At 38.7% G+C, this 72,089-nt stretch overlaps 1 protein-coding gene across 1 annotated transcript; it reads left to right on the forward strand.

Annotated features, from left to right (window-relative positions):
- The first annotated feature begins 13,509 nt into the window (after positions 1–13,509).
- LOC100809949 (membrane-bound transcription factor site-2 protease homolog) lies at positions 13,510–39,833 on the forward strand. The gene is made up of 10 exons (XM_041010438.1): positions 13,510–13,815; positions 13,910–13,975; positions 14,062–14,128; positions 14,588–14,686; positions 14,859–14,962; positions 19,863–20,010; positions 36,851–36,931; positions 37,027–37,491; positions 37,616–37,936; positions 39,518–39,833. The coding sequence occupies exons 1-10, from the start codon at positions 13,697–13,699 to the stop codon at positions 39,665–39,667; spliced, it is 1,620 nt and encodes a 539-aa protein (XP_040866372.1). The 5' UTR covers positions 13,510–13,696; the 3' UTR covers positions 39,668–39,833.
- Positions 39,834–72,089: the final 32,256 nt, after the last annotated feature.

Below are 72,089 nucleotides of genomic sequence, written 5' to 3' on the forward strand. Positions count from 1 at the left end.
TGAAGTCCATTAGAAAATGTTCGATGCCAAGAGCTTTCATGTTCAATTTCGAGCGTCTCGATATAATATAGGCTTGAATCGGACATCCGAGTGAAAAGCTATCACCTTTGAATTTTCCTTGCGCTTCCATGTTTAATTTCGAGCATCTAGAAATATTATGCGCCTGAATCGGACATCCGAGTTAAAAGTTATGTCAATTTGAATTTCACAAGAGCTTCCCTTGTTCAATTTCGAGGGTCTCGATATATCATTCGCCTCAATTATACACCTGAGTCAAAAGTTGTGGCCATTCAAATTTACTGAGAGTTTTCTTGTTCAATTTCGAGCGTCTTGATATATTATTGGCCTGAATCGGAGTTGTGGCCATTTGAATTTGCCTTGCACTTCCACGTTTAATTTCGAGCGTCTCGATATATTATGCTCCTGAATCAGACATCAGAGTGACAAGTTATAATCGTTTCAATTTTCAAAGAGCTTCTGTTGTTCAATTTCGAGCGTCTCGATATGTCATGGGCCTCAATCACACACCCGAGTCAAAAGTTATGACCGTTCGAATTTGCTCAGAGCTTTCGTGTTCAATTTCGAGCGTCTTGATATATTGTTGGATTGAATCGGACATCTGAGTCAAAGGTTATGGCCGTTTGAATTTGGCTTGTGCTTCCATGTTTAATTTCGAGCATTTCAATATATTATGCGTCTGAATTGGACATTCAAGTGAAAAGTTATAACCATTCGAATTTCCCGAGAGCTTCCGTTGTTCAATTCGAGCGTCTTGATATATCATGGGCCTCAATAATACACACGAGTCAATATTTATGGCCGTTCGAATTTGCTCTGAGCTTTCATATTCAATTTCGAGCGTCTCGATATATTATTGGCATGAATCGTATATCTGAGTCAAAAGTTATGGCCGTTTGAATATTCCTTGCGCTTCCATGATTAATTTCAAGCGTCTCGATATATTATGTGCCTAAATTGGACATCCATGTGAAAAGTTATGACCATTTGAATTTCCTGAGAGCTTATTTTCTTCAATTTCGAGTGTCTCGATATATCATGAGCCTCAATCATATACCCTAGTCAAAAGTTATGGCTGTTCGAATTTGCTTAGAGCTTTCGTGTTCAATTTCGAGCATCTTGATATATTATTGGCCTGAATTGGATATCCGAGTCAAAAGTTATGGGCGTTTGAATTTTCCATACGCTGCCATGTTTAATTTCGAGTTTCTCGATATATTATGTGCCTAAATCGGACATCCGAATAAAAAGTTATGACCATTTGAATTCTCCGAGAGCTTCCGTTGTTCAAATTCGAGTGTCTCAATATATCATGGGCCTCAATCATACACTCGGGTCAAAAGTTAAGGCCGTTCGAATTTGCTTAGAGCTTTCGTCTTGAATTTCGAGCATCTCGATATATTATTGGCATGAATCGGACACCCGAGTCAAAAGTTAAGGCTGTTTGAATTTTCCTTGCGCTTCCATGTTTAATTTTAAACGTTTTGATATATTATACGCCTTAATCGGACATCCAAGTGAAAAGTTATTACCGTTTGAGTTTCTCGAGAACTTTCGATGTTCAATTTCGAGCATCTCGATATATCATGGGCCTCAATGATACACCCGAGTCAAAAGTTATGGGCATTTGATTTTGCCTAGAGCTTTCGTGTTCAATTTCAAGCGTCTCGATATATTATGGACAAGAATCGGACATTCGAGTCAAAAGTTATGGCCGTTTGAATTTTCCTTGTGCTTCCATGATTATTTTTGAGCGTTTCGATATATTATGCGCCTGAATCGGACAATCGAGTGAAAATTTATTACCATTTGAGTTTCCCGGGAACTTTCGGTGTTCAATTTCTAGCGTCTCGATATATCATGGGCCTTAATGATACACCCGAGTCAAAAGTTATGGCCGTTTGATTTTGCTTAGAGCTTTCGTGTTCAATTTCGAGCGTCTCGATATATTATTGACAAGAATTGGACATCTGAGTCAAAGGTTATGGCCGTTTGAATTTTCCTTGCGCTTCCAAGTTTAATTTTGAGTGTTTCAATATATTATGCGCCTGAATCGGACATCCAGGTGAAAAGTTATGACCATTTGAATTTCTCGAGAGCTTCTGTTGTTCAATTTCGAGCGTCTCGATATATCATGGGTCTCAATAACTATACACCACCCATGATATATCATGGGCCTCAATAACTATACACCACCCATGAATTTTTCGAGTGTCTCGATATATCATGCGCCTCGATATATCGTGGGCCTCAATAGATATACTTTTCCTTCATATGGTCTGCCTCCTAACTATACACCACCCATAGTTGTACAGGTGCTCGCCGAGAATGTTACTAATCTTATCCTTGTTTGTACTGAGAATCATCAAACTCAACCCGATTAGACTCAAGCCTATAACTCTAATGCTAGGGAGAAGGCACCAGAAGCTCCCATAAACCACGTTATAACTGGTTTCGGGCCCCATCTAGGATATACCATTGAAGGGCATGCATTTTTTGGCGTCCCTATGCTGAACACTCCTAGAGCCTCTCAATATCGCCCATTATCACAACCCTTGCATTTCGTGAGAGGAGAAGGATCTCTCGTAGTATTTGAGAAGGAAAAGATTAAGCATATAGAGGAGAGGTTACACACCATCGAAGGAAGGGGAAGTTATGGTTTTGCCGACATGTCAGAGTTGTTTGGTACCCGATGTGACTATTCCCCTAAAGAGTTCAAGGTGACAGATTTTGATAAATACAAAGAAACCACTTGCCCTAAGAACCACCTAAGGATGTATTGCAAAAGGATGGGGGCTTATGCGAAGGACGAGAAGTTGTTGATGCATTTATTTCAAGAAAGTCTGGTTGGGGCAGCTATTATCTAGTATACTAACCTGGAACCCTCTCGGATTCACTCTTGGAGGGATCTGATGGATACTTTCATTAGGCAATACCAATACAACTTTGACATGGCACCAGAAAGAATGCAGCTGCAAAACCTGTCCAAGAAAGACAATGAGTCAATCAAAGAGATATGATAATGCTCTGTTGGATCAAGTGGCCTCGAAAATAATTAAGAAGGGGGGGTTGAATTAATTATTACTAGACCTTTACTAATTAAAAATTACCCTTCTTAGGATTTTACTATGTTGTTAAGAAAATAAAGAATAGAAAAGAAACTTAACCAAAAGTAAAAGCAAGAATTAAAGTGCACAACGGAAATTAAAAGAGTAGGGAAGAAGGAGACAAACACACAAGAGTTTTATACTGGTTCAGCAACAACCCGTGCCTACATCCAGTCCCCAAGCGACCTGCGGTCCTTGAGATTTCTTTTCAACCTTGTAAAAATCCTTTTACAAGCAAAGATCCACAAGGGATGTACCCTCCCTTGTTCTCTTTGAACAACCTAGTGGATGTACCCTCCACTAGAATTGATCCACAAGAGATGTACCCTCTCTTGTTCTTAGTCAACAGCCCAAGTAGATGTACCCTCTACTTGTACCACAAAGGATGTACCCTCCAATGTGTTAAGACAAAGTTCTCAGGTGGTTAGTCCTTTGAAACTTTGTGAAGGGGGAAACAAAAGAATTCTCAGGCGGTTAGTTCTTTGAAATCTTTTGTTTTAGGGAAAGGGAAGAATCAAAAGAATTCTCAGACTGTGTCGTTTTGAATTCTTTGACAAGGGAGAAGGGAGACACAAAAGAATTCGGGCGGTTAGTCCTTCGTTCTTTTGGAAAAGGGAGAAGAGAGACACAAAAAGAATTCAGGCGGTTAGTCCTTGGCGAATTCTTTTTGGCAAAGGGAGAAGGGAATGAAAAAGATGAATAACACAAGTTTTTGAACAAAGAACTTTTCTTGGAAGAAAAAGTTTTGAACAAAAACTTTTAGAAAGATGAAGAGAAAGTTCTAAAAGAAATGAAAGAAGATGTTGAAAGTTAGATTGAAAGATAAAATGATTGAAAGAGATGATGAATATGAATTAATTGATTGTGTTTCATGCCAAGGCCACATTCTACTGGGGTGGTCCCATCAACCCTATACCAAAAATTAAAGTTTTTGGTAGGAGGCCAGCTCATCATAGTCTTGGGAGAAGAGGATATATTAGTTAGTTGCCCATCTACTATTCCCTATGTTAAGGCGGCGGAGGAATCTCTTGAAACAGCTTTCCAAGCATTGGAGTTCGTGGACAATGTGATGTAAACCCATTTGCACAAGGATTGAGGATGGATCTTCAAAGGTTTTTCTTTCTATTTTTTTTTACTTGTATGAAATTTAGAAATTAGAATGGATAAGGAGAATGAAGAAGGTGGTTGGAAGAATCACTCCTCTGGAATTGGTGTCACACACAAGGTGGTGTTCCTTGATAAACCAATTTCTTGAATTACTCAAGTAACTAAGGAGATTCACTCTCACACTTTAGAAGGTGATTAAAACTCAATTCAAGGTCTGTTTTTTATTAGAAAATGTGCAGCCTATAAATAGGAATGACATCAAGTTGGTTACACAAGTGAGAAGATGAAATGATCACCAATAAGAACAATTGATGGTGTCATTAAACCTAACTAAAACTAGAATTAATAACAACAATTGGTGGTGTCATTATACCTAATTAAAACTAGAATTTAGACACAAAAACATATGGAAAATTGTGCAACTCCTTGGTCAGCCAAGAGGCAGCCACAATCCTAGAGTTTTCACCTTATTAAACCTTAATTTCTTTGAATTAAAACAAGCCCATAGGTGGTGCAAATCCAAAGACAATTGATAGTCACTTTAACACAAGTTTGGGCCTTTATTTCAACTAACAAAATGATAATAAAACCACTCAACAAAAGTGGCACCCTCTACTCTTCTTGGAATATGGTGCAATTGACAATTCGAAGTTTCTCCACTTGTAACGTGGGCCTAAATTCAAATAGCATGGTTAACACTTGTTGAAGAGCTTCCTTGGCCTTCTTTGTTCTAGCCCTTGCCATAGGTCCTCTAAGTCCTTCTAAAGGTTCCTTGCCCTTATTCCTTGCCTTGTCCTCATCACTCTCTCCCTCTTCAAAAGGATTTGTCCTTAAATCGGCTTCTCCATCTACATCAAAAAGAGTTAAGTCAGACACATTAAATGTAGTACTCACATTATACTCACCGGGCAATTCAATTTTGTACGAATTGTCATTTATCCTTTCAAGTACTTGCAATGGACCATCCCCTCTTGGTTGAAGCTTGGATTTCCTTTGCTCCGGAAACCTGTCCTTTCTCATGTGAACCCAAACCCAATCTCTGGGTTGGAAAACAACCTTTTTGCGCCCCTTGTTTGCTTGTTTAGCATAGCTCTCATTCCTCTTTTCAATTTGGGCCTTGACTCTTTCATGGAGCTTTTTCATATAGTCCGCTTTGGCTTGTCCTTCCTTATGCTTAAAAACTGAAATATTAGGCATTGGCAACAAATCAAGAGGAGTTAGTGGATTGAAACCATAAACAACCTCAAAAGGAGAACAACTAGTGGTGCTACACACAACCCTATTATAAGCAAATTCAATGTGAGGTAAGCAAACTTCCCAATTTTTAAGATTCTTTTTCAAAATGGTCCTTAGCAAGGTACCCGAAGTCCTATTCACGACCTCCATTTGTCCCTCCATTTGAGGGTAACAAGTAGTAGAAAATAGTAGCTTAGTACCCAACTTCCCCCATAAGGTCCTCCAAAAATGGCTTAGGAACTTGGAGTCCCTATCACTAACAATGCTTCTTGGTAATCCATGGAGTTTCACCACTTCTTTGAAGAATAAATCCGCCACATGATTAGCATCATCAAATTTCCTACAAGGAATAAAATGAGCAATTTTAGAAAACCTATCAACAACAACAAATATGGAATCCTTACCATTACTTGTTCTAGGCAGCCCTAAAACAAAGTCAATTGATAAATCAATCCATGGAGAATCCAAAATTGGTAAAGGGGTATACAAACCATGAGGCATTACCTTTGACTTGGCCTTTTTGCAAACAATACAACGCTCACAAAATTTCTGCACATATTTCTTCATGTTAGGCCAATAAAAATGCTCTTTCAATGTATCTAAGGTCTTTTGGACCCCAAAATGCCCCACCAACCCACCTTCATGGGCTTCACACACAAGCAAGTTTCTAGTATAACACTTGGGCCCACATAATTTATTTTCTTTGAAAAGGTAGCCATCATATCTATAAAGACCATCTTTAGAAAACTTTTCACAACTTTTGAAGATTTCACCAAAGGTGTCATCTCCTTCATACATTTCTTTCAAGCAATCAAATCCAATCATTTTTGTTTCAAGCATAGAAAGCAAAAAGTGCCTCCTTGACAAGGCATCCGCAACAATATTTCCTTTTCCCTTTTTATGTTTAATAACATAAGGAAATTGCTCAAAAAATTCCACCCATTTGGCATGCCTTTTGTTTAGCTTACCTTGTCCCTTTAAGTATTTTAGGGACTCATGGTCACTATGGATCACAAACTCCTTGGGATAAAGATAGTGTTGTCATGTTTTCAACGCTCTCACTAAGGCATATAACTCCTTATCATAAGTAGAATAGTTAAGGGTAGGACCACTTAATTTTTCACTAAAATAAGCAATTGGATGGCCTTCTTGTAACAATACAGCCCCAATCCCAACATTTGAAGCATCACATTCAATTTCAACAAATTTTGAAAAATTTGGCAAAGCAAGTATGGGGACATTAATTAACTTTTGCTTAAGAGCATTGAAAGCTTCTTCTTGTTTCTACCCCCATTTGAAAACAACATTTTTCTTAATTACCTCATTCAAAGGTGTTGCCAAGGTACTAAAATCCTTCACAAATTGCCTATAAAAACTTACTAGGCCATGAAAACTTCTCACCTCGGTCACACTTTTAGGTGTAGGCCACTCTTGGATAGCCTTGACCTTTTCTTCATCAACTTGAACCCCTTTGGAACTCACTACAAAACCAAGAAACACAACATGGTCTTTGCAAAAAAATGAATTTTTCAAGGTTAGCATACAATTGTTCCTTCCTAAGCACACACAACACCGATTTTAAGTGTGCAACATGCAAATCAAGGGTTGTGCTATAAACAAGGATATCATCAAAGTACACCACTACAAATTTACCAATGAATTCTTTCAAAACATGGTTCATTAATCTCATAAAAGTGCTTGGTGCATTAGTCAAACCGAAAGGCATAACCAACCATTCGTATAATCCATATTTAGTTTTGAAAGCGGTTTTACATTCATCTCCTTCTTTAATCCTTATTTGATTGTAACCACTTTTCAAATCAATTTTGGAAAAGAAACAAGCACCATGCAATTCATCAAGCAAATCATTAAGTCTAGGTATTGGATACCTATATTTAATGGTAATATTGTTGAAAGGTCTACAATCGGAGCACATCCTCCAAGAACCATCTTTTTTTGCAACCAAAATTACCAGGACAGAACATGGACTCATGCTATCTCTTACCCATCCCTTACCAATGAATTCCTCCACTTGTCTTTGGATCTCCTTGGTCTCTTGAGGGTTGCTCCTATAAGTTGGCCTATTAGGCAAAGAAGCTCTCGGCACGAGATCAATTTGACGCTCAATTCCCCTCAATGGTGGCAACCTACTTGGAACACTTGATGGAAACACCTTCTCAAATTCCTGCAAAAGAGTTTTCACACTAGAAGGCAATTCAAAGTTGTCAAAAGTGTTAGTGGTCAAAACATAATTTTTGCAAATCAACAAGTATAAGGGTTGTTTTGAATGAAACAACCCTTTGACCTCTCCTCTTGTAGCTAGAAAATTCTCCCTCACTTCAAGTGTTTCACTCATCTTTTTCCTCTCTTGTGTTTTCCTCTTTTTGTCCTCACTTTTTGAACTCTCAAGTGTTTGACTCTCTTTTTCTTTTTCTCTTTTTTCTTGAAGAAATTTCTCTCTCATTTTTCTTTGATCCTCACACACTTCTTGTGGACTCAATGGTTTGAGCACTATCTTTTTGCCTTGATACGTGAAAGAGATCTTGTTGGTGAACATCATGATTAGCCCTCTTATCAAATTGCCATGGTCTCCCCAAGATTAAGTGGCTGGCCTCCATAGGAACAACATACCTTATCATTGTACTTTCCAATGGAAATATCCAACTCCACTTGCTTCATTACTTGCACCTCTCCATCCTCACTAAGCCATTGAAGCTTATACGCCCTAGGATGTGGTTTTGTGACTAAATTCAATTTAGACACAAGTCTTGCACTTGTCACATTGGTACAACTCCATCCATCAATGATCATCATGCAAACTTTTCCATTGATCAAACATCTAGTGTGGAAAATGTTTTCTCTTTGACTCCATAGACTTCAATTGATGGCCAAGTAACCGCCTAATCATCAACAATTCTCCCTCTGGTGTTTTCTCCACTTCATCCTCATCATCCTCACTCTCTTTTCCCTTTTCAACTTCGGACTCACTAATGTACTCTCCATCTCTAAGAATCATGGCTTTCTTGTTAGGGCACTCATGCATAATGTCCCAAGCCTTGGCACCAAAAGCACTTCACATCCTGACTCTTTTTTGAGGATTGTTCTTGGAATTTTGGAGGAGTTTTTGATGGTATAGATGTTGCAATAGAGGTGGCAACCCCTTTACCCTTGTCCTTCCAACTAGAAGAACCGTAATTAGTGGAACTCCTTTTGGCCACACCTTTCCTCTTCAATTGTTGTTCTACTCGAATTGCTTTGTGAAGCAAATCCTCCATTTCAACAAATTCCTGCAGCTCAACAACATCACGGATATCACTATTTAAACCATTAAGAAATCTAGTCATAGTTACCTCTTCATCCTCTTCTATTTGAATCATGAGCACCTCCATTTCTTTATAGTATTCCTCAACGCCTTTGCTACCTTGGGACAACTTTTGAAGTTTGATTTTTAAGTCCCTAGTATAGCTTGTCGGCACATACCGCTTCCTCATGATCCTTTTCATCTTAACCCAAGTTTCCACCAAAGGCTCCTCATTTCTAGCTCTCTCCCTTTGCAATTTGTTCCACCACACAAGAGCATAATCCGAGAATTCTGCGGTTGCTAGCTTCAATTTTTGGGCCTCTTCATAGGTGTTGCATGAGAAGATATGCTCTATCTTGAGCTCTCACTCCAAATATGCCTCCGGATCACTTTTGCCTTTAAAGGGAGGAATGTTGAGCTTGACTCCTTCAATTAGGTTTGGCCTTGGACCACCACTATTTCCTCCTCTCCTTTCTTCCTCATGACATTCACGATTCTCTAATCGCTCAATTCTTTCATACAACTCTCTCTCAATAGTCTTTGCATTTGAGCATTGAGAGCATCCAACAAGAATCTTTGTGCCTCATCCAATTGATATCCACCACCACCCGACATGTTCAAAATAAAAATAATAACAGTTATAAAGAAAATAGAACCTCACCACACTCGAGTATATATCTCAAATATGGCTTTTTTTTAAAAAAAAAACATTTGTATACTCTTGCCTTTTTCCACTCTAGAATTCTCCTTGAGTTCTAAAGCAATGCAAGATAATGGTTACAAAAAGTTCAACAACCAATTTGTGACAAGGAAAAGGCTTAGGGTTAGGCTAACAAAGGCTTAGAACAAGGACAAAAAATTCTAGCAACTACACAATGGGATTTTTTTTTTGAAGGAATTAAACTTCATAATTTGGTAATTCAAACCTTCTAACAACCAATTATATTACCTTCAAGAATTTTTCAAAGCTATTATAGCATGAACCATTCAGCCCAAATATTTTTTTTAAATAAGTTTATTTTTTTTCAATAAGAAATTAAAGGCCTAATTTTTGCAATGGTTCAGCCTCAATAAAAAAAGTAGCATGAACAAGGTAATATAAAATGACAAGTAAGAAATTAAAAGGATGCTACCAAGAAATTTCAACCCAAGCAGTCTTGAAAAATCCTTAAACCGGAGCTCTGATACCAAAATGATGTAAACCCATTTGCACAAGGGTTGAGGATGGATCTTCAAAGGTTTTTCTTTCTATTTTTTTTACTTATATGAAATTTAGAAAATATAATGGATAAGGAGAATGAAAAGGTGGTTGGAAGAATCTCTCCTCCGGAATTGGTGTCACACACAAGGTGGTGTTCCTTGATAAACCAATTTCTTGAATCACTCAAGTAACTAAGGAGATCCACTCTCACACTTTAGAAGGTGATTAAAACTCAATTCAAGGTCTGTTTTTTTTATTATAAAATGTGCAGCCTATAAATAGGAATGACATCAAGTTGGTTACACAAGTGAGAAGATGAAATGATCACCAATAAGAACAATTGATGGTGTCATTAAACCTAATTAAAACTAGAATTAATAACAACAATTGATGGTGTCATTATACCTAATTAAAACTAGAATTAAGACACAAAAACATATGGAAAATTGTGCAACTCCTTGGTCAGCCAAGAGACAGCCACAATCCTAGAGTTTTCACCTTATTAAACCTTAATTTCTTTAAATTAAAACAAGCCCATAGGTGGTGCAAATCCAAAGAGAATTGGCAGCCACTTTAACACAAGTTTGGGCCTTTATTTCAACTAACAAAATGCTAATAAAACAACTCAACAAAAGTGGCACCCTCTACTCTTCTTGGAACATGGTGCAATTGACAATTCGAAGCTTCTCCACTTGTAACGTGGGCCTAAATTCAAATAGCATGGTTAACACTTGTTGAAGAGCTTCCTTGGCCTTCTTTGTTCTAGCCCTTGCCATAGGTCCTCTAAGTCCTTCTAAAGGTTCCTTGCCCTTATTCCTTGTCTTGTCCTCATCACTCTCTCCCTCTTCAAAAGGATTTGTCCTCAAATCGGCTTCTCCATCTACATTAAAAAGAGTTAAGTCAGCTAACGTCCGAGAAGAGGTGGTGGCCTCATTGTGAGACTACCAAGAAATTTTCGCTTGGTCTTATCAGGATGTGCCTAGTTTGAACTCAGAAATTGTGCAACACAGGTTATCGTTGAATCCTGGATGCTCCCCGATGAAATAGAAATTGAGGAGAATGAAGCCTGAGATGTCCCTAAAGATAAAAGAAGAGGTGAAGAAACAATTTGATTTAGGTTTTTTAGTCATTGCCCTGTATCCGGAGTGGGTTGCTAACATTGTGCCAGTCCCAAAAAAGGATGGAAAAGTGCAAATGTGCATGAACTATCGAGATCTAAATCGAGCCAGTCCAAAGGATGATTTTCCTCGCACATTGACGTTTTGGTGGATAATACAACTCGTTTTGTCTTATTCTCTTTCATGGATGCGTTTTCAAGATATAATCAGATAAAGATGGCACTAGAGAACATGGAGAAGACGACTTTCATTACGCTGTGGGGAACCTTTTGTTATAAGGTGATGTCGTTTAGGCTAAAAAATGCTAGGGCGACATATCAACGGGCCATGGTGGCATTGCTCCATGACATGATGCATAAGGAGATCGAGGTCTACGTAGATGACATGATTGCAAGATCAAGAATGAAGGAAGAGCACTTAATCAATTTGCGGAAGTCATTTGAGCGGCTACGTAAATATAAGTTGAGATTGAATCCCACGAAGTGCACGTTTGGGGTAAAATCTGGGAAGTTGCTCAGTTTTGTTGTTAGCCAGAGAGGAATAGAGGTGGATCCAGATAAGGTGAAAGCAATCCTTGAGATGCCCAAGCCACATACGGAGAAAAAAATCTGTGGGTTCTTGGGAAGGTTGAATTACATCGCTAGATTCATATCACAGTTAATTGCCACTTGTGAGCCTCTTTTCAAGTTGTTGCGTAATAATCAGTCTGTTAAGTGGGACGATGATTATCAGGTAGCATTTGAGAGAATTAAACAGTGTTTGATGAATCCTCCTATGCTCGTGCCACTAGTGCCTGGAAGACCTTTTATTATGTACATGACAATGTTAGATGAGTCGATGGGGTGTGTACTCGGGCAACACGATGATTCGAGGAGAAAAGAATGAGCCATTTATTACTTAAGCAAGAGAAATTCACGGCGTGCGAGATGAACTACTCATTACTAGAAATGACATGTTGTGCCTTGGCATGGGAAACACACCGTTTAAGGCAGTATATGTTGAATTACACTACTTGGTTGGTGTCCAAAATGGACCCAATCAAGTACATCTTCAAAAAGCCTGCCCTAATTGGGAGAATAGCTCGGTGACAGGTTTTGTTGTCGAAGTTCGATATTGTTTATGTCACTCAGAAGGTAGTAACAAGGAGTGCTTTGACAGATTATCTGATGCAATCCTACCCCCCAAGAGCATTGGATAGAAGACTCCAAGAAGATTGAGTCAGAGATGCAAGAGAAGGCCCTAGGATTCTTATGAGTCTTAGGGTAGATTTTGGGCCCATGAGCTAAGTATGAGCCCACTTATCTTTGTACATATTAGATTAAGGTTTTATTATTTTTGGGCCTTGTATTTAGGGCTCCATAATGTAGTTAGGTTACCCTATAAATGTAGGATTTTTCAGCCCTTGTATTTTAGGGCACCTAGACTAGTTTTTGTATTAGGGGTAGTTTTGTAATTTCACATGCATTAAGTGAATATTTGATGTGTGTGTTGAAAAATAAATTTAATTAAATTGGGAGAAGTCCAATCCAATTAAATTTTAGAGGGGAGATGAGTATTTGCTTGCTACACCCCATTGTCACATCATTAGTCACACTTTGTGCATGTCCTTCATGTTTTACATGCCTCTTGACACCTAAGCACACCTAGTGGAGAATCTTGGACTTGATCTTGGATTAGTGGGCTAAACCATAACTAAAATTCACTAATCATAATTACTGAAATTTTGGCTCCAATATTTGGTTTCACAAATTCAATTTCAAATTCAAGTGAATTTTGAATAGAAATTCAAATTTTCCTTTAGTTATGTGTGACAATTAGGCTTTAAATAGAAGTCATGTGTGTGCATTTTTTCAACTTTGATTATTTGAAAATTACACTTCAAAGTTCAGACCTTATTTGAGACACAAAATTTGGTGCTCCTTTTGTTCCTCTTCCTCCACTCATCTTCTCCTACCTTCAAGTTTTTATCCATGACTTCCTATGTTGGTGAGCTTCTTCTTGACTCATTTTCTTCTTAAAGTGACGTCTCTAATCATCTCTCTTCTTACTCCATTCTGTTGTCGTTCTTCAAGAATCAAAAGTCTCCATTGATGATCCAAGGTCTACAAGCTTCACATGGAGTTACATTAATATAGTGGAGCTACATCAATATAATAAAAAATAGTGTTTAGTCAATACATCTAAAAAAAGTAATGTTGTAGTGTTCAACTAATAAAAAACACCAATATATTTTTTTTATTTGTATTTTTTGTAAAAAAACATTACAACAAAATCATGATTTTGATGTTATTTTTTTTTTACTTGAATGAAATCATGATTTCATTGTGTTGTGAAAAAAAAAAAAATATTATTCTATCGTTATGTTTTTCTCCCATCCAATGAGATCAAGATTTCCTTATGTTAAGGGAGTGTAAAAAAAAAAAATCATAAAATCATGGTTCCATTATAACTTCAAGAAAATTGTGATTCCATTATATTGTGGGGGAATAGCAACCCCTTACCTTGTGCGTGTTTGCTCCGGGGACTCACAGGTCACAACCTCCACATTCCGTGTTCGTTCTTCCATTTCGGTACAACTGAAAAGTAACACCATGATTCAGTTTCAGTGATGGAAGTCGAAGCTAGGCGAATCAGGAGGTTTGTGCCTCAGAGGCCCTCACACCGCACTATTCTCCCGCTTCACGCTTCTTCCTCCTCCCACAATGTTTCCAACACCATTTCCTGCTGGTAATGCTCTTCTTCGACGGTTACTTTCTTTTCGTGCGTGTCTTTGCAAAACTTATCCAAAGCCGAAACATTGGGTAATGCCTACTAAGTGCAGGTATTGCGACTACAAAATCTGCTCGTTTAATAGACCTCTTTTCCACTTTGGTCGCCGATACGCCAGGTCACTCTCTCTGCCTCTGCACGCGCCATTCCGCTTTTTGTTTTGGTTATTTCGTGTTTCTTACAGTTGCGTGGCTTGTGTTGCAGGTTTTTGAAAGTGTGGTTTTCGATTGGGGTTGGGTTTGCCCTCTCTGCTGTACTCGGAGTCACTTTGGTGAGAGTTTTGGTGTTTCTGAATTGAGTCTCTAGCTCTCCTAATTTTTTTGTTTAGAATAAATTTTAACCTGTAATACAGTGTGTTGGAGGGTGTGCTACTAACTTTCTTCTGAATTTCTTTCTCATATTAAAATATTTGAGTCTATAGTCAAATTAGTTCGTGAAAGATACAGTACAACGCCTCGTATTAGTTCTTAAATGATAGAAATCAAGGTTAAGGTCCTTGAATATATATATGAATAGTCAAATTAATCCTTGAATTTATATTCCATTAGTCAAATTCGTTATCGAGATTTGTATCATGAGGACTAATTTGACTGAGGAAATGCATATTCAGGAGGGACTATACGTGCAACCTTCATCTTTGCATTATTAATGTGACCAATTCTATGCAATTTACTCTAACTATTTCGCTCCTTGGATTTTAATTAACTTATATAATGCCACACATGCCCAGGTTCTCCTTTGGGAACTAGCCAGAACATTGCATCTCTGTGCCGGCAGCAATAAGCTTGGAAGCTTTGCTAGATCCTTGCTATTTGGCATCCCTCCTTCAGTTGGCAACTTCATTCCTTCTTTACAAATTTAAATTAATTTGTTATTTGTTCTTGTGAAAGGAATAGTAAATACAAGGAAAATATATTTCAATAAAAAATGACCACATGGAAAAGTTGAATAATATTTCTTCTGTCATGCTCTTAAGAACTTAATAACTGTCTCTTATGCAGGTCCCTGGTTTAAGTTTATCGCTTGCTGATACTGGGTATGCATGTGTTTCTACCATCATATCTGTCTTCATGCATGAATTGGGTCATGCAGTTGCTGCCACAAGGTCAGTTGTCTTTGCATTTATTGCCTCTTGTTGAAACTGTGACATTATCAATATCAACTAGTGTTACTGTGTTAGACAACCTTTGGGATGCTCTCATCTATTGCTTCCTCCTAAAGCATAAGAAAGAAACATCTTGATGTGTAGTTATCTTAGGTGAGTGGATGTGTGAATACTAAATGGACATGCCTTCTACTGAACTCCTGGTCAAAAGCATTCCTTTTCCACAACTTTATCTAAAGCTGAAGCAAATCCTTGATTGAGATGAACAAGTGAGAACTTAAACTATTTTGTGCTTTTTAATTACAGCATTTATTAAATTAATAATAAATCATTGAACTTAATATAGTTTTGGGAGAAAATTTAGGAGTTTGAGAATGGAATTAATTAAGTCTCTCAAATGTTGTCTTACGCTCAAATGTTGACATATTGCCAATACTCTACAACTACCAAATCCCTCTTATGATGCCTACCTATTACTTTGGGTGCACCACAAACAATATACTACTTACATAACCTACAAGGCTGTCATAATTACTGAATTCCTTCTTAACAATGGAATTTGATAATGGTTATGATCATTGTCAGATTACCTTTATAATAAATTTCAAAATTACTTGATGCGTTCATGAATCAAGTGATGAACTAATTTTCATTTCACAAAGTTTTGGATTTCATGATAAGAAAAGAGGTTTTATGCCAAAGATTGCCAAGTGATGAGACCAGAAATAAAGAAGGTAAAAAACCAAAGCATAATAAGTTGCCAAAGATTGCCAATCTCATTGTTTATGCTGCAAAGAATTCCCTCTAAAATAGCTGTTAACTGACACAAATGAAGTTAAATGAAAAGTATGCCGTGAAAAGTGTAACAAAAAAATTATCCTCTCAAGCAAGTTCGTATTTGGTTCATCAAGAGATCATATTTCCTTGGTCCACCAAATTAACAGAAGAGCCAGATGTGGACCTCCTATTGTCTGTATTAGAGAGGCCCAATCTGCATCACTATAGACGGCCAAGGAGAGAGGAGATTGAGCAGAAGTAGGCTGCAGTAGCTTCCAAGTTCAACTGAACCTTTTAGATATCTTAGAATGTGCTTAATAACTGTCCAGTGTGGATTGAGGGGGCTGAGCATGTGAGTAGAAATATCTTTGGATTCTGCCAGACCAGCTTTATGAAGCAAATCTCTAATATATTTTGCTTCAGAAAGCAGCACGGTTCCATTATATAGATATTTAAGCTCAATACCAAGATAGTAATAACCTTCCCCTTATTAATTAGGGACTGAATAAAAAATGGATAATTTCCTGTGATGATTATATCATCAACATATACGAGAAGATAGATGCAATGAGGAGCATTTCTTAAGAGAAGCAATGAAGGATTACATTTGCTGTGAATAAAACCAAAGCCAAGCAGAGTGTTGGTAAATCTGTCTTATACCAGGCCCTAGGGGCCTGATCAAACCCATAAATGGCTTTTTGCAGGGTGCACACTAACTGATTGTTAGAGAATTCACATCCTGGTGGGGGTCATGTAGATCTCTTCCTCTAGATAACCATTTAAAAAGGCACTGCTTGCATATATTTGCTGGATTAACCAGCATTTAGTTAGTGCAAGAATGACCAGATTGTTAATGGTTTGACAAGTGCTAATAGACCTGAAAAAAACCAACATTTATTTAAACATTCAAAAAACTGATACAAAGAAAGGTGCTATCTTAGATTTATAATGCTCTAAAATCTGACAGGAATATAGATAAAGCTGTATTGTTGACAGCTGTGTAACTAACTTAACAGCTTGCTGCTAACCACCTTAATAACTTCCTCAGAGTCAGTTAGATAACTGCTCTTTGTACAATACTAAACTGCCCCCATTCACCCACCCACCTGAAGTGGGTGAGACTCATAATGGACTGCAAGCACCTTGGGTTTGTCCCACAACAATATCCTGGTAGGGGAGAGGGGCTTCGTAAGAATATCAGCCAACAGATCATGGGCAGGAATATACTGAACAGTAAGTTGCTTGTCAAGAACTTACTCTCTAACAAAGAACAGATCAATCTCCATAGCTTGGTGTGAGCACGGAGAATATGATTGTGGGCAGGAGAGACTGCACTCTGATTATAACAGTATATGATTAGTGTAGAGAATGAGACCCCTAGTTTGATGAGTAGGGTGGTTTCAATCCACAAAATCTCTGCGGTAGCTTGAGCCAAGAATAAATGGAATTTCCAAGAATAAATGGAATTTCCAGAAATGAACAAGTTGTTGATAAAAATTTGCTAATGATATTAGTGATGGAGTGACAATAGTTAAAGGTGGGAAAAGGAAATAGAAATGGATGACCTACAATGCATAAACTAGACATATTCTCTTTCCTGAATCTGATACAAACCAAATGGATTAACTACTACCTTGTATCTCGTAATATTTATTTTTGTTCCTATTAAGAATGGATTCTTAGGGCATGTTTAGTGCTTAGGATGGGATAAAATAAATTGTCGTGCTTGATTTTAAACAATTATTTGGTGCACTAATAGAATATGATTAACTTCTCCTATTTTGTATCCTGTTGGGTCAGTAATTTTTTATCTTATGGGGAGAGCTGATTTAGAAAACAATTGTATATGATAGACTTGACTTGGCACACCATAAAATTCACCAAATTTGGTTTTAATCCCCAACTTTTTTTCCCCAGTGGTAATTGTTTTTGATTTCTTGAAAATAAGTGGAATTGGATGCCACCTTGACTCCACTAACATTTTTGCTGATATGGCTAATGGCTACCATGCGATAGCCACGTGGCATCAAGGACTAGTTCTACCTAATTTCAATAGTTCAAGGATCAAAATCACCATCTATAAAAAATGTAGGGACTAAAACCAAGTTTGACCAAATCTTCAGAAACTAGAAACATATTTACTCTATTATTATTCTTATTTAAATGATTTAACTATAATAATAATAATAATAATTAACATACATTTTTACTAATAAAAAACTAGCGTACCCCAGTATTCCTCGCTATGCAAAGGTTTGGAGGAGGGTCATTATACGCAGCCTTACCCTTGCATATGTAAAGAGACTGATTCTGGATTCGAACCTATAACCAACCGATCACCAAGACACAACCTTACCGCTACATTTTTACTAAATATAAAAAGAATAAAAAGTGTGAAAGTAAGTGAGACACAATCAGAGGGGAAAATGAGAGTTAGCAAAAAGGAAGAGCACTTAAACTGTAGACAAAATAAACACAACATCAGGGAACACAAAAAAAACGTAGTAGAGACTAGATAATAGAAAGGATGAGACCCGAGAAAAGAAATTGGTTTAGATTGATTTAAGACATTATTTTATTAAAAATAATTATCATTTATGTGTTTTTGGTTCTTGAAGAATTGCTCAATAATTTATAAGTGTGTCAAGAAATCATTATTACGTTGTTAGATTTCAGCTTAAAACTAATTGGCATTAAGTGAAGTTGCCCAACAGATAGTTGAGGCATGCGATGTGAGACTTGCTAACATTGCCTCAACCTTTCCTTTTTTTCTTTCCACCTCTGGGCTGTGCTGTTTTTTGTCGGTGCAGAGTACTCGCCACCAATATCGCGATTCCGGCCTTCGCTGCTTTCTTACTTTTCTGCCTTAGAGAGCGCTTTATTCATGGGTGAACAGTATCCTTCGCCACTATTGACCTTCGTTGACTGCCGTCGAGCCATGTTTATCTGGTGAAACCACATGACTGGAACCGCCTTTCGTTTTTTTATTGGGCTTACCACATTTGTAACTAGGTTGGTTCATATCACATATATACTCTAGCTTGAGGGGGAGTGTTAGACTAAATACTCTTTATCTCTTTTTTATTATCAGGTAGTAATTAGTGATTTAGTCCTTATTATTCATTATTAGATTGATCCTATGCAATCAATACTGATTTGCTCATTATAAATAAAGGCTTAGTGTGGTCATTCTAGACACACAACATTACAATAAAACACTGTTATATACATTAAAGTGTTTTTGGCCTGAAAGACTTGGTCAAAATTGCTTTTAGTCCCTAAATTTTTAAAATGCCACATGGAAACCATTAACCATGTTAGCAAAAATGTTAATAGAGGTAGGGGTGAGGGATTAATTCCACCTATTTAAAAAAACCGAGGGCTTAAACCATTGAGAAAAGGACCAAAACTCCATATATATAGTAATTTATTTTTATATATATTATTTAGGATATATATATATTCTATAAGATATATGTTCAACGTATTATTATGTTATATATATTTAAAAAAACTTTGGCATATTATATTAAAATATATTATGAATTAAAAGTTAAATTAAATAAATACTATGCAAATATTTTTTTCTTTCAAATTAGTAAGAATAATTTGGGCCCGTTTGTTTAAACTTATTTATTTTAATAAAATAACCAGTTTTCTGCTTGTTTTAAGAAGCAAATTGTGGGCCCATTTGTTTAAAATTATTTTGTTGAAAAAATGTTTTTTTAATAAAATAAGCAGCTTTTTTGCTTTCTGCATTTTGTGGAGGTTCTTAACCCCCAGAAATCACCCACTCCCGTAGTCATCAATGGAACCAATGAAAGAGGGACACCTACAAAAACATATTTTAGCCATTTGTTTATTATGTTTTAGATGTAGGCTTTATGAATAGATTTAAGGTGCTCCATAGTGCTGTCAACCATATTTCAGCATCAGTTGCAATTGCGACACCTGTTGTTTAAAGAAATGTAAGGGTGTATTTCCAGTGATCATTTCAGCTGTAAAGTTTTGTTATTTTTTTATTTACTATGTGACCGTGCAGATATGAAGAACCTTAAATATAGTTTTGCTTGAAATGATGAAAGCTAGATTCTCATGATTTAACTTTTTCAATGAAAAGCAGTGAGGGAATACAAGTAGAGTACATTGCCGTCTTCATTGCGATTCTATTTCCTGGTGCTCTGGTTGCCTTCAATTATGAATTTTTGCAGACTTTGCCTCATTTGACTGCCCTGCGTGTGTATTCTGCTGGCATTTGGCACAATGCAGTTGTAAGTTGAATAGAATAGGATCCATTGACACTAGTATCAAGGATAGACATTTAAGCTACTCAAGAACTTCGTTTATGTATTATGGTTTTTTCATTTTCATCAAGCATATCTTTACAAGATTTTGCATGCTAGAATATATGAAAAAAATACATTAATATATACATGTTAAAGAAGGGAAAGCAATATAATTTGTCCTATTTGACCAAACTTTAGCTCATTGTAGTTGTTTTAGCCATATAATTTGATGGTTTTCAAGGCCATGGCTCAATGCTTAGGTTCTGCACTAGGCCTAGATGTTTAAGTTTTTAAGAGAGTTGATCCTTGCTTGCTGCCTCTATGGACAATTGTTTAGGGGCTCAATTCTTTACAATTTTCAGTCTTCATAATTAAATTGAAATTCAATTTCTTTTTCACCATACTGGTAGGCTGTGCTTTGTTCACAGTTCAAGCTTTAAAGTGCTTGTTCCTTAGTAGGTTGAAGTTGTAGAGTTAGTCCAATGCTGTCCAATTGGTGGTGTAAATGAAACACTTTCTTGTGTTTTGCAAGTTCACAAGTATCACAATGAAACATCCTGACATCAACTCCTTGAAATAAAATAGGGCATGAGATTTTAAGGGTACTAAAAGGTGGATGACCAAAATGTAAGTGATATAAGCCGATTTATTTTTATTGTTGGAGAGATGACTTGGCCAGTGAAGACAAGGATAATTGACTCTTAATGGTACAATCTATTTGTTTGATTAATATGTGTTTTTATATGTTTTATTATCTTTCTTATTTTTCTCTCTTCCTCTGCTGTGCAAGGGCTGCAGTCTGCACCCTATCTTTTCATATCTTGTCATGTACTTATTTCCTCTTTAAATATGCAAGTCTCAGCTGAGTGAGACAAGTTAAGCCCTCCAAAATATTAAGTTCATAGTTTTAACTCTATTAGCTTTTGTCATGTTGGTAGAGCCCATTTTCCTCCGTAGTAAGTCTGTTCATCTTCTCAGTTCCTTGAACCTGAAATTTGTAGTTTTTAGTAGAGCAGGTTACAAAACAATTGGAGTCCTCCATAAGTTTTTGAATAGAAATCAAATTAAGTGAGTTTTGGCACAATAAAATTATGGTTTGTAACAATATCCCCATTTCTAGTTGATAGAACTGGATAATAATATAGGAAAGAAATGGAAAATTTAGTTAGAGAAACCTGTTTCTTGATCTGTTTGTATTAAAGAGATACAAGAACAAGAGGAGGCAATGTGAATACAGACTGATGTGAATCTTACGGGGCGGATCATTTGATACAGGCTACGAAGGTTTGGATGACGCCACTTCCAGTGAAGGAAGATAAGTCAGGGTAGACGCCACTTCCAGTGAAGGAAGATAAGTCAGGGTAGACGCCACTTCCAGTGAAGGAAGATAAGTCTGGGTAGACGCCACTTCCGGTTAAGGAAGATAAGTCTGGGTAGACGCCACTTCCAATGAAGGAAGATAAGTCTGGGTAGACGCCACAAGGATTACCTTGATAAGTCTGATAATTGGTTCAACAAGGAACCCAGAGAGAAACTCTCACCCAATTTTATGAAAATGCCAAAAGTTTTTTTTTATTCAAAACAAAAACCAGTACTTATAGTGTATCTGAACTAAAAGATAAAAATAGACATGGGCCTTCTAAATAGTTTGGGCCAAAATTACAATAAATAAAAATTATAACTAAAAAACATATTTAACTTCGGCCTTCAAATTAGTTTGGGCCTTCAGCAACAATTAATTGTCTTGATAGTGTCTCTGCCTCTAGGCCTTCATCCTTCTCCACTTGAGCCTTCATCCTTCTCCACTTGGGGGCTTTGTCCTTCTCCACTTGGGCCTTCGTCCTTCTCCACTTGGGCCTTTAGCCTGTATTTGGCCAGTTTCATGATTCTCATCATTCCCTCCTTCTTGGAAAACATTTGTCCTCAAATGTTCAGGATCATCACCGTGTTCAAGTACCACTTCCTTCCTTTTCTTGTGGGCTTGCTTGACATAGCTTTCATTCTTCTTTGCAATTTGCACCTTCACTTGGTCATACAATCTTTTCACATACTCAACTTTGGCATGTGCATCCTTACGTTGAGTCTCTTGGGGATTGCTTTTGTAAGTTGGCCTGTTAGGCAATGAAGCTCCGGGGAGGAGATCAACTTGATGTTCTATGCCTCTTGAAGGTGGTAGTCCATGAAGAATCTCCTTAGGAAAGACATTTTTAAATTCCTGCAATAATGGTTGAACACTAGGAGAAATAGAAATAGTAAACTCATTAGAATTATCAGTAGAAATTTTACTGTCTTTGCAATACTGTAGATTGAGTGGTTCATGAGCAGGTAACACTTTCCTCACTTCACTCGCCTCTGCAAAATAATTAAATTTTCTCTCATGTGTATCACTCTTTTCCTCGGGTGTATCACTCTTCTTTTTCATATTCCTTTGTGGTGCCTCACTATTTTCTTTCTCTTGTTCTCTCTTTTCTCCCATTCTGATTTGGTCATCACACACTTCTCTAGGGGATAGAGGTTTAAGAGTAAATGAGGAAGATTTGACTATTCGTCTGTAGGGCTTTTCTTTGTTACGGTTCAACAAACGTTGCATTTGTGTAGTCCACGCGTCCAGAAATAAGCGTTGAGATTCGTCCAGTTGATGATATACACCACCATTGTCACCAGCTCTTGCCATGATTAAGGAACAAAGAATTTTGCAGTAAATTAAAAAAATTCAGGACCTCACCACACTCTACTCACGTGTTTCTCTCTTTAATGGTAGTTCACTCGTGTTTGATGCTCTCAATATAGGCTTTTGTGTGATGTTTTCCCTCTTGCCTTTTACCACTCACTCCCTCTTAAGTTCCTGGATGAATCAAATTAGACACACAAGGTATATAACAAGAAAGACAGTTTAATTATCAGAGTAACAGATTTGATTTGGGATAACAACTTGGACTTGATTTGGATAGCAGATTGGATTTGATTTGGATAACAGATTAGATTTGGATAACAAATCTGATTTGGATAAATTTTTTTGATTTGATTTGATTTGGATAATAGATCAGATTTGGGATAACAAATTAGATTTAATTTGGATAACAGATATGATAACAAATAAGATAACAGATAAGATAACAGATATGACAACTAAACTTCAAATGCTCATAACTTTTGCTACGGTTGTCTGTTTGAGGCCCACTATATATCAAAACGCTCAGAATTCAGAGGAGAATCTAGATAAGGGGATTTGTTCCACGATTTTCTTTCAAAAAAAACACCTCTAAATGCCTCAATTTCGTGTTCAAAGATCAAACACCCACTTTTTTTTTCAAATTTTTTTTGCAATTTTTTTTTGACACAATGTGAAAGACACAAGAAACAAGAACAACGACGTGACAAGAACAAGAACGCAAATAACAGAACACAAGACGCAAACAAAAACGAAACAAGATGTAAACAAGAACGCAAATAACAGAACAAGGACAAAAATACGAACCTAGACAAATTACAAAGAAAAAAAAATAGGATAGGATAGGATAGAACCTGTATCAAGAGCCGAAGCTCTGATACCAGATGATGTGAATCTTACGGGGCGGATCATTTGATACAGGCTACGAAGGTTTGGATGACGCCACTTCCAGTGAAGGAAGATAAGTCAGGGTAGACGCCACTTCCAGTGAAGGAAGATAAGTCAGGGTAGACGCCACTTCCAGTGAAGGAAGATAAGTCTGGGTAGACGCCACTTCCGGTTAAGGAAGATAAGTCTGGGTAGACGCCACTTCCAATGAAGGAAGATAAGTCTGGGTAGACGCCACAAGGATTACCTTGATAAGTCTGATAATTGGTTCAACAAGGAACCCAGAGAGAAACTCTCACCCAATTTTATGAAAATGCCAAAAGTTTTTTTTTATTCAAAACAAAAACCAGTACTTATAGTGTATCTGAACTAAAAGATAAAAATAGACATGGGCCTTCTAAATAGTTTGGGCCAAAATTACAATAAATAAAAATTATAACTAAAAAACATATTTAACTTCGGCCTTCAAATTAGTTTGGGCCTTCAGCAACAATTAATTGTCTTGATAGTGTCTCTGCCTCTAGGCCTTCATCCTTCTCCACTTGAGCCTTCATCCTTCTCCACTTGGGGGCTTTGTCCTTCTCCACTTGGGCCTTCGTCCTTCTCCACTTGGGCCTTTAGCCTGTATTTGGCCAGTTTCATGATTCTCATCACAGACTCTGTTATGGCACTACCTAATAAGAGTGGGACTTAGGGAGTATATACATTCAGGAATAAGAAGTGAAGTAGTTGAGTTAGTTAGATGTTTGCAATGTGAATACAGACTCTGTTATGGCACAACCTAACAAGAGTGGGACTTGGGGAGTATATACATTCAGGAATAAGAAGTGAAGTAGCTGAGTCAGTTAGATGTTTATTACAAGTTGCCAGTTAAGCATTTAAATAGGGGATTGACTCTAATTTAGATTCATTCTGAAATCAGAATAGTCAATAGCAGAACTGAATTTCGGTTTTAAGGGAAACCCTTTTGGGAGCCAATAGTCAATAGCAGAACACCAGGCTGAACAGCCAGGGGACTATTGTTATGAATCTTAGCGTAGGATCGAGTCACGGGCCAAGACACGGAAGACTTCTTTAGACCTATAATGAAAGCAAGAATATAGTGAAGGAGGAGGGTATGAGCTGTTTCAACCTAGTGATGAATTTTCTATTTGGCTACACCATTCTGTTGTGTGTGGGTGCATGGGGTTTCATGAAGAATTCACTGTGAGGTTAGAAAAGATTGAAACTGGGAAGACATATTCGTGAGCATTATCAGTGCATAAAATTATAATGGAAGCACCAAATTGATTTTGAATTTCATTTGAGAAACCTTTGAAATGGAGAAAACATCATAATGACTCTTCATTAAAAATATCCAGATTCGTTTGGAAAAATCATCAATAGAGTAACAAAATAGAAATATCCTAAGGTTGGACAGACTTGACTGGGACCTTGAATATTGGAGTTAACTAAAGCAAAAGGTGACACAACATGTTTATTGATGTGGGGATTGTAAGTATGATGAATATGTTTGCCTAACTTACATGACTCACATTGAAGAGATGTAACTGTAGAAAGACTAGGAACCAAAAGGCATAGATTGCCTAGACTAGGGTTGTTGAGGCGTTGATGAGCAAGTTCTAGGGAGGCAGTTGAGTGGTATGATCCTCCAGACTCATGTCCTACTCCAATCGTTGCCCGATACACTGATCTTGACCAAGAAAAAAATTATTAACAAACAAAACAGAGTAGTTAAGAGTAGGGGTGAGTTTGTTAGTCTAAATTAAATTAAAGGGCAACCAGGGACAAATAAGAGAGAATTTAGGGACAAGTTAGGCATGAACTGGGATTCGAGAATCATTTGTAAGTTTAACAGAGGATAGCTAGTCTGAAAAAGACAAACAAGAGAAAAGAAGTTCATTGTACTCAACGGGAAGAATAGTAACATTTGCAGTTGGGGAAGGGGAGGCAACTTGTTTGACTATTCTCTTGGTTTGGTGTGACATTCGACTTCAACATGGACATAATGGTTGCAATAGTTACAACGAGGACAATGTGGACCACCACGTCCTCCATTTCATCGACCATGATTAGAAGAGTGGGAGACAAGAGCAAAGTGTGAAATATACGTTTTGATATGATTGATTGTATAGCTTAATTAGGGATTTTCTCTTTTATTAGTCGTTATTAGGTGTCCCTAATTATGTATTAATTCTGATTATAAATAAAGGCATTGTGTGTGGTGAATGACACACAACATAGTAAATTCCTTCTTTTACATGGTATAAGTAGTTTAGTTTTTTTTTTCGATCCCTCTTTGTTTTCAGCCGCAGCCCTTTTTCTTTTGTCGCGTGAACAGTACTGTGGCTGCTGCGAGCTCCGTTTCACTGCCACCGCATTTCCTTTTTGCTAATGTGACCCTCCTTGCCATCCTTCCCCTACTCTGGGCACCTGTTTGACCTCTGTTTAGGCCCATTTGGCTTGGGTTTGCCCTTAATTTTTTGTGCTGTTTGGCTCCTCTTGGTGCTGTTTGGCCAGGAGTTGGTGTTGTTTGGCCCTGTTTGGCCTTGTTTGGCTTCTACATTTCTCATGGCTTCTTCTGGCCCTGCTTCTGCTCCCTATGCTGTGACTTTCACCTACATACCGCTGATCCCATGTGAATTATTAACTGGGACAACCAACTACAGCACATGGGCTATTGCTGTTCAGCTTTGGTTCCAAGGACAAGGCCGTGGCAATCACTTGGCGACTCAAGTGAAGGATATTCCCACATCAGACCAAGCCCGTTGGAAGCAAGTTGATGCTACATTGTGCAGTGTCCTTTGGTTCTCTCATGCTCCCAACCTTCAACCACAATTTCAAGCTTTTCCAACGATGTCCATCATCTCTACAATGTCATCACCGCCTTGATGAACATGAAATTAGAGAACATGGAAATGCAGACCTACCTTGGTAAGCTTGAACGTTTAATTGCTGATTATAACACTCTCATGCCCTTTACGAGTGACACAAAGACATTTAATAAGAAGCACATCCAGTTCTTTATGGTCCTTGTCCTTGCTGGTCGGAGATTCCTTTGCTCTTGTCTCGCATTCTTCTAATTGTGGTGGGCGAGGCAAAGGTCGTGGTGGTCAATGATGTTCCATTCATTGCAACTATTGCAACATTTATGGTCATATTAAAGTCGATTGTTGCAACAAGACTTGCGATCAAGCGAAGTCAATGAATGTGGCTCAAGTTGCCTTCCCTGCCCAGGCTGCAGTTGCCTCTCCTGCCTTGGTTGCAGATGTTACTATTTCTTCTGCTGGGTACATTCAGCTTCGAGCAGCCCAACATCCTGCATTACCTGTTACTGCTATGGCTTAGTCTAGTAATCATGTAGCCTTTATCTCTTAGATCCCTTCTCTCGGACCTAGGATCCTTTACTTTGGTAACTGAAACCATTTCTCTCATTTGTCTGTTTTAAATTTTATGCTTTCTGTTACACTTGCAGATGGCTCTCAGATCCCAGTTTGTGGTATTGGACAAACCCACCCTCTTCCTAACTTATCCCTAAATTTTGTCTTATTTGTTCTTGGTTGTTCCTTTAATTTAATCTCAATTAGCAAACTCACTTGGACTCTTGACTATTCTGTTTTGTTTGTTAACAATTCTATTCTTGTACAGGATTGGCACACTAGACGGACAATTGGAGTAGGACATGAGGTCTGGAGGATTGTACCAGCTTTCACCACCGGTGGCCCGTGCTCCATTATCTCTCCTAAATTTGCTCATCAACGTCTTAGCCATCCTAGTCTTGACAAACTACGCCTTTTAGTTTCCAGTCTTTCGATCGTTAAGTCCCTTCAGTGTGAGTCGTGTCAATTAGGCAAACATGTCTCTCGTACTTGTAGTCTTTGTGCCAATAAACGTGTTGTGTCACCATTTGCTTTAGTTCACTCTGGTATTTGGGGTCCTAGTCGTGTCTGTTCAACCTTGGGGTATTTTTATTTTGTTACTTTTATTGATGATTTTTTCAGATGTACTTGAGTTTTCTTAATGAAAAGATGTTTTGATGTGCTTTCCATTTTTCAAGATTTTGAAAATGAAATTTAAAATCAATTTGGTGTTTCCATTAAGATTTTACACATTGATAATGCCCATGAATATTTGTCTTCCCAATTTCGTTCTTTTCTAACCTCACTGGAAATTCTTCATGAGACCTCATGTGCCCACACACCACTACAAAATGGTGTTGCCAAAAGGAAAAATCATCATTTAGTTGAAACATCTCATACTCTTATCCTTCACTATAATGTCCCACATCGTTTATGGGGTGATGCACTTCTTACAGCCTATTACCTGATCAATTGCATGCCTTCATTTGTTCTTGAATATTAGATCCCTTACTCCATCTGTACCCTGGACAACCTCTATACAGTGTCCCTCTAGGTCCCTAAAGTGTCTTTTCCTTGGTTACTCTTGTCTTCAAAAAGGTTATTGTTGTTTTGTCCTCAACTTCAACGGTATATTGTCTCTACTGATGTTACCTTCTTTGAGAATACCCAATTTCCCCTTAATTACACCACTGCAGATATTCCACTTGAGGATCACCCTGGTGTTCCACCTATTGTGCCATCCCCAATTATTGCACCTGCTAGACCTTTGTTAGTTGTCTACCATAGACACCCACAACCTCTGCTAGTGGTGCCATCTCCTGATCCCCCAGTATCATCTCCTGCTTCAACTGCCCCTCCACCAGTGTTGCCTATACTTGACCTTCCAATTGCTCTTAGAAAAGGTATTCAGTCTTCTCGCTACCCTAACCATTTATCTACCATTTCTCTTAATTATAGCTATTTATCTCCCACCTATTTCTCTTTTGTCTCTTCTTTGGATTCTGTGTCTATCCCTAAGTCTACAGCTGAAGCTATGACTGATCCACACTAGCAAAATGGCTGCTTTAGACATCAGCGACACTTGGGAACTTGTCCCTTTACCTACTAGCAAGACCACTGTGAGTTTCCGTGGGGTTTATACAATGAAGATCAAACCAGATGACAATATTGATTGCTATAAGGTTCGCTTGGTGGCTAAAGGATACACACAGATTTTTGGCCTTAACTACGGGGGCACCTTTTCCCTTCTGGCCAAAATTGCTTCTGTTCGTCTCTTTCTTGCTATGGCTGCCATTCAACATTGGCCTCTTTACCAGCTGGACATCAAAAATGCCATCTTGCATGGTGAGTTGCACAAAGTTTATATGGATTGGCCTCCAGGTTTTATAGTTTCAGGTGAATCTCGTTGGTTTGTTGGCTTCGTCGTTCTCTCTATGGTTGAAGTAGTCTCCTCATGCATGGTTTGACCGTTTTAGCTCTGCTTTGCTCCAGTTTGACATGACCCATTGTGAGACTAATCACTCGGTGTTTTTCATCCATTCTCCATCTAGTCGTTGCATCTAGCTTGTTGTCTATGTTTATGACATTGTCATTATTGACAATGATTTTGAGGGTATTCTTTGACTTAAATCTCGTCTCCATAGTCAGTTTCAGACAAAAGACATGGGTCCACTCAAATACTTCTTAGGGAGTGAAGTTGCCCAATCCTCCTCTGGCATTGTCATTTCCCAATGGAAGTATGTTTTGGATATCTTAACCGAGACCGGCATGCTTGATTGTCGTCCTAGTGATACTCCTATGGATCCTAATGTGAAGCTTCTCCCGGGTCAGGGGGAAACCATTGGAAGACCCAGGAAGATATCGTCGTTTGGTGGACAGACTTAATTACCTCATTGTCACTAGAGCAGACGTCACTTTTGCAATTGGTGTGCTTAGTTAGTTTCTGAAAGACTCGACTGATAGTCATTGGAAGCTGCAATGCGCATACTTCGATATGTCATGAATGCAACAGGTCGTGGATTGCTATATGAAGACAAAGGCAATGCCAAAATTGTTTGCTACTTTGATGCTAATTGGGTAGGATCACCATTAGGAAGTAGGTCCACTTCGGGATATTGTGTTCTTATTGGAGGGAACTTGATCTCATGGAGGAGCAAGAAGCAGAAAACTATTCCTAGATCCAATGCTGAAGCTGAGTATCATGCCATGGCAGCAGCTGCATGTGAGATCACATGGCTTAGGCAACTTCTCCAACAAATAAAATTTGGAGACATTTAGAATACCAAATTATCATGTGACAATGAAGCTTCTCTCCACATTACTTCAAACTCGGTCTTTCATGAGCGGACTAAACACATAAAGATTCCCATGGAGAGAACATGAGAGAGAGTGAGTTGAGAGAGAGTGAGAGAGGAGAGAGAGAGTGGATCACTGTGAGAAACAGAAGGAGAGGGAGAGTGAGAGTAGAGCAACCAACAGATAGAGCGGATCCCAGACAAAACTACAAAGGAAATAGGTTTGGACAGCAGGGCAATTGGAGGAACAGAATGGACATCACCTCATACTATTTTACTAGGTTCTCTGATGAAACAATGGAGAAGGAGCTTTGGATGGAATTCAAAAAATGGGGGGATGTAAGGGAGATATTCGTCTCTAGACAGAGGAATAAAAGAGGGCGTAGGTACGGGTTCGTGAGATTCAAGGGAGTGACGGACGATAAAAGACTTGAAAGGCAACTTGATAATATCATCATTGGAGGTCTGAAGATGTATGTGAATTTACCAAAATATGGGAGAGATAACAGAACACAAAGAAGCTTTACAGCCAACCACGGCAGGCAGGGCCAAGCAGAAAATGTGAATGACGAAATAGCAGCAGCTAGAGATGTAGCAGCACATGGTATTGCACCCAAAAGGACGTACGCGAAAATACTGAATACAAGCACAGTGAAGATAGGACAGAGGAGGTTTTTAACCAGGAATCAACACAGTCAGGGGGGGTCTCATTCTTCGGTCCAACTACAGGTGGGGGAGAAAGGATGGTACACAGACGCTTGGGTGGGAAGGCTGAAGAAAATAGAGCTATGTGAAAGGGCTGAAGACGAAATCTTCTGGACCTTAGGGTCAGATGTCACGCCCAAATATTTAGGTGACGATATGATTATCCTAATGGGCCTATCGGACATGAAAGCTGAAGCGCTGATCAAGGAAGAAGTAGACAAGGGCTCGTCCTTATTTTACTCCTTGGAAAGGTGGAAGCCGGAGATGAGACCGGGAAATAAGCTAGTTTGGATTCAGTGTTGGGGCATACCTTTAGCTGCATGGGACATCGAACACATTCGAAAGATTGTGGCAGCCACGGGGGACTTGGTGGACGTCGATGATGATGTAGAAGAAAAAAGGAGGCTCGATAGGGCTAGGGTTCTTATCAGAACACCATGGCAACCAGTTATTCAACATTCAGTAACAGTGCACATCGGTGCCGAGACCCACACAGTGTTCATGGTGGAAGAGACCAACAACGGAGAAGGACTGCTTGTGCGCCATGGACGGAGCACAGCTGGGTCATCGGAGGAAATTTTTTCGGAGGACACCGACCCAGACTCACCGTTCTCGAGACTAAGTGTGTTCTTGTCGGGGACAATCGCCGATAACCACGTCAGCGGCCCCTTGGCTCGCAGAATCCAGAAGACTAGCAGCGACGGCCATGGCAGTCAACACGGCGGAGGTCAGTTGGTCCGCTGGGCAGAAAAGTTACCCAGTGGGGAAGAAGGAATTGAAGATCCATTGGACAAAGACCGGTGCAGCAGGGTACACTGCCCGAACCTTGAGACGTACTTGTCAGACACAGATAGGCGCATCCATTTTGAGGGAGGTGCAGTCGAGCCTAGCTTGGAAGCAGACGCAGCTTGCGGCAAAATGGAAACGCACAACGTTCAAATTTCAGACAACTGGGAAGCAAAGAATGATCTGCATGTCAGAAAGTCAAAGGGGAGAATGGAAAGTATTTTGGAGATAAAAACAAATGACCTAACCCATGGTGAACAGGAGGTAGAAACAGATTGTTTTAAAGGGGCACAGCAACATTCGTATAAATTCAAAATGCCTTTGGACCCAAGTGCAGAACCTGATGGGCCAAATAGCAATTTGGGCCTTGGTAAAAATATACCCGATGAAGCTCTACAAGGCCTAAGTATAGACTATACAGGCCTGAATAGCAACACACATGGAGATAAGTCACCAGAACAGGTCACTAATAATTATCAGCAGCTGAGGGAATTGGGAAGCAAGTGGAAAGTGTACTCAAGGGGCACGGGGTGCAGAAAGAACAAGGCCCATGTTAATAACTCAAACACCCCATGTAAAGAAAACTCACATCCACAACATAAGTTGACTCAGGCTATAAAGGAAATGGAAGCAGCAAAACAGGGGAATGATGGACAACACGCTCCACCAGACTCAGGCCCAAGGGAGCCCGAAACTGAATCAGAAAAGTCAAGGGCATCTCAAACCAAGATTCCATGTAATAATTACATTAGAGAAGAGGCCAGCGCTCAATGGGAAATGGCTAAAATCCTGGGGATGACATCAGGGGAAGAGCAATCAACAATCATCGACAAAATCACAACAATGGAGATCAGAGATAGAAAGGAAGCTGAAGCATTGGGAAAGAGAAACATCTCATCATGAATATTATCTCATATAACATCAGAGGGCTGGGGAGAGGAGTGAAGTGGTCAGCAGTTAGAAGATTGGTATTAAAACATCAAGTTGACATGTTGTGTATTCAAGAGACCAAGAGAGAGCAGATAGACAAGACTATTTGTCAAGCTTTGTGGGGGGATTCAGACTTGAGTTGGGAATCTTAGCCGGCAGTAAATACAGCTGGTGGGTTGTTATGTATATGGAACGAGAAGGTATTTAAGGTGGAAAGGAGGGTCATGGGTAGGGGCTTCATCCTGCTGGAGGGTATGTGGACGCAAGACTTACAGAAAATCTCCATTGTGAATGTTTATGCACCATGTGAAGCTGATGGAAAGAGAGCTCTTTGGGAATCCATTAGGCAACTCAAGGATCTTAAACCTGGTGGTTTGTGGTGTATATTGGGAGACTTTAACAGCATCAGGCACCCCTCAGAGAGAGTCAGTACTCGTCAAAGGGAGGGGGACCACAATAGCATCACTGAGTTTAATGATTGGTTGTCTGACTTAGCTGTAGAAGAAGTGGCATGGGTAGGCAGAAAATTTACATGGATTAGACCGAACGGGAATGCAAAGAGTAAGCTGGATAGATTCTTCGTCTCAGATGACTGGGCATCTAAATGGCCTGACAGCACACAGTACGTGTTGGACAGAGATTTTTCAGACCACTGTCCAATACTACTCAGAGCCAAAACTGTTGATTGGGGACCTAAACCCTTTAGGGTTCTTGACTGCTGGTTGAAGGACAAGACATTCCAGAATGTAGTCAAGGAAACCTGGAAAAACACACATCCAAGGGGATGGGGGGGTATTTCGCTGAAAGCAAAGATCAAAACACTTAAGCAGAGGCTGAAGCAGTGGAACAAAGATCACTATGGTGACACGCTAAAGAGGGTCCAACAGATTCAGAAGGAACTGAATAACCTGGAAGCAACCAGCAACCTTACACAAATGTCATCACAACAACTGACAGCCCGGAAAAAAATTGCAGGAGGACTTGTGGACAGCTGCCCAAGCTCACGAGTCCTTGCTAAGACAAAAATCAAGAACAAAATGGATCAAGGAGGGAGATTGTAATTCAAGATACTTCCATAAGCTCATGACCTATAACCGCATGAATAACGCACTCAAAGGTGTGTTGATTGATGGGTCATGGGTTGAGGAACCATCCAGAGTGAAGGAAGAAATCCGCAATTTCTTTCAGACCAGATTCAGCGAACATGTATACGGCAGACCAGAACTAAATGGGACCAGATTCCGAGGTATTGACCAGCACCAAAATGAAGGGCTGGTGGGCCGTTTTCGGGAGGAAGAAATAAAGTCAGCGGTTTGGGAATGTGGGAGTGAGAAAAGCCCAGGACCCGATGGGCTAAATTTCAAGTTCATCAAGCATTTTTGGGAGTTGCTCAAAGCTGATATCACGCGTTTCCTTGATGAATTTTATGTCAATGGCAATTTTCCGAAGGGCTGCAATGCTTCATTCATTGCTTTAATCCCCAAGGTGAAAGACCCACAATCTCTCAACGAGTATAGGCCTATCTCACTAATAGGCTGCGTGTACAAGATTGTGGCCAAGATTTTGACAAATATACTGAAAAAAGTGTTGTCGGATATAATCGACGAGAGACAAACAGCATTTATCAAGGTTCGCCAATTGCTACATGGTGTGCTGATTGCAAATGAAGTTGTGGAGGAGGCAAATCGTTGTAAAAAACCTTGCTTGGTGTTTAAGGTAGATTATGAAAAAGCCTACGATTCTGTCTCATGGGAGTTCATAACTTATATGATGACAAGATCAGGCTTTTGCCCCCGGTGGTTAAAGTGGATCAGGGGATGCCTTCATTCAGCATCAATCTCTATCTTAGTTAATGGAAGCCCTACTACCAAATTTTCCCCTCATAGAGGCCTTCGGCAAGGCGATCCCCTTGCGCCATTGTTGTTTAACATTGCTGCTGAAGGACTAACCGGACTCATGAGAGAAGCTGTGGACAAAAACCTGTTTAAGTGCTTCCTAGTGGGGAAAAATAATGAGCCTGTTAACATTTTACAATATGCCGACGATACCATTTTCTTCGGAGAGGCCACAATGGAGAACGTGAAGGTTATAAAATCAGTTCTTAGATGTTTCGAATTAGCTTCAGGTCTCAAAATCAATTTCGCAAAGAGCCGATTCGGAGCTATTTGGAAATCAGAGCAATGGTGTAAGGAGGTTGCGGAGTTCCTCAATTGCAGTTTGCTGTCTATGCCTTTCTCTTACCTTGGTATCCCCATAGGGGCAAATCCAAGACGTAGGGAGGTTTGGGATCTGATTATTAGGAAGTGCGAGTCAAAATTATCTAGATGGAAACAAAAACATATTTCCATGGGAGGGAGAGTCACTTTGATTAATGCAGTCCTAACAGCGCTTCCCATTTACTTCTTTTCTTTTTTCAGGACACCCAGTAAAGTAATACAGCAGCTAGTTAATATCCAGCGCAAATTCCTTTGGGGCGGTGTTTCGGAGCAAAGGAGGATCGCGTGGGTCAAGTGGGAAAATGTGTGTCTCCCTAAAGAGAAAGGAGGATTGGGCGTTAAAGACTTGAGGAAGTTTAATACAGCATTGCTTGGAAAGTGGAGATGAGATTTGTTTCATCAACACGGACAGCTATGGACTAGAATACTGAATTCAAAGTATGGCGGCTGGAGAAATTTAGATGATCAAAGAAGCACACTACACTCGCATTGGTGGAAGGACCTTAGGCATCTCAATCAGCAAGAGGAGTCAGCAGCATTGAAAGATCAAATAGAATGAAAAGTGGGCTGCGGAGACAAGATCAGATTTTGGGAAGACAAGTGGACAGCCGGGGACAGACCCCTAGCGGAATGATTTCCCGCTTTATACCAAATTTCCAACCAAAAACAACATACTATCAGCCTCTTGGGAAGTCACAGAGATGAAGGATGGGAATGGCGCTTCAATTGGAGGAGAAATCTATTTGACAGCGAAGTTTCATTGGCCGCAGATTTTCTAGAGGAAATTGGATCGTCATCAATCCAACAGCAAAGATCAGACTCATGGACTTGGAAAGCAGACCCAAGTGGAAGCTATTCTACAAAATCTGCATATGGGATTTTGCCGCAGGCAATAAGGGGGGATGATGAAGATGGGGTTTTCGGGAAATTGTGGAAACTAAAGTTACCATCCAAGGCATTGGTGTTCTCATGGAGGCTCATCAAAGATCGCCTACCAACGAAGGTGAATTTGAGGAGGAGACAAGTGGAAATAAGCGACTCGGCGTGTCCATTGTGTAACTGCTCGGAGGAGGATGCAGCACACCTGTTTTTCAGCTGCAACAAGACCCTACCCTTGTGGTGGGAGTCTCTGTCGTGGGTGAAGTCACTGTGTGCTCTTCCAAAAAATCCGAGGGCACACTTTCTAGAACACAGCAGTGGGAATGCAGTTGGGAACAAAGCTGTAAGGTGGACATCTTGGTGGATAGCCCTTACTCGGACCATATGGCACCATCGAAATAAGTTGGTGTTCGAAAATCAGACTTTTAATGCAACCAAAGTGATGGATGATGTACTTCTTCTACTCTGGTCATGGCTTAAAGCTACGGAGAAGGATTTTGTGTTTCATTTTAATCACTGGTCTTCTAATCTAAAAGAAGCTTTTGTGTAATTAGGAAAGTAGGGCAGTTGTTGGGGTTAAGTTTCTTTAATTATGTAAAGCAGATATTGGGTGTAGCTGGTCCATAATGTAATTTCCTCATTGCGAACCAGCTATGTCCCCAATCCCTCTATGTATCTTCAGTACCACTGGTACTGCTATTATTAATATATTTATCTATTTTTGCTGAGCAAAAAAAAAAAAAAAACACATAAAGATTGATTGTCACTTTGTGCGAGAGATGGTACTCAAGAGAAATCACCACTGATTTTGTGAACTCCAAAGATCAATTGGCAGACATGCTCACAAAATCCCTCAAGGGCCCTCGTGTTGACAATATTTGTAATAAGCTTGGTTCATATGACATATATGCTTCAGCTTGAGGGGGAGTGTGAAATATATGTTTTGATATGATTGATTTTATAGCTTAATTAGGGATTTCCTCTTTTATTAGTCATTACTAGGTTTCCCTAATTATGTATCAATTCTGATTATAAATAAAGACATTGTGTGTGGTGAATGACACAACACAGTAAATTCCTTCTTTTACACCTAGGAATCTCTAGGAGGGCCAGAGGAGAGTCCAAAGTCATGTGGAGTGGATAGGCACAACAATTATTCATTGACTGTGTCATGTAGGAACAACGAAACCTGACAAAATCTGATTGCGGAAGGCATCAAGTAACTAAGGAAACAAAATAATAAATAATGAGTGGAATCCGTATTTTTGAGCTATATAAGTTTTCCTATTTTCAGAAGATTAAATCATATATTTAACAAGTACAACTCATCAAAATCTCACATGGAAATAATCCTATATGATGATATTTTACCACGAATCCTACATAGTGCAATTGACTTTTGTGAGAAAATCTTGTAAAGTTTATTAATTGGTTAAGTTTAATTCTTTTCTGCATTGTTGTCATTAGATCCCAAGTTTCTATCTGACTATCCCTTTTTGTGTATCTATGCATTTATATGCATATGTATGTTTTTAATTTGATTTTTAAATGATCTAGATTGCTAATTGCATTTCTACACCTTCGACCATTTTCTAGTGTTGTGCAGCTTGCGGAATGGCATTATTCCTCTTGCCCATGATCTTGTTTCCCTTTTACAGCAGTGATAGTAGTCCCATGGTACTTTTCCTAAATCATTGTATGCTTGTCATTTTGTTTGGATTTTGTATATCATGCACTTTCTTATTGCATGTTGGTGGCTACATGGGAGGCAGGTTTTGAATGTACCCCCAACCTCACCTTTGTTCGGTTATTTAGCTCCTGGTGATGTTATTCTGTCAGTAGATAATGTAACCATCAGAAATGCACAGGAATGGTTGAAGCTTAATACATTGACATATAACATTAAGCTTAATAATGTAAATGTTTCTCAGCGCTCCGGAAACTTGGGGGTTATCAACAGAATGAAAGGTTACTGTGTTCCCAGTTTTATGATGGATGAAAGCAAAATTACTGAATTGCTGGAAAATCAACATGCTTGTCCCAGTGAACTTACTGCCTTTGTAAAATCTTTATGCTCTGCTAATGTTACACTGGATGATGGTCAGAGCGAAACTGATCTTTTGAACAGAGGATGGAATATGTACTGCTTAAATGCTAAAGATGTTGTCAAACGCTATAGGTGTGGTGATGACTGGGGACTAGCTATAACCAAGGGAGGTGGCTGTACGTGCTCTCAGGTAGATAATTATTTGAATGTTTATGAACTTTCTAATTTATGTGGTGTCCACTCTCTTTCACACTATACTTGGACATTCAACTAAAATAACTAGCTACTGAGTGTTCTCTTGATATTTTTCACAGGATGAATTTTGTTTAGCTCCAGTTCAGGAGCCTGGATCGGTATGGGTTGAGATTGCATATTCAAGGACTTCTCATGAATGTTTGTCACATGTACAAAACAGATTTCCATTTTCTGAAACTTCTGGTGTTAAGGAAACTAATTGTGGTGGTACTTTTATTTTTGTTGGCGATGTCATCTCTATGGCACATTCGATTCAGCTAACATCATATCAGCCTCGCTGGGGACCACAAATTGTTGCATATTTTCCAAATTTACTGGAAAGGATTTTAATATGGACATTTCATGTCTCTCTGGCTCTGGCTCTTCTCAATGGTTTGCCTGTAAGTGATGTTTTCTTGCTTATGTTAGGCATTACCAAGCATATAAATGTAGATATTGTCCATAAATAGTTATTAGCTATTTGTTTGATGCCTTATTGTAATGCTGACAACAAAAGACAGTCGATAACTTCACCTCAGATAACAAGCTTTCCAATGAAAATAAAAGAGAAGCCAATTAAATAAAGAAAAAAGGAAAACTGGTTTAGTTGCTAACACTTGTTTGACTAGGTTAATTATTTGATCACTTTAGACAGTAATTGATGTTCAATAGTTTATTAGACCTGACCTTCTGAGTATTGTGATGGATTTGAGGTTTGTAGGCTAATTATAAGTTAAGTCGGGTTCTAATTAAGGGGCATGGTGGTCCTTCAAACAAAATTTGTTACTATAAATGTTAACCATATTTTCTTTTTGTTACTTCCAATATTTTTTAAGGAGTGTTTTAGGGAGAAAGTTTGATTAGATTAATAGATCTAAAAATAACAAAAGTCTCTTTACTTCTGTTTTTAAGTCAGGTTGTATTAATATTAAGTTATTGAACTATTTGACAATTTTTAAATTGATCCCATTAATTTAGAAGATATATTGGATTCTTAAACTTATAAATAATTTTTAATTGTGTTCTTTATTAGGGTTCCATTATGATTTCACTAGGGTTCCATCAAGTAAAGGACCTAACTGAAATTTCTTAAATAGTTCAGGGATTTATTGAATAATTAAACTAGTGAATTATCCCTAAACTATTTAAGGATTTTCAATTAGATCCCTGCACTTTGATGGAATTTTGATGAAACTTTAGTAAGGGATCCAATTAAAAATAAGAGTAAATGATTATTTTAATCTCTAAATATGTAAGCTAGTGACAATTTAGTCTTTGAGAGAACAGAAATTTTGATTTAGTCCCTAAATGTGTAAAAAGTGTGACAATGTCGTCCTACGGTTAAGTTTGTGGGACCATTTTGTCATTCAGCTACAATGATCAAGGACTAATTTGACAATAAGTTGTACTTTTCGAGGATTAATTTGATATTAAGTTGTATGCATGACATAATTCTTGTACTCTTTACACATTTAGGGATTAAATTAAAATTTTCATTCTTTCAGGGATTAAATTATCACCGATTTACACACATTCAGGAACCAAAGTGGTAATTTATCCTAAAAATAAAATAAGTTCAAAGACTACTTAGTACTTACAAACTTTTAGAGACTTATTTAGAAATCCCTGAATAGAAAACGGACTTACAAATTTATTTGATCTTTATGTTAACTGTATATGAAGGCAGACATTCATGTCTGGCCAACTCGCTCTATATTGCATAGTTCTCAAATCTTCATAGAAAAAGGCGTAGTGGAAAGGAGTTTTTATCTCCTCAATTTACTCATTGGAACTCTATGAAATTTAATTTTTCTATGCTTTGCAAGTTGACTTTAAAGAAAAATGATTTGGTTTGTTTATGCCTTTGCAAACTGCTTTTGTTGATTTTTTTGCCCAGGAAGATAATTTGAAGTATTACTTCTCTGAAGATGATTTTTTTGTTTCTATTGTTGAATTTCCTTTTATAATGATGATTTTATCAGGTCTATTTTCTGGATGGTGAATCTATTTTAGATGCAACTTTATCCCACTTTACTTCGTTAAGCCCAGGGAAGAGGAAGAAGGTTCTTAGACTATGCCTTCTTGGTGGGTCAGTTATTTCTATTATTGTCTGTTTCCGGGAACTCCTTTAGTTGTCTTTTTTTATTTTTACTTCATTTTCTTATTATTATTTGTAAGGAGTATGGGAACAGCTCAATCAACTTCACACACTGAAAATCAGGAAACTTTTAACAGAACATGATATTTAGCAATCCAATCTTTGAATTATTAAGTAATTAATATACTAATTCATAAATATTTTATACTGTACTTGAAATTTTCTTATAATTAGAAGTTATATGCATTTGTGTGTGTATTAGAGAAACCTTGTGTAAACGATTTGAGTTGATTCGAGCACTTAAAGCTCAAGCATGGATTAAAAAAAAATATTGTATTTGAAGTTTGATTCACTTATTTAAATGAGTTAATTTTAACATGTAAGCTTGTTAAATATTATTATATTGGAGTATGGGATAATTATAAGAAACAAATATAGAATATTTGAACATATAATATTGTAATTATGTTTTTTTAAGAAAAAAAATATTGTTTACTAAGTATTCCTTTATAAAATTATTTTTTCCATCATTATCATTATATTATATTATATATGTAAAGCTTTTAATGTTAAACGTATCAAGCCTAATTATATGATTAAGCTTAATTTTTCTACTTACTGTAATGAAATTTAAACTTAGCACTTCATACAAATTATTGAAACCTCCGTCATTGGGCTAATCTTTGTGGCAACTTAAAGTTAAATTTAAACAAACCATTAAACTTGTTAAGGACTCAAATCAGAATAATTTAACTCATGTATCGATTATTGAAATAATATAATTTTCGTAACTATCTCAAACACACCTAACTCTGTATTTCCATTTCCCACCAAAACGTTCAATTCCCTTTCCCTCCAAAATGAAATCCGCCGTCTCTCACTTTCTCCCTTCAATTCAACCACACATTATTAGTCACCGAACTTAAGTTTCTGCACAGGAATCATTTCATCATCCCTCATCCATTCACTCGACTTGGAATTAAATACATGAAACTTGCACTTGTTTAAATAAGTATGGGTAAATAGTCACTTTTGTCTCTAAATGTGTAATTTGTTGATAAATATATTTTTCAAAGATGAAAATACAAAATTTAATTCCCGAAAGTGGAAAAAGTACGACAAATATATCTAGCTGTTAATTTTTGTCCGTCACCGTTAATAAAATAGTCAAGATTCGAATAAGTGAAATATGAGATATATTTATCTTTTATTTATAGTAGATTGGAACTAATTATTATAATTTGCAAAAATTTGTAATGATTGGTACATTGTTACAATTTTTATTTTGGATAATTTCTATTGTGATAGACAAATTATGATTGATAATCAATATTATCATTAGTATTTTGTTTGCCAATATATTTTTTAAGTGATTAATGCAATGTTATGCTTTTAATGATAAAAATGACGAAAATTTATCTTAAAATTATATTTTACCCTTAAATAAAATAAAATTTCAGGTCTAACAAATTAGTCTAATAAAAACATATTGATATTTAGGTCCAATAAAAAATAACTGAAATTTTCTTCCAATAATGATAACTTATTGACATTTTGATCAAATGGAATGTACTGACGTTTAGATCCAAAAAATATTACTAACATTTTCCTCCAATAAAAAATATTGACATTTTCGTCCAACAACAAATTATTGACATTTACGTTCAAAAATAGTATCTTATTGGCATTTTTGTCCAATCTAATCAGCATGACCACGTTAGCAATCATTTCAATAATAAATTTGTCCCTATGTGTCACCTAAGCTATTTTATTAACGATGGCAGATGGAAGTTAACGGCTGGATATATTTGTTGCATGTTTTACACTTTTAGAGACTAAATTTTATATTCTCATCTTTCAGGGACGCATTTGTCAATGAATTACACATTCAAGGGCAAAATTGGCTATTTACTAAACAGGTAAACTAACTCAGCTGCATACTCTCTTTTTTTTTTATTTTTACATCTTGAACTGTGTAGACTTAGGAAAAACTAAATTTGTTTTTGGAAATATTTTTTGCATTATTAATGGGCTTGAACTTGTCAATTATGCCAAAATGTTACATTTTTTTGGGCTATCCACATCACTTTTCCACAAAAAGAAGAAAACGTCCATTTTAGCCTAATTTCCGAAGTTCTATTCAAACTAACAATTTTACAGTCTTTTTGGCATTAAATTCGCATCGTTTGGTAAGTGCGACTTTGGGAAAAAGAACTTGCGAAAGAACATAGACATTTCTTTATATTAAAATATTATATCTTTCTTCTAATATTTTATTCTAATACTTTTCAACTATATCTAATAAAAGCTAGTCTTCATCTTCATCTTGAGTGTTCTGATTAGTTTTCCTTCCATTTTATTTACAAATGACTTAAAGGATCATTCCTTATGATTCTTCTCAACTCTACTTTTCTCAGGTTTTCCACTTTCTGAAGTTGGTCAATCAATTTTTTTTTGAAATTTTACAACTAGCTTTCTTTAGTGAAAATATTTTGCTTTTATGTTATCTTTTAATCTTTTCATTGTGAGAATATGATCTCCTTATGATCATATTGCTATCCTTTAGATCTTCTAATCTTTTCATTGTGAGAATATGATCTCCTTATGATCATATTGCTATATCCTTTCACACAAGTGTTGGCTTTCTTGATTAACTAAAGTTGACATCCATCCGTATCTTGATTTGTATATCGAAGCTAATTAACACAAACTCACAAGACTAAGTCAGCTTCATTGTGCTATAGACAAAATGATAATACTTTCAATATAGTTTATCTATAATCAAATCATAATATAAAACCTTCAAAACCTAACGGAGGAAAGAAGGGAAAGGGTAGAAAAAACGATGAAAACAAAATGAGGTGTAGAAAAAAGCAATATAAGATGGAGAAATAGAAGAGCAAATAGGGTGAGATGATGTCACAAATGATACAATATTGACAAAAATAGAATATGAAATAAAAGGAAGTATCACCAATTCTTTGGAAATCTTTATTTTTGGAAAGAGTGTTGGTGAAAGAGATTGTAAAAATGGTAAAGGGATGGGATAATTTAAAAGACTTTAAAAAAATAAAGTATATGAAAAAAGAATGATAAGACTTTTGGAAATCTTGTGGAAAAAAGAAGGGATGGGATAATAACAAAATTTGCCTCTAACTACTTTGATATACTTCTAGATTTACTCTAAACTGGACAATTCTTCATGCATTTTGGCTTGGTGGTTCATGGATTCTTGGTCATAGACACTTCAACTTAACCTACTTTATTGCCCTAGAGAGTTTTTACAAACTACAAGAAACTCAATCAAGCAACAAGGTAGGATTGTTTTTCATTGTTCATTGATTAAATTCTTGAAAGGCATACTAGAAAGTCTCAATACTGTTTCTTGTACAATTTCTTTGATTAGTATTCTCCTAGCCTCTGTAGGCCTCCCTGAGTATTCTTTCGAAAAGCCTCACCAAGCTCTATTCAAGTATTCTTTCTAAAAGCCTCTTGAAGCTTCTTCACCAATATTTTCTAAGCCTTTGCAGGTTGTATCCAAGTATTCTTTCAAAAAGCCTCTCCATGCTTCCAAACCAAAAAGTAGCATTTGCTATTTGACTCACACAACACCCTATTGTACTCATTCACACAAACTTCAAAAGTAGCAATCCCTTGTCTGCTCTCCTGAGGTTTCTTATCCTAAATGGATTCTTTTTAGGACAAGTACCTAATAGACCTTTTAGGGGAAACTCATTGTGGTTATGTAATGTTGTAGGTTTTGATGATTCCAAAAAGAAAATGACAGAAAGTCAAAAGCAAAATAACATGAAGAATCTTGAACACGAACAAGCCAAACAACTAGAAGATTCAAGGTTAAATTGTTAAAAGGTTTTTCTGATAAGTAGCATATTTGGCCATTTGATTAATTTAAATCAAGTCTTCAAGTTTCTTTTAAAAGTGTTAAAATTATTTTTCAAGTTCTAGAATCAATGTAATCGATTATCACATCATGTAATCGATTACTAGAAGCAATGATATAAAAGTTTTTTTTTTTTGAAATTTGAAATTCCACCAGATAGTGTCTTTTGAAGAGTTACATCTTTTGGGAATGATCCCTAATGGTTTACACGAATTTTGCCTATAAATATTTATCATTTTAAGACGTTTATATATACGAGAAACTTTTGAAAATATCTTGCAATTTTGTGTTGATTTCTTTTATAATAAACTCACCCTTGTAATTTTTGTACCATGTGGTTAGTACCTATGATGATCGCGAACCTTCGTTCATGGGAGAAAATGGACAATAGTTGAGCACATGAAGTGAGATTCTTTTGTGTACCAAGCCGACATGATGATGTTGAGATTTGTAGAAGCAAGCTTCATGATGATGAATCAAGTAGTTTTGATGATGACAAAAAGCCCAAAAGAATGATGTCAAGATTGAGTCAACAAGTTCAAGATCAAGATTAATTTCAAGATTCATTAGAAGAAATCAAGAAGATTCAAGATTCAAGAGAAGTTGATTTCAAGATTCAAGAAAAGACATCAAGAAGAATCAAGATTCAGGAGAAGATGAATTCACAAGGGAAGTATTGAAAAGGATTTTTCAAAAACCAAACATAGCACAATTTTGTTTTACAAAAAGAGTTTTCTCAAATTTTTCTAAGTTACCAGAGTATTTACTCTCTGGTAATCGATTACCAGTTTTCTGTAATCGATTACCAGTGATAAAATTTGTTTTCAAAAAGTTTTTAACTGAATTTGCAATGTTCCAAATGATTTTTAAATGGTGTAATCAATTACAATATATTGGTAATCGATTACCAGTGTATCTGAACGTTGAAATTCATATTCAATTGTGAAGAGTCACATTTTTTCATAAAATGCATTGTGTAATCGATTACATGATTATGGTAATCGATTACTAGTGACAAGTTTTGAATAAAAGGTCAAGAGATGTAACTCTTGACATGATTTTCTCAAGGTTATAACTCTTCCAATGATTTTCTTGACCAGACATGAAGAGTCTATAAAAGCAAGACCTTGATTTGCACTAAAACAACTTCTTGAACAACTTATGAGAAACCTTGAAACCTTTACAACCTTTACAATTCTTTAAGAATTCTTTGCTGCTCATCTTTCTTCTTCTTCCTTTTCCAAAAAGCTTTCTAAGTTTTTCTGTTTTCCAAACCTTGTTCTTCTGCAAGTGAAAATCTTGCAGAAAACAAAAGTGTGCTATATCTTTTCATTCTCTTCTCCCTTTGCCAAAAAGAATTCAACAAGGACTAATCGCCTGAATTCTTTTTGTATCTCTCTTCTCCCTTTTCCAAAAGAATAGAGGGACTAACCGCCTGAATTCTTTTGTGTCTCCCTTCTCCCTTTCCAAGAGAATTCAAAGGACTAACCGCCTGAGAATTCTTTTGATTCTTCCCTTTCCCTTAAACAAAAGATTTCAAAGGACTACCGCCTGAGATATCTTTTGTTTCCCCTTACAAAGATTCAAAGGACTAACCGCCTGAGAATTCTTTGTCTTAACACATTGAAGGGTACATCCTTTGTGGTACAAGTAGAGGGTACATCTACTTGGGTTGTTGTAACTGAGAACAAGAGAGGGTACATCTCTTGTGGATCAGTTCAAGTGGAGGGTACATCCACTTGGTTGTTCAAAGAGAACAAGGGAGGGTACATCCCTTGTGGATCTTTGCTTGTAAAGTGTCACAACATGCCCTTTTGCGGGCGAGCGAGGCGAGGCTCACGGGTGCGCTTTCCAAAGGAGGAAAATGCGCGGAGTCGCCACCAACGTTTATTTGTGGAAAACGTCGGAAAAAACCGAAGGAAACCGATCATAAAGAATATTCCAAGTTCGGGAGTTGTATTTACGTTTGAGGAAGATATTAGCACCTCTCACGTTTGTCTCAAAGGACAACAACCTTATTTTTAGAATTGTGGAAATTGTGTTACCTTAATTTTTATTTCTTTTTATTTTTGAGGTCGACAAAAGCGGGGCTCTTGCTCCTACGTACCCTCTATCGAAGAGGAAATCAGACCTACGTAGTTCTTCTTAAGGGTGAATCAAGCGATTCTTTTTACTTGGAAGTGATCATTTTAAGGCGCTGGACCTTAAAATGATCCATTTACTTGGTAAGAAAAACTGAGATATTGAACTTTTCAAATCCTTTTTAGTGATTTTTTGTGGACGAGCTTGACTTTGCGGGTTGATTTTAGCCTAGTTTCACTTTGGTTATTTAGTCAATTCAATTAAGAAAGAGAAATCCCAAAGAGAAACGTCCGATTGATTTTTTCGCTTTATTTTATTAAAAGGTACTTTTTGATTATTATATTATTATTTTACCTCTTTTTGATTTCCAACGTGGTTACGGCACGACCGAACGGTCGGATTTCATTTTAACAGAAATTAACGGATATTACAAATCAAATGATCGGTGGAAATTTATTTTATTTTTTGATTAAGCGAGAAATGACTTAAACAAATGACTGAAACACGTCAAAAGGGGGTATGGAAAGTAAATGAAACGAGAATAAAAGTACACAAAACAAATGGGGACCACCACGGGTACGTAGAATGAATTGAAAAGCTCGATTTGAGGTACTTACCGGTTGAAGATCGAAGAACAATGAAGAACGAACGATGAATGAAGAAGAACGATTGAAAATCTTCGCGTAATTACCCACGGAAACGTTACGGAAGCGCCTCGGTTGGATTTTCTTCAAGGAAACAATTTTCCTCAGCAATTTCAAGTGAATACGAAGTGCCAAGAAGGCTGAACCCTTTTCTTCTTCACTCCTCCCAATATTTATAGCAAAATAGGGGAGGAGCTTGCTACCCAGAGGTTGCTTCCTCTAGAAGCAACCGTCTTCTGGAGGAAGAATCTGGAAGGCCCAAGTGGGTCTGATTGCTATTTGCACCCCTTTTTTACTAAATACACCCCTTTACTTTTTTGGTGATTCTTTTTCCGTAACGTTACGAAACTTTACGAATTTCGTAACGATACTTATTTTCTTTCCGTAAGGTTACGGAACCTTACGGATCATGTATTTACTCCTTTTTTAGCTTTTGAAAAAGTTACGGAAACTCACGGATTGCGTAACAATACTTCCTTTTGATTTCCGTCACGTTACGGAATTTCACGGATTGCATAACAATGCTTCCTTTTGATTTCCGGTACGTCTCGGGACTTCACATATTGTGCAACAAAGGGTGCCAAGTACTTTGAAGTGGTCAATTAAAAGTTGCATGCCATCAAGCAATAGTTCTCGGATGAAATTAGGGTATGACATAAAGGATTTTACAAGGTTGAAAGAAATCTTAAGAACTAGTGGTTGCTTGGGGACTGGATGTAGGCACGGGTTGTTGCTGAACCAGTATAAAATTCTTGTGTTTGTCTTCTTCTTCCCTACACTTTTTAATTTCCGCTGTGTACTTTACTTTTACGCTTTTACTTTTGTTTAAGTTACATAACTTAGTAGTAAAGCCTAATTGAATCTAGTAACATTAAGAAAGATAAGTTTTAATTAGTCAAGGTGCATTAATAATTAATTCAACCCCCCCTTCTTAATTATTCCAAGGTCACTTGATCCAACAAGATTATTTTGGGAAAGAGTTGTGGTTTGTTAATCAACTCCTCTGTAGTTGGTTCTATAATTCTTTTTGAATTGAGGATGTAAATCATAGATTTAATTATATGTATGAACTAATTTACTTTCCGCTATGTGAATGATGTGCACTAAGTTAATATGTGTGTGTGTGTGTGTGTGTCTATATATATATATATATATATATATATATATATATATATATATATATATATATATATATATATATTCCTTGAAGTAATTGTGTGTTGTTTGGTGAATGTATATCGCGAAAAATTTACTTTCATTTTTCATAAGCAAATTAACGGAGTTTTCATTTAAAAATTGGAAGATACAATCATAGGGTGTTGTGTGATGTGGTTCCAATGGAGGAAAGCCGTATCCACTTAGGAAGGCCATAGCAGTATGACACCAAAGCAATACATGATGGATTCACAAAGAAAATTTCTTTCAAGCACTATGAACAAAAAATTGTTATCAAACCATTATCTCTTAGAGAGGTGTGTGAGGACTAAATAAAATTAAGAGAAAAGAGAGTGCAAGAGAAACAAGAGAAGAGTGAAACACAAAAAAAAAAGAAAGAAGAAGAGTTATACACTTGTGGGAAGAAGTGAAACACTTGAGGGAAAAATGAGTTGTTTAACAAAAGAGAGTGAGGTGACAAGGATGTTGCTTGCTGAGAAACTAAAAAAGGCAATGGGACTAACTAAACCAAGAGGGGGGGGGGGGGTGAATTGGTTTAGAATCAAATTGTCAAAAAAGTTATTGAATCAATTGCCCAAACATAGTATCCTTTTGTTAAAGTACATCAATTTGAAATATCTTTGAAATTTAGCAAATTGTTAAAGAATGCAATAGAGATATGATGCAATCCTACCCCGCAAGGGCATTGGATAGAAAACTCCAAGTAGATTGGGCCAGAGATGCAAGAGAAGGCCCTAGGGTTCTTATGAGCCTTAGGGTAGATTTCGGGCCCATGGGCTAAGTACGAGCCCACTTATCTTTGTAATATTAGATTAAGGTTTCATTATTTTTGGGCCTTGTATTTAGGGCTCCATAATGTAGGTAGGGTACCCTAGAAATATAGGATTTTTTTCAGCCCTTGTATTTTAGGGCACCTAGACTAGTTTTTGTATTAGGGGTAGTTTTGTAATTTCACACGCACTAAGTGGATATTTGATGTGTGTGGTTGGAAATAAATTTAATTGAATTGGTAGAAGCCCAATCCAATTAAATTTTAGAGGGGGAGGTGAGCATTTGCTTACTACACCCCATTGCCACATCATATAGTCACACTTTGTGCATGTCCTTCATGCTTTTCATGCCTCATGACACCTAAGCACACTTAGTGGAGAATCTTGGAATTGATCTTGGATTAGTGGGCTGAACCATAACTAAAATTCACTAATCATAATTAGTTAAATTTTGGCTCCACAAATTCAATTTCAAATTCAAGTGAAATTTGAATTTCCCTCCAATTTTGTGTGACACTTAGGCTATAAATAGAGGTCATGTGTGTGCATTTTTTTTCAACTTTGATCATTTGAATATTAAACTTCAGATCTCAAAGCTCATTTAGAGCACAAAATTTCGTGCTCTTCTCTCCCTCTCCCTTCATTCATCTCCTTCTTCCTCCAAGCTCTTATCCATGGCCTCCTATGGTGGTGAACTTCTTCTAGACTCATCTTCTCCTTGAAGTGGCGTCTCCTCTCTCTCTTCCTTTCTCCATTCCGCTGCCATTCATCTTCCAAGAAGCAAAGGAATCCATTGATGAAGAAGATCCTAGGCCTACAAGCTCCAATGGAGCTTGCATCATGTGGTATCAAGAGCATCTTCATCTAGGTGATGTTCTTTTGCTTCCTCTATCTTTTTGTTGATGAATTCTTTTAATTCCTTGTTCTTCATATTATTCTCCATGTATATCCTCCATTGTCTTGTGGTTTGGTGCTGTTTAGAGTAGATTCAAAAAAATAAACCGATTAAATCTTAGATCTACACTTGTTCTTGCATTTCTATGGTTCAAATTTTGTAGATCTACTCTTGAATCTTGTTTTTGTGTTGATTTTAGGTTCTATCATTTTTCATTCATAATATTCTTGTGCTGAACCTTAGATCTAAATGTTCTTCCAAAATATAGATTAAAAAAAACACAAAAATCTAAGTGTAAATCACTTAATCCATTTGTCTTAGAGTCATGTTTAGTCATAGTAATTGTCACATTATGTTCTAAGTTTGTGTTGAATTTTATTTTGTTGATTGAATTATAGATACATTTGTTCATGTATTCTTGTCATTCTTAGCCTATCTTTTGAATTTTGAGTCTAATTCATGCATGTTATTTAGTTCATAACATGTTCTAAATTCTATTCCTAGAAGTAGTCTTGTTCTTGAACTTTTTTTTTGTTTTCTAAGTTTCCTACATGATGCCTATGATGAAGTTGAGTTGTGGTGCTGAGTTGTGGCTGGATTTGGAATCAAAATAAGTCTTAAGATCTCTTTAATTGTGTTATTCAAGATAATTGAGCATAAGCAAACACAAATTGTAACTATCCAAGCCTTAAGCAACATAAACACTACTCTTGATTTCTAGGTTGAAATCGCTGGTGCTGGCAGCTTGAACATACGAACTTGTATAAATTACTGGGAATTGGTCACTACGTTTTTGAGCTGAAACTTTTACTGAATTTTATAGACATCTGGACAAAATTATAAAAAAAGAACCAAGCGATTTGGATTAAAGGAAAAAATAAGAAAAATCTCACAAGTTGGCAGAAAAATCAGTGTCCAGGAAAAAAAAAAGTGAAAGGGAAGTGTGCTTGTTGTTTTGGCTCAAAATTTGTTCTATAATTGGTGCCTATTTTATACCAATCCTAGTTCTGAAATTTCAATTGAAAATTATTGTGAAAACAAGTGCCAAAACTAGAGGTTTCTTGAGTCTTTTTTTTTAGAGTTTTTCTACTCTACTCTAGAGCCATTCTAGGTTTCTCTTTGAGTCCTAGCTTGCTTTTTGTGCTTTTCATTGCTTTAATTGTTGAATAATCCTTAGAAATTTGTCTTGTTAAAACTCTATTGGTTTAGCTGTCATTTCATTTTTTTTGGTCTTTGGTTATTGCTTGTCTCTTTGTTTCCTTGTTGTGAGTGGCCATATAGGGAATTGGAAAGGAGGATTGGTGCCATATCTTGAAGAATTTGAGTCAAGAAGCAAGGGGCCAACCACCTTAAGAGCTATTGGACTAAGAACACTCCAAATTGAGTGAAATACTAAAGAGAGAATAGCCACCACAATTGAGGACTTTTTTTTTGTAATTTTGTAATTGGCAATTTGTTTTGCTTTCAAATTTTGTAACAAAAAGGCCTTTCATTGGAAGTAAGTTGGGAGCCTCCAATAGGTCACCCTACTTCCATTTGTGTGTAATAATTTTAGGCAATTTTCCCTTAGGATAGTGAGTGTTTTGTTGGGAACCTTAAATGAGGTCATCCAAACACTCTTAGGATCCGCCTAGTTTGCATTTCTTGCACTTTAATTTCTTGCTTACTTTCATAGCTTATTTCCTTTACCCTCCATTGTCAAACCGCCTAGATAGCTTGCCTTTTACCAATTAGTTTTTACCTTATCTTTCACACCTCTTTTAGTGTTTATTTTGGCTAGTTTCAACCATAGTTTCTTTTACCTTTTTTTTCAAACCCCCAACAAGAAAGAACCATAACTTAGGAACCAACATGAGGTCTTCATTCTTCATCCAGTGTTAATGGTGAGGGTTCTACTCCTAAGGACCCCTTGTATAAGATATTAGATGAGTTGAGATCCCTTAAGTTGTGGAAAGAAAAACAAGAGAGAAAAGAAAAATGTAAAAAAAGAGTGGAAGAAATAAGTCAAGATGAAAGAGAGAAAATAAGAGAGGAAGAAAGAAGAAAAATAAGGAAAGAAATGAAAAGAGAAAAACATGTCTCCTATAGTAGTCATAACTCTTGCAAGAGCCTAAGTGAAGAACTTCGTGACTATTATGAAGGAAGGCATAGGTCACATCTTAGACCTCACTCCCATAGGAGAGAAAATGAAAGAAAGCCTCAAGAGGTTAACATTAAACTCCCATACTTCCATGGGAAGGACAATGTAGAGGCTAATTTAGATTGGGAAATAAGGGTAGAGCAACAACTTAAAAGGAAGTCTACTTCAAAATCTTATGGCTCTCACTCTTATCCAAAGAAAGACCAAGGTCAAGGAATATTAGGGGTGAGACCTTCTAAGCCCAAAGATGATAAGGGGAAGACAATAGAAAAGCAACCCCTTAAGGCTAGTATGCAAGAGAAGACTAGCTCCATGAAGTGCTTTAAATGTCTTGGAAGAGGACACATTACTTCTCAATGCCCCACCAAGAAAACCATGATTATGAGGGGCCAAGACATTTATAGTAGCCAAGATGAGGCTACTACTTCACCTTCCTCTAGTAAAAGTGAAGAAGCAAAAGGGGAAGAATCTAGTGAAGAGATCTACCCCCAAGAAGAGGACAACCTTTAATGGTTAAGGAGGAGTGTAAGGAGGTAAGTGTCTCCTCCAAGAGGTTAGCTAAGAAGGAAAGACATTTTGAAATAAAGACAAATATTAAAGAAATTTCCCTTCTTAGACAACCTCCACATTTTCTCCTTTGTAAAAAGACACTTGTTAGCATTGCCACATCTCTTAGGCTTGAGTTTATTCCTCAAGTAAAGGAGTTGTTGGATGAGGGTTTGGTTCGCAAGAGATTAAATCCTTGTGCTTTGTTGGTGCCCAAAATAGGTATTATTAGGCACCAAATCCCTAAAATAGGTGGTGTGATGAATGCTTTGGGTGGTGCAACACTCTTTTGTAAAATCACTCGTGCACCCAACATCTTCATGATTTGTGTACATAGGGGGACTCATTAGGTAGGTTTGTTCTTATTTTTAGTTTCAATACAAACTTAGGCACTCATATGGGACACCTTAGGTTTGTCATACTTTTTGGTAGGAATAATCAACATGAAAATACAGAAAAAGGTATGTTCCAATGCTTTACTTTTCTTAATTTTTTAAATTGTGATCAAGGGGTTCCCATGAACCCTAAGAGAATAAAGGTCATTCCTGAGTGGCCCGCTCCACCAAGTGTAAGAAAAATTTGGGGCTTCCAAGACTTAACAAACTTTTACAAAAGGTTTGCCCCATATTTTTCTATACTTGTAGCACCACTCATTGAGTTGGTGAGGAACCATGTTCCTTCATGGGAAGATGCCCAGGAAATGAGTTTTCATACCTTACCTTACTTCAACATACTAAACACCACTAATACATATGTTTTTGTTCTTTTTACAGGTGTTGAGGAAAAAAGCCCAGAGTTTCAAGAACCTCGGGATTTGAGGTCAAATCCTTTTCAAGGGGGAGGGAATGATGCAATCCTACCCTGCAAGGGCATTGGATAGAAAAACTCCAAGTAGATTGGGCCAGAGATGCAAGAGAAGGCCCTAGGGTTCTTATGAGCCTTAGGGTAGATTTCGGGCCCATGGGCTAAGTACGAGCCCACTTATCTTTGTAAATATTAGATTAAGGTTTCATTATTTTTGGTCCTTGTATTTAGGGCTCCATAATGTAGGTAGGGTACCCTAGAAATATAGGATTTTTTTCAGCCCTTGTATTTTAGGGCACCTAGACTAGTTTTTGTATTAGGGGTAGTTTTGTAATTTCACATGCACTAAGTGGATATTTGATGTGTGTGGTTGGAAATAAATTTAATTGAATTGGTAGAAGCCCAATCCAATTAAATTTTAGAGGGGAGAATCTTGGAATTGATCTTGGATTAGTGGGCTGAACCATAACTAAAATTCACTAATCATAATTAGTGAAATTTTGGCTCCAAAGTTTGGCTCCACAAATTCAATTTCAAATTCAAGTGAAATTTGAATTTCCCTCCAATTTTGTGTGACACTTAGGCTATAAATAGAGGTCATGTGTGTGCATTTTTTTTCAACTTTGATCATTTGAATATTAACTTCAGATCTCAAAGCTCATTTAGAGCACAAAATTTCGTGCTCTTCTCTCCCTCTCCCTTCATTCATCTCCTTCTTCCTCCAAGCTCTTATCCATGGCCTCCTATGGTGGTGAGCTTCTTCTAGACTCATTTTCTCCTTGAAGTGGCGTCTCCTCTCTCTCTTCCTTTCTCCATTCCGCTGCCATTCATCTTCCAAGAAGCAAAGGAATCCATTGATGAAGAAGATCCTAGGCCTACAAGCTCCAATGGAGCTTGCATCAAGATAGATGAGAGTTAAAGAGAAGATAGAGAACAAGATTTGTACTGATTCACTCTTTATTTCTAGAGAAGCTAATCTAGTTATCTAATTTAACCCAAATTAGATTTTCGCTATGCAATGTGAGTTTTACAAGCAATAAAAAGCAATTTCAAATTCTACCTAGATAATGAAACTTAGGCACCCAACCCTAGGGTCCTTTATGAATCTAAGCCTAAGAGAAACCTACTCTTAGCTTTAAACTAGAAACACATATTCTAGCATACGGTAAAAACTTTTGCACATGCAGTAACAATGTGTAAAAACCCTATGAAACAGAGTCAAGGAAAGATGCAACCTTTACATTCAAATTGAAGAACAAAAGGCTTGATTGAATGGACTTCTCTTGATTTCAAGTGTGTTTAAGACTCCCTAATCACATAACCTTCAGAGAAAATTTGCTTAGAACTCTCTAAGAAATGAAAGCTGAAGTTTGTGAGTTGTAAAAGTTCGTTGAAAGCTTGTTGCAAGTGAGAAAACAAGGTGGTTATATATAGAGAAAATAGTTATAACCATATGTAATCGATGAAATTGACAATGTAATTGATTATTTCGTGAAAGTAATAAATTATATTTCCCATTTAATCGATTAAAGTGTTCTTCCCCAAATCTGGAAAACATTCAAGAACAATGTAATCGACTACAATCTTGATCTAATCGATTAAAATGTTCTTAATCACTTCTAGAAACACATTCAAGGATGATGTAATCAATTACTATATCCTCATAATAGATTAAACCAAAGACCCAAGAAAATAGACATGGTCTCAATATGAATTTTGTAATCAATTATGAATATGTGGTAATCAATTAAATGAGAGCTATGATCTCTATGCAAAGTAACCAAAGACTTACGTAATCAATTATAGATAATAGTAATCGATTAAACCAGAGAGTTGTATAAAACAAAAGATGTTTCTTACCTTATATCATGCCCTAATTTCGTCCGAGGACAATTATTTGTCGACATGTGGATTTTTGTCGGTCATGTTGAGCTGCTTAAAGTCAATTTCCGCACGATCCATAAGATTTCACAATGTTTTGGAGGTAGATGAGCAAAAAACTCAAAATGGGGGTGAAAAGATCAATTTAAGGGGGTGTTCTTTAGCCTTGGACCCATCTAGGCCCATTAGGAAGCTTCAACATAAAGCAACCAGCTCACTTGGGCGAGCTAAGCTCGCCTGGGCGAGTAGGTTGCTTCTGGAGGAAGGGGTTCAACACCCTTGGTATTCAGATTTCACTTAAAATTAGTGAGGAGAAGAAGAAAGAAGGAGAAAATCAAGGCTGAGACGCTTCCGTAACGCTTTCGTGATGTTTCCGTGACCAATTCTGTGAACGTTCTTCATCATTCTTCAATCGGTTAGTTTTCGATTTCGAAGCTTTGAATTCATTCTATGCACCCTTAGGGGTCCATTTTTGCTTTGTATGTTTTCATCTTCATCTCGTCTACTTTCGGTATTCTTTTTATTCATTTTAAGTGAGTTTTGACTGATCGTTTAAGCCGTAATCTCACTTAATTAATGTAAAAATGAATTTCAACCAATTGTTTGTGTTGTAATCTCATTTAATCATCTTTAAAGTAAAATTCAACCGATCGTTCACGCTGTAACCTCGGTTAATCAAAACAATAAATAAGTTTCAGCCGGACATTTACTTTGAAAGTCCTCTTTTAATGAGTTGAGAGATAACCAAGTGAAACTAAAGCTAAAATCAACTCACAAATCAAGCTTTTGCCCGCAAAAATGTCATTTGAAACTGTTTCAAGGTTCAACGCCTTAATGGTCCCTTTTTTACTTTTATCGATTAAAACAAACCGTTTAAAAGTTTAAAATCAATACCTCACATAACTTTCTTGCTTTTCAAAGAACTATGTAGGTCTGAGTTCCTCATCGTAATTGAGGATACGTAGGAGCAAAAGCCCCGCTTTTGTCGACCCCAAATGATAAAAAACATAAAAAAGGGAAAATAAAATAAATTAAAAGTCATGATTTTGCACATTTGATTAAAGGTTGTGGTCCCTTGTGATGAATGCATAGGGTACTAATACCTTTCTCGTGTGTAAAAACAACTCATGAACCCTTTATTCTTAAAGTTTGTAGACCTACTTTTGGTTTTTCCCAACGTTTTCCTCAAGTAAACATTGGTGGCGACTCCATACGTTTTCCTTTCTTGGAAGACGCACCCATGAGCCTCGCGTCGCCCTCCCGCCGAAAGGTAGGTTGCGACAGTTGGTGACTCCACAGGGAACTATTTTTAGAGAGTTAGACCATTTAATCTTATGCAATGTTTTATCATGACTTTCCTCTTTGTTGGTTTCCCTTTATTTCTCTTGTGTTCTTGTACATAACTCTTTGATGCTTTTAGTGTATTTTGTTAATATATGCATGAGATAAATATTTATTCATTTGATGCACACAAACACCTACTCTTTTTTCACACATACGTTGAGTCATTAAGGGCCCTATACCCGGGTCTGTGGGAACATAGGAAGCGAAGGTGAATCTGTGGTCATGCTATGTCTCTGACTTGCTTGATGACAGTGAAGCCTCATCTAGAGTTTTTCTCTTTGATGATATGTTGTCGCTGGTAGCCCCTACTGCCACAATATTGATATCAAAGGGAATGATATCTCTAGAAACCAGTGAATGCTAGATATAACCGCCTTGGGAATTATCACTAAATGCCTTTTAGTTCCTCCCATTTAGGTTTCTGAAATAGGGGCACGGAGCGGACACGCTGCATGTTTGTTTTCCTTAACACTGCCATGCATATCTTTTAATGTCATGCTCATGTGCGTCTTTGCTGTATGTTTCTTTGATGATATTGCCATGCTTGTGCGTTCCTCTTTTGTGCTATCAATCACGTGCTTTTACGCATTTATGTCTATATTGCATTGTCACGCATGTGTTGCATTTGGTCTCTTCATTTTGTCATGGGAAGTCGGAAGGTCCGTATCACCTTCTTAAATGCATACATGGGGCACCGTGCTGCCAAATGTTGCAAGTAAGCAAAGATGATCTTCTGGGCTTCGTATCTGTAAAATGCATTTGTGTCAGGCATAACATAAGCATCCCTTCATGCATTCATCCTATTTCCTCTATGATAGGATATCAAAGTATTGATTCAAACAGAACTTTTCATTCTGGTGAAACATAGGATAATCAAACACCTCTGATTAAGAAAAGGTTCTATCAAGTCAAAATCAAAAAAGCTTAGAGGTCGCCAGTTTGTGAGAATTGGGGCAATTGATGGGTTAGCTCCAACGTCAAGCCTTCCGCAAGGCCTATGGGAAGATTTGGGACCTAGCTACGGTAGAAGTCTCCATGGAAGCAATTGCATCCCTTACTTAGTATTATGATTAGCCCCTAAGGTGCTTCATGTTTGGGGACTTCCAGCTAGCACCAACTGTGGGAAGAATTTGAAGAGATCTTGGGATGTCTGCTGGGAGGGAGAAAGCCATATATCTCTTTTTGAGGTTTTACCCCTTCATGGCAAGAGTAGCCAAGGTAGTTAAAATATTGGTACAAGAGTTGGACCATGTGAAGCAAAATAGGAACGAGGTAGTCAGAATACCAAGGAAACATTTGGATGGAAAGGCGAAGGCATTGGCAGATCGAGGGGAATGGGCCTTTTTTATTGATGTCTTCGCACTATTGATATTTGGTGTCGTCCTCTTTCCAAATGTGGAGGGATTAGTGGAGCTAGTAGCAATTGATGCCTTCCTTTCTTATCACCATAGCAAGGAAAGCCCGGTCATTGCTATTTTGGCCGATGTGTATGACACGTTCGACCAAAGATGTTAAAAGAGCGGTGCGAGAATTGTTTGTTGTACACCGACTCTTTTTGTGTGGTTTGTCTCGCACCTTTTTCGCCAAGAAAGTAGGCCCACCTATCCACTGCAAGGTCACCGCTTATGCACCAAGAAAGGAAAGGCAAACTGGGAGTAACTCTTGGCTAACGTGGTAGGGGCATCCATTAATTGGTTCCCCTGTTGGAAGGAAGGAAGAACTGTGGTTTTGTCCTCATGCAAAGGATTTCCAAATGTTCCTTTAATGGGAACAAGAGGTTGTATCAATTATAATCATGTCCTCGCCAAGACAACTTGGCTACTCCATGAGAGGAGCACCATCGGAGGAAAGCATCACGCCTTTCATTGCACGGGGTTTTAGTGACCCCAATGTGAGAGTACTTTAAGGAGTCCTTAAGGCATAGGGGGCAGTGCAAAGGAAAGATAAAGAGCTTAGGGGGAGCAGCAACGGGATCGTCGGCGGCTATCATAAGTGGTTGAGAATCCGAACGCGAGAGTTGGATTGGCTCCCAAAGCTGAAGGCTGGAAGAGAGGAAGAGGCTAAAACTCTGGAAGAGAGTGAGGAGGTGATGCAATCCTTCCTAGGAAGGGACCAATCACTAGAACCATGAGCAAGAGGCTCCAAGAAGATTGGGCTAGAGCTGCTGAAGAAGGCCCTAGGGTTCTCATGAACCTTAGGGTAGATTTCTGAGCCCATGGGCCAAGGTTGGGTCCAATTATCTTTGTACATATTAGACTAGGATGTCATTATATTTGGTCCTTGTATTTAGGGCTCCATATTGTAGGTAGGGTACCCTAGAAATATAGGATTTTTCAGCCCTTGTATTTTTGGGCACCTAGACTAGTTTTTGTATTAGGGGTAGTTTTGTAATTTCACATGCACTAAGTGGATATTTGATGTGTGTGGTTGGAAATAAATTTAATTGAATTGGTAGAAGTCCAATCCAATTAAATTTTAGAGGGGGAGGTGAGCATTTGCTTACTACACCCCATTGCCACATCATATAGTCACACTTTGTGCATGTCCTTCATGCTTTTCATGCCTCATGACACCTAAGCACACTTAGTGGAGAATCTTGGAATTGATCTTGGATTAGTGGGCTGAACCATAACTAAAATTCACTAATCATAATTAGTGAAATTTTGGCTCCAAAGTTTGGCTCCACAAATTCAATTTCAAATTCAAGTGAAATTTGAATTTCCCTCCAATTTTGTGTGACACTTAGGCTATAAATAGAGGTCATGTGTGTGCATTTTTTTGAACTTTGATCATTTGAATATTAAACTTCAGATCTCAAAGCTTATTTGGAGCACAAAATTTCGTGCTCTTCTCTCCCTCTCCCTTCATTCATCTCCTTCTTCCTCCAAGCTCTTATCCATGGCCTCCTGTGGTGGTGAGCTTCTTCTAGACTCATCTTCTCCTTGAAGTGGCGTCTCCTCTCCCTCTTCCTTCTCCATTCCGCTGCCATTCATCTTCCAAGAAGCAAAGGAATCCATTGATGAAGAAGATCCTAGGCCTACAAGCTCCAATGGAGCTTGCATCAGGAGGTGAAAGCCCTAAAGGAGGAACTTGAAAGAGCACAAGCAGTTAAAGAGAAGTTCAAGACAACGGCCATCAAGGTCAGGAAAAAGTGCGACAAACTAAGGGACGCATTATGGCCACCACCGAAGCCTGGGAACGAGAAACCAAGAGGGCCCGAAAGGAAGCAAAAGGCCGAAACAAGTTCCAAGGAGCTTTATGGGGCAGCAACAATGAGCTTAAGCTACAAAGAGCTAAAAGAGATCAGTCGCGGGTCAAAGGCATGATCTTGAAAGATGAGTTAAAGGATTGCCAAAGGTCAAAGAGAAGCTTGTCCGGGCAGTTAAGCAAGACCGAAGATAATATTTGGGCCATCATCGACCAGTACAAGGAAAAGCTAAGCCTAGTAGTGACTCATGAGCAAAGGCTAGAGGATGAGTACACCAAGGTATCAGTCTTGCAAGCGGAAAAGGAAGCAAGGGAAAGGGTGATCAATTCATTGCACAGAGAAGCAATGATGTGGATGGACAGGTTCGCCTTTACTTTGAATGGGAGTCAAGAGCTTCCCCAACTGCTAGCCAAAGCCAAGGCAATGGTAGATGTGTACTCGGCTCCCGAGGAGGTTCACGGGCTCCTTAATTATTGCCAACACATGATTGATTTGATGGCCCACATAATTAGGAACCGCTAAGGCAATTGTATGGTTGCTTTGATTTTGATTAGATAAACCCTTTTTGTTCCCTAATAAAATGAGGTTGATTTAATCCTATGTGTTTAAAACTCTGTGTGAATCCAATACTTCGACAACTTATCTTTAGCATGCATTCATGTTTTGTTTTTATCGCATTACTCACCGCATTTTGTTCCTCTAGGAAGTAACACCATAACTAAACGCGCTCTAAGGCACCCCTATCGAACCCGGTCTAAGACTAGAGTCATGGGTGACGTTGACGAGGTGCAAGAACAGATGAAGGCCGATATGATGGCCTTGAAAGACCAAATGGCTTCCATGATGGAAGCCATGCTAAGCAAGAAAATACTGATAGAAAGCAACACCGCTAGGACTGCCATCGCCAGTGCGCCGTCGAGACAGACCCTACTCATCTATCTGCCACAAATCAAGCGCATCAACCCACCCTGGACATGGGGGAACGAGGAGGAGAGATATTGGGGAGCACTGGTAACCCGCGTTTGAGGTATAACAAAAATGCCTATCCCTACGGCTTACCCCTTAATTTCACACTGCCCACCATGCACGAGAACGTGGATCATGCCATTCCCATAACCTTTGAAGGTTAGCTTCCCCAGTCCATAGGGGGCGCCCGCGAAGAGCCACAAGAGCGTGCCTAAGTTGACATCGACTCATTCCCCCCGTTCACCACCAAGGGATCGACATTGCATGCCACGCCTCAGCCTAATATTGTGGGAGCCTCTCAACCCCTCCTGATACAACCACTACATTTCTCCGTAGGTGGACCACCTCCGACAGTAGAGGGAAAAGGAAAACTTGATCTCATCGAGGAGAAATTAAGAGCGGTCGAAGGGTCCGGTGATTACCCTTTTGTTGATATGACCGATTTATGTTTGGTACCGGATGTTGTCATCCCTCCCAAATTCAAGGTACCAGATTTTGATAGGTACAAGGGGACCACTTGCCCCAAAAATCTTCTAAAAATGTATTGCTGAAAGATAGGAGCGTATTCAAGGGATGAGAAGTTGCTCATGCACTTTTTCCAAGACAGCTTAGCCGGGGCGGCGAACACTTGGTACACTAGCTTGGAACCCTCTCGGATCCATTCTTGGAAGGATCTAATGGTTTCCTTCATTTGGCAGTATCAGTACAATGTTGATATGGCTCCGGATAGAATGCAGCTACAAAACATGTGCAAAAAGGAACACGAATCTTTTAAAGAGTACGCCCAAAGATGGAGGGATTTGGCGGCACAGGTAGCATCACCCATGATGGAAAGGGAAATGATCACCATGATAGTGGACACACTCCCAGTGTTCTACTATGAGAAGTTAGTAGGCTACATGCCCTCTAGCTTTGTGGATATAGTATTCGCGGGCGAGAAGATCAAGGTAGGCCTAAAAAGGGGGAAGTTCGACTATGTTGCCCCTACCAGCACAAGCAACAGAAGATCCGGGCCGATTGGGGCAAAGAGGAAAGAAGGGGATGCTCATGTTGTAACCTCGGCTCCTGCTTGGCCAAAACCCCAATCAACCCCTCACAATACTCATTAGTATGCCCAACACCATCCGAGCTTTACGGCTTGTGCTGGAAACCTTTCCAACTCGGCACCCGTCCGGCAAGGGACATCTGCCCCACCATAAAGAGCCCCCGCTCAAGCCCCGGCTCCTGCAAGGCCTTGTCCCACCGGTGATTTCAATTCTGGCACAAGTTCTAATCTGGGGAGGAACCCTTCAGTAAAGAAGCTTCCAGAGTTTTCCTTGATTCCGATGTCATACAGGGACTTGTTTCCATCCTTAATCGCCAACCTGTTGGCAGTGGTGACCCCCGGAAGAATCTACTAGTCTCCTTTCCCGAGGTGGTACAACCCCGACGTGACCTGCGCGTATCACGGAGGCACTCTGGGGCATTCATTCGAGCAGTGCGTGGCCCTCAAGCATAAAGTGCAAAGCTTGATTGACGTGGGGTGGCTAACATTCCAAGAAGATGGCTCGAATGTGAAGACAAATTTGTTCACCAATCATGGGAGACCAGCGGTAAATGCGATAGGGGCGTGCGGACTATAGAGGCCTAAGCAAATGAAAGACATAGTAACCTCAAGAAGGTTTATCTTTGAAGCTTTGCAAGAGGCGGGCATGGTTTCCTTTGATGGGCCTAAAGGGGACTTCTGTTTGATGCATTTGGGTGCATCGCATGACATGGAGACATGTTCGACGGCGGAGGAGCTATTACAACAACTGATGGACCAAGGCTGGTTTGAGATCGGTGAAGGGAACAAGGGAGAACAACATGTGTGCATGTAGTTAGCGGACAAAGAAAGCCCCGCTAAACCCAAGCCTTTGGTGATACACTTCACCAGGGATGTGGCCTCTAGAAACCCCGAGATTCTCGACCTATCCCGGGTAGCAAACCTATCCCCTTCCCTTACCAAAGCGACAAGGTGGTCTCGTGGAGATACGCCCCTAAGAAGCCAAGCGAAAAGAAAGAGGAGGCCACTAGCATTGACTTACTTTCTGCCAAAGTTACCAACATCACCGGCCTAAGTGGTGTGACCCGTAGCGGTCGAGTCTTCGGAGTGCCTAACCCGTCAGTGTGACCCACGGATGCCAAGGGGAAGGCGAAGGTGGTCGCGAAAGAGACCAACGAAGTGGGCCCCAATCTGGATGAGGACGTTCTGGCTAGGAGATTCGCTGAGAAAGGAGGAGACTCCCGCAGAAGGAAGGTATCAATGGAAGAGGCCAATGAGTTCCTCCGGATAATTCATTAGAGCGAGTTCAAAGTGATTGAGCAGCTCAACAAAACCCCAGCTAGGGTCTCCCTTTTGGAACTGCTCATGAGTTCCAAACCTCACCGGGCGTTACTGGTTAAAGTTTTGAATGAGGCCTACATGGCCCATGATATCTCTGTGGAAGGCTTCAAGGGCATTGTCAGCAATATCATTGCTAGTAACTACCTCACCTTTGCCGAGGAAGAGATCCCTGTCAAAGGACAAGGACATAATAGGGCCCTACACGTGTCTGTCAAGTGTATGGATCACATTATGGCCAAGGTGCTCGGTGACAATGGCTCATCACTCAACGTGATTCCCAAAAGCACATTGGGAAAACTACCATTCAACTCCTCTCACCTGAGGCCGAGCTCCATGATAGTGCGGGCTTTTGACGGAACTCGCTGAAAAGGGTGTTTGGTCATTGTCTCGGGGGAAGAGGACATTTTAGTAAGCTGTCCTTCTTATATGTCGTACGTTGAAGTTGCGGAAGAATCCTTGGAGACGGCTTTTCAATCCTTGGAGACGGCCCGATGCGACCAAACTCTGACCTCCCTCTACCGAAGTGTTAGTTGGTTTATGCCATTTTGATGTAGGTGAGTGTGCATGTGGCTCAGCTGATTTCTGACACCATTTATCAGTTTGTAGGGACGGCACCTACGAGACACCCTGTGGACCTGGAGAAGTCCAACAGGGCCCTGGGGTTTCCTGCTCTGATTACGGGCCTCTGTCAATTCTACGGAGTGCCCGTCACCCCCAGCAAGGTCACCCAACCTCCTATTAATAGGGCCTTCATCGAGAAATACTGCACCCCAGGCATGCGCAGGCGCAGGGCTAGGTGCCCTAGTAGCCAGAGGAGGACCAACAACCAGCTGCAGATGCGCCACCGCCGCCTCAAGAGGAGGTATCGTCTTTGAGGTCCATCTCCGATCGCTTGCATAGGATAGAACTGCAGATGCACAGGTATATGCGTCACATGACTAGCCAGTAGGCGGTTAATCACTGAGGGTAGAGGCAGCTGAACGAGACGTTCTACCGTTACAACCTGCACCAACAAAGTCAGGACCCCAGTCCTTTCCCTTGGCCCACTCCTGAGTAGTTTGAGGCCACGGTGGCCTGGCCTAGGGACAAGAGCGAGTTTGAGATGTAGGAGGGGTCTACAGGGGCCTCTGGAGGTGTAGACGAAGCCCAAGAGGATGAGGACATGGCCGATATGTTGGACTTTCTCCTGCGAGGAGTCAGAGATGTATGGCCGGTTCGCCAAATTTATGATTTGTTTTCATTTGACATTACGGCTTTCGATTATTTTGTTATTTCCGTTGTGATTTGACATTATTGCTTTCAATTATTTTGTTATTTTGTTGTGATTTGACATTATGGCTTTCGGTTATTTTGTTATTTCTGTTGTGATTTGACGTGCTTCCAGTTATTACGTCCATTGTGATTAAACTAAACATGCCGTTATTGCTTTCAATTATCTGTTGCTCGTTGTGAGAAATTTTACCGCATCTAGCATATTGTCGTATGTACTTTGCGATGGTTTTTCTGAAACGCCAAAAATAGAGGTCTTGTGTACTTTCATTCGCACGCCTTTTTTCGATAAAGTGTAATCTCGGATACCAACCGTGCCCGGATTGCGAATTGTTTTTAATCTTTTCTTTGCTTTAGGAAAATTGATTGAAAGAAATAGCTAAAAAGAAAAAACAAAAATAATAATAAAAAAAATAATTAATCAATTAACCAAAAAAAGGGGGAAAAGGCCAACACGCTTTTGAAAAGAAATAACTGCCAGTTTTTTTTTCTTTGGAAAAATTCACCGGTCAGAACACGAGTGGATTTTGAAAAAAATGTGTGTACACCAGGAGCGTGAATGCTGTGAGAGTTTCCCCGAATGCCTAAATGGACTCAGATGTGTGCATAAATTGATAAAAAAACATCTTTTGGAAACACTGGGTTGATTTTAAATAGGGAAAATGAACCCTAAGCCTTAGTGTTACATGGCCACAAAACTTGATGTTTGAGTGTCCACATAGGTGCATGCATGATCAGTTTTGCATAAATTTCCAAGTCATCATTGTTATATGTGTGTCGTGGAAATAAAGTGGGGCATTCCCTTATCTCTGAACCGCTTGCCAAGCAAATACCCTGACATACGCCATGTCCTACCTTCCGCAAGCCTTTTTAGCCAAAACCTCAACCCTTCAGCCATAAACCTTGACCCAGGATAGGAATTTCTACCTTTACCCTCGGAAGAAAGAACAGAAGGATCTCCCAAAAAAAAAAAAGAGAAAATCCCCGATCAACGATTGGATGAAAGAAAAAGGAAAAGAAAAATATTCCAATCAAAGATCGGAAGAAAGCAAAAGAGAAATATATAGAAAGGTCGTTGGACCAGACAATGTCTGAATAATGTACAGATTTGTCACAAGTAAGAAAGAAAAGAAAAGAAACCATGATTTGAAACACATGAAGCTCCCCTTCTTGGTTACCAACCAAATCTTTGTGCCCGCATATCTTTCGTGTCGCGCTAAATTTCCCACCAAACACACCATTCCCAAAAAAGTCCTATTGATCCATGATTGTGCATGTGTCATACCCTAATTTCGTCCGGGGACCATCTGTTTGGTGGGATGCGACCTTCGCTTGACCGCTTCGAGGTGTTTGACACCCATCGTTAGGCGATCCATGAAGTTCCGCGACATGTCGGGAGTCGAAAGGAAGCATTATTGCGCAATCCATAAAGTTTCGTAACATTCCAAAAGTCAAAGGGGGGATGGTTGCATAATCCGTAAAGTTTTGTGACATTACGGAATGAAAACAAGTATCGTTACGTAATTCGTAAAGTTCCGTAACGTTATGGAAAAAGAATCAGCAAAAAAAGAGTAGAGGGGGGGGGGTGCATTTAGTGAACAAGGGTGTGCAAATAGAAATCAGGCCCACTTGGGCCTTCCAGGATGTTCCAACAGAACGCGGTGCCTTCTGGTGGAAGCAACCCAGCTCGCCTGGGCGAGTTGGGTGGCAACCACCTCCCTCTTTTCCCCTATAAATAGGGGAAAGAGGGCATATCAAATTCGTTCAACCCTCCTGGTATATGGGATTCACTTAGCGCTTCCGAGACATTTCCGTGGGCAATTTCGTGAAGATTTTCCACCATTCTTCATCGTTCTTCGTTCGTTCTTTGTCGTTCTTCGGTCTTCAACCGGTAAGTTCCCAAAATTGAACCTTTCAATTCATTCTATGTGCCCTTAGTGGTCCCTACTTGTTTCGCGTGCTTTTATTTTTATTTCGTTTGCTCTCTGTACCCCCTTTTGACGTGCTTTAATCACTTATTTAAGTCATTTTCTCACCTAATCAAAAATAAAATAAATTTCCATCGATCATTTGAGTTGTAATATCTTTTAATCTTTGTTAGAATAAAATCCAACCGATATTTCACGCCGTAACCACGTTTAAAATCCAAAAGAGGCAAAATAATAATAAAATAATCAAAAATATCTTTGAATAAAATAATAAAAAAAAATCAATCGGACATTTGTTTTGCGATTTTTCTTAATTGAAATGACTAATAACCAAAGTGAAACTTAGGCAAAAATTAACTCACAAATCAAGCTTTGTCATTAAAAATCACCTAAAAACCATTTTAAGGTCCAACGCCTTGAATGGTCCTCTTTGCTTTTATTTGGTTAAACGTGGATTTTTGAAAGCCTAAAGCCAACACATAACTTTGTCACTACTTTCAACAAACCACGAGATCATTAATGGTCCAATGCCTTAATGTTTTCTCTCCTTTCAAAAAAGAATCAAAAGATAGTTTAAATGGTCCAACGCCTTAAAACGACTTTTTTGTTTGGTCATAATATATCTTGCAAAAAAGATAAAAACTACTTAACCAACGTTTAGTTCTCAAAGAACTACGTAGGTCTGATTTCCTTATCACAATTGAGGAATACGTAGGAGCAAGGGAAACACCCTTGTCGACCACAAAAAGATAAAAAAAATACAAAAAAAGGCATAAAAAGACAAACATAAAAAAGGGGAAAATAAAAAAAATTTGAAGTCATCTTTGCACACTTGATTAAAGGCTGCCGTCCCTTATGACGGACGCATGGGGTGCTAATACCTTCCCCGTGCGTAAATACAACTCTCGAACCTTTCACACTTAAAGTTTATAGACCACACCTTTCCGGTTTTTCCGACGTTTTCCTCGAATAAACGTTGGTGGTGACTCCGCGCATTTTCCTCCCATGGAATACGCACCCGTGAGTCTCACCTCGCCCTCCCGTCGAATGGTAGGTTGCGACAGTTGGCGACTCCACTGGGGACTTTTGTTAGAGAGTTAGGCCAATCAATCAGTGTGCTTTCCTTACCATGACTTCCCTTTTGTTCTTTTTCTTTGTCTTTTTCCTTATGTTCTTGTATATATAAACTCTTTTGATGCTTTTAGTGTATTTTTTTTTAAATGTGTGCATGAGGTAAATATTTATTCATTTGATGCACACAAACACCAACACTATTTGCACACACGGTGAGTTGAAAAAGGGCCCTATACCCGGGTCCGTGGGAACATAAGGAGTGGAGGTGAATCTGTGGTCATGCTAGGTCTCCGACTTGCTTGATAACAGTGAACCCTCATCTAGAGTTTTTCTCTTTGATAAACATATTGTTGCTAGTAGTCCCTACTACCGCAATATGTTCTTCGAAGGGGATGATACCTCTAGAGACCATGAAGAGAGATATGACAACCTTGGGAATTATCACTAAAAGCCCTTTTAGTTTCCTCCCATGTAGGTCCCTAAAATAGGGGCACAAAGCAAACAAGCTACGTGCCATTTTTAACACTGCCATGCATGTAGTCCTAAATGTCATGTACGCCTTTGCTTATATTTGTTTGTGGATATTGTCGTACTATGTACATCCCCGTGTTGTGCCTTTCGCATATGCATCATGCACAGATTCCGTCTTGATCCCCTCACTTTGTCAAACCGATGGAGGGTCCATGTCGCCTTCTTAAATACATACGTTGGGCACCATGCTGCCCAAATGTTGTATCTAAGAAGGGGACAATTTCCCGGGCTCCCGTATTCATAAAATTGCATCTATGTCATATGAATTTCTTCATGCATTCATCCATTCCACCCATGATAGATGTCGGAGTTTTGATTCGCACTGTGTGGCGTCCCCAAAATAATGACTGGTTTAATAGTAATGATTTAAATAACAAAAACCATGGTGAATTTTTTTTTTCTTCTTTTTCTTTTTCATTTCTTTCTCTTTTCACCATAACTAGGTTTAGAAGGAAAATCCTCACTATAGAGTCCTGAATGGCCAGTTCACAACTCTATTCGGAGTCATTTCTTTCTTACCGCTCATAACCTCTAAACTATTTTGCTGTTTCAAAAGGAATAATATACCAGCCATTACTTTAGGTCGTCACGTGAAAATAAAAGGATAAAATACGGTCGATAAACTCTTTTACAAATAAAGTTTGCTAATGCTTTCTTTTCAAATAACAAGATTGAACATAAATACATTCATCATTTAAAGCTGTCCAAAATATGGGAGTTTTACAAAATACATAGTGTCATCCAGAGCAAAGGTGTCCACAGTGGTGGCTTTAGCCACATGTATACAATCATCAAATTCCTATACAACAGGTCTACCCATACAAAAGCAAAAGAGTAAACCTAACAGTCAATCCTAGATACACCCACCCTCAAAATATATAAACTAGTCCGAAGAGCTGTCCGCTATGATGAAGAGTCTCCGCTGATCGCCATCTCTCTAGGGCCGCTATCCTCCGTAGAGTCTTCCTCAGATGCCGACATGACGTTCTCGGGAGAATCCACCTCAGGAAGTGGGTCCTCATCACCCTCTAGAAAGTCAAGCGCATCCACAGTAGGCTCAGGAGGTAGCTCCTCGAGATCCTCCTCTGGGTCTTCCTCGGATGACGTTACCTCGATCACTTGGACGGGCTCCACTAGACGATATGGTGTAGGCGTGGGTAGTATCCACTCCACCGTGCGCTGAAGCGTCCGTGCAGGCTCATCTGGATGCACCAAAGAAGTAGCCGTGAATCGAATAGTGCCCCGAAATCGGCACCTCGTGTTGCCTTCGAGGGTCTCCCAAGCTCCCTCTAGGAACTCCATCTCCACTCGATCAGGGATTAGCTGCGCCGCCATCACGATCTACAAGAAAGAAAAGAAAGGGGTAGACTCTTTCACAAGAATCTAACTATGCCGCAACACAATGCGTCTCATAACCACTACATGCAAGTAAAAGGGGTATCTCAAGGCTTTTCATCCCTAGTAATCGATTACACAGCCTTGGTAATCGATTACTAGAGGCCAAACTCGAATCACACAGCTTCAGGACATGAAAACCTGAAAAAGACACTATGTAATCGATTACACATACCTGGTAATCGATTACCAGTGACCCATTCCTCTGTGTAATCGATTACACAGACTGGTAATCGATTACCAGAGGCCTCCACAACCTGTTGCCTTCATTTCTAAGCCTGGTAATCGATTACACCCCGTGGTAATCGATTACCAGAGACCATCTTAGCCTCCTGTCTTCATTTTTAAGCCTTGTAATCGATTACCCATCCTTGGTAATCGATTACCAGAGGCCATATCCCATATATCAATCAAGTTTCACAGCTGGCCAGCCACCACACAAGCCTCCTTGCTTTGTGGTCTTTGTTCCTTTTATCTGTTGACTGCTAGGAGCTCGCCTGTTTAGGTACATCACAGGTTCTCACTGACTGACTATGCCCGGGTTGGGTCGGGATTGGTCAAGCTTGGTTTTGGGCAATAGCACCCCACCTGACGTCCCCAAGGTCTCTTGACCCCCGCGACATATCTCCAGGTACCACTCTGTGGTCAACAAATAAAAGCAGGAAGTTTCACCCTTCTACACTTCCTCATCTCAAGCTTGTAGGATTATGGGGTACCCATCACATGTGGTACTAGGTGGCAGTCGGGCGATGGTGCACAACAAGTTTTCCACATCCACAAATCGCGCATAAACCCACCATCCCCTGTTGCCCACCTCCAACTGAGCTCACGTACTCCCACGTAGCCCATATCCTCGTTTCTCTCAACACCGGGTCCCCATCAATCCTCCCAAGCTTCCCCAACATCCAAGTAATACAACATTCAAACAGCACAAACTATCACAGCCAAGAAAACAGGGCAAAGGCAGAAAACTCTGCCCAAAACACCAACCAAAATCACAGCTTTTCTCACTTAAAGACCCCAGTAACAATTCCTTCATTCCAGTTCGTTAACCGTTGGATCGACTCGAAAATTTTACTGGAAGTCTCTAGTACATAAGCCTACATTTTGACCGTTGGGATCTACTAGCAAACATCCAGAACTCATTCTGCACTACTCTTTCCACAGCCAACCACACACAAGCATTTTTCTGCACTTATGCAAAATTCTGCTGCATAATTTCACAGCCAAATTCTGCATAAAGTGCAGATTTTTAAAGTCACACTTTCCCTCATCCAATCTTGCCCAAATCAAATCCTACAAGTCCCAAATCATGTATCAATCATGTCTAAACCAAAGTCAAGCTTCAAAACACAGCAACACAAAATCTAGGTGTCCAATACCCCTCAATTTAATGGATTTTCTAGGTTTGAGAAGTGAAATTGAGAATGGGACAAATTTGAAGCCAACTCTCACCTCACACAAGTCTATAACATCAATTTAAACTTGTTCAAACTGGATTTACGCCTAAAATTTCACCGAATCAAAATTTGACTCCTCAACACCCAAATTTACCCTAGAAATGGCTCTTTGTTCACTTTGGTGATTTGTTTTTCTCTCTAGCTCAGCCTAACCTTTCTCACATGTTCTAAATGGCATTTCAAGCTAGGATTAACTCATTTTAACCTCCATTTACCACAAAGTCCAGATTTAACCTTCCAACTCTCAAAGCCTCACTCTTTTTCCACTCATAACACCACATTCTCACTTTCTAACCCTAGGTTAACTCTACCCTTCATCTCTAACAGTTTTCCATAAGCAATTTCAGCACATAAACATCACAAGCATCATTATAAAAACCCTAAAACTGAATGGGTAAGCTTAACTCATCCAAACATGGCAAGTTCAACATGCTTTCAACAAATTTCTTCACAAATAACTATCATGAAGCAGAAAACTAGCAAAACTACCCATCATATCTCCCAAAACCCAATACCCACGAAAATCAAGTGAGAAAGAAGTCTACCCAAACCTGAAATTTCGAAGTCCTACACGTAGAGACGCGCTTCATGACTCCGAAAATGCCCTCCTTTCGCGATTTGGAGCAGAAATGATGGCCAAAGGTTGGAGCTTTGTTTGGAGCTTCAATGGAGAATGAAGGAGAAGAGAATGGCAACGTGAGAGAGAGGAAAAGGCTTCTGAAATTTTTGGGGCTGAGTGAGGAGAGAGAGAGTTGCTTTTTGGTTTTAAAAAAAAAGGTTTTCTCTTTTTCTATTATTTTATTTAAGCTATGCCACATGTCTCCATTTGAGTGGAGCAAAAAGGGCCCACTTTCCCTTTTGATTGTGACCCATACTCAGCCACAAAAAGTGAGAAAAATCTGACCTTTGAAACGCTAAAATTCTGCCTCGATTTGCGTGCTGTTTCTCTGGTTCCAGTTCCTCGCGTTTCTCTGCGTCCGTCGGGGCCAGTTTTTGAAAGTAATAAATATATATATCAAAACGCTCAGAATAAGACCCCGAGCGTGGTTCAGAGGTTGGTTTCGTTAAATTTTAAGTCGCACGCAAAACGATGATTTTTAGACTAATTAATTAAGAATTAACCCATAACCTCCCAGGTATGGCTTTCTCTTCCTTAATTAGCCTAACCCGCGTATCTTGCCCCCACTATTCCTACTTCTACCAAGAACATATATGCCTATACACTGAATAATACTTATATATATATAATCATTCAAAATACATCGTTTTCAAAAATTCCGGGTAGAAATTTCCAGGATGTCACACACTGGGTTTTATTTCACTTTAGTAAAACATGGGATCGAGTCAAGCGCCTTCGCTTAAAAAAAGGTTCTATCAAGTCAAGGTCAAGAGCCTAGGAATCACCAGTCTAAAAGAGTTAGGGTAGTTGATGGGTCAGCTCTAACGACAAGCTTTTCACAAAGCTTACGGTAAAATCTAGGACCTAGCCATGGCAGAAGTCTCCATAGAGGCCATTACCTCCCTCGCCTAGTATTATGACCAGCCGTTGAGGTGCTTCACCTTTGGGGACTTCCAGCTATCACCCATGGTGGAAGAATTTGAAGCGATCCTAGGATGCCCTCTAGGGGGAAGGAAACCATACCTCTTCTCAGGATTCTATCCCTCTTTAGCTAGAATTTCTAAGATAGTCCAAATCTCGGCGCAGGAATTAGACCATAGAAAGCAAGTCGAAAATGGGGTGGTTGGAGTACTGAGAAAATGTTTGGAGGCAAAAGCAAGAATCTTGGCAGGTAGAGGCGAATGGGCCTCGTTCATAGACATCCTCGCACTTTTGATCTTCGGAGGAGTCCTCTTTCCAAATGTGGATGGGTTGGTGGACCTAGCAGTGATCGACGCTTTTCTCGCCTTTCATGACCGCCAGGAAAGCCCGGTTGTCGCTATCCTAGCCGATCTATATGACACCTTCGACCGAAGATGTGAAAATAGCAGTACAAGGATTGTTTGCTGTACTCCGACCTTCTACGTATGGTTGGTTTCGCACCTCTTCCGCCAAGAGGTGAGACATGCTTGCCCGCTA

This window comes from Glycine max, chromosome 16 (assembly GCF_000004515.6).
Source record: "Glycine max cultivar Williams 82 chromosome 16, Glycine_max_v4.0, whole genome shotgun sequence".
In the NCBI taxonomy this organism is placed as follows: domain Eukaryota; kingdom Viridiplantae; phylum Streptophyta; class Magnoliopsida; order Fabales; family Fabaceae; genus Glycine; species Glycine max.

Bases quoted from the DNA above. Each gene is read 5' to 3' on its own strand.
- LOC100809949 (XM_041010438.1), top strand. From the start codon at position 13,697: ATGGAAGTCGAAGCTAGGCGAATCAGGAGGTTTGTGCCTCAGAGGCCC. The intron at 13,976-14,061 runs GTCACTCTCTCT...CTTGTGTTGCAG, and splicing joins TTTGGTCGCCGATACGCCAG to GTTTTTGAAAGTGTGGTTTT. The intron at 14,129-14,587 runs GTGAGAGTTTTG...ACACATGCCCAG, and splicing joins CTGTACTCGGAGTCACTTTG to GTTCTCCTTTGGGAACTAGC.